This window comes from Megalops cyprinoides, chromosome 24 (assembly GCF_013368585.1).
Source record: "Megalops cyprinoides isolate fMegCyp1 chromosome 24, fMegCyp1.pri, whole genome shotgun sequence".
Taxonomy (NCBI): Eukaryota; Metazoa; Chordata; class Actinopteri; order Elopiformes; family Megalopidae; genus Megalops; species Megalops cyprinoides.
In genome coordinates, this window is record NC_050606.1 from 18,337,469 (window position 1) to 18,390,910 (window position 53,442).

Below are 53,442 nucleotides of genomic sequence, written 5' to 3' on the forward strand. Positions count from 1 at the left end.
TATACACACGAACTTTCTTTTTACTCAAACAGTTGGAGACATGGAGGCTTTGCAGTGCTTAAAAAGGTTATCTTGCAACCAGGGGGTGCATTTTCAGTTGCCAGGCACAGGTTTGCTGTTATAGTCTTGATCAAGGGTACATAACTTCATAAATGCACAAATGTGAGCTAAATAAATCATCCTAGATAGGGACAACTGCTAAATAAGTTAATATAAATTTTATCAGGAAAACGATGACACATTTTTGGAAGAACACGCAGTTTTTAGATCTTTTTTTCACAGTGCAGTCGAATTTAGATCCTGTTTTCTGTCTGTGTTGTTGTGTTACTTTCAGTTGGGAAGTTGCAGAATTAGAGGCTACAGAGCCAGCTCATGGTCTTCAGTTTATTTTAACACAGAGCCCTCAATTCAGTCTAACCCCAAAACACTGTGGGGAGAATCACAAAAGGATCGCGTGGCTGTAGTGTCTGTAAAACTATGGCAAGAGCCAGAAAAAATATGTGCTGTTTACAAACCACATGCAGAGGGCGTAAAGCATGCTTAACTGAGCTGCCAAAGAAGAAGCAAAGTAGTCTGGTAGTCTTGAATAATTGCTTTCTGTCATTTGTGTGCATTTTGGAATTAAAATGATAAATCTGTAAACAAATGAACCTCATTACACAGTGTGTCCAATTATTCACAAAGGTCATTGCTAATCAGTGATCAATGGCTAAAAATCATAAATTGCTTCATTTCAAGAATTTCTCTAAGCTGGTGGTGTGCAAACTTGCCAATGGCCATGGTAGCTGCCACTATAGCAGGTCAAAGACATCACTGGCATCTAAGGCTTATTACAGGGTATTCCACACAAGGGTATCCCTCTTCTGCTTAAGGGAGACACAAATAATTTGTCAGTACAGGCTGAGAGGTCAGACATTAGGACAATTGTACCGCAGTTGAGTTTTCATGTCTCTCAGGGCTCTGGAGGGTCTTTCTGAAGCTTGCTTGCTGTCTGTTTACAGAGATAGATGCTAATGCAAAGCAAATTGACAGAAGTATTGCAGGAAACAGCAGCAGTGTCCCGTCTGGGAGCTGAACCCACAGATTATAGCCAACGTTCCTTACCCACTGCACCATACTGCTGTCCCATTACGGTGCACTGAGACTGCTGGTGCTCCCAAAGGAATGCATGGGCAGCGGCCTTAAGGCCTTTTCACTATGGGAACCGGAGGGTGGTTTGAAACATTCCACACTGGCCAAGTGTGGTGCATGTCGGAAAGGCAGATGGTTTTTGTTCTTGGTCGCTAGCTGTTTTCACACATCTGCAAACTGGACTTTTCCAGCATGGTGGTCTTTAGCAACATTAAATTTAGTTGTGCACTATGCGTCTCAGTCTCTTCGAGGCAGCTTTAAATGTCTACATCTCTGACTAATTCAGTGCAAAAATAAGCCTGAATGAGTTGAGCAACAAAATTGTTTAAACCTACTTCAAAGCACTTCCTTTTGAGATGGATTGATGTGAGGGTGAATATATTTTTGACAAGGTCTTGCTGCCATTTCCCTATAAAAAGACAGGAAGAAACAACAACCCATGTAAAACATGACAAAAGAAATCAACTCCCCTATATCAATAGAGCAAGAAAAAGTTGTTTTTGTTTGTCCCATGATGAAGAGCACTGCTGAAGATGATTTGGACAGATTTATTGGTTGGGTGATTAATTGGTTTATTGGCTGATAAGTTTAGCCTGTGCTTGGCACTGTAAGTTTTCTTTAAAAAAAGTCAACTTATAAAACCACATCAGCATTTCTGTCAATATTTCTGGGCCTGTACCTCCATTAAAGAGGGGTGGAGCGAATGGATGGACTGGAATTAAAGGTTACATTAGAGGCCAACTGTCCATAGAGTGAACACTTTTAATAATGCTGTTTCCTGTATGCATAGTTCAGAGTGTATCCTGTAGCTGTAGCACATATACCAAAAGAAAAGTCCACTGGTTCTGCATGTATAAAGAAACATTATAATTTTGGGGCTTAGAAGTAGTGTGTGAATTTCATTTGAAAATTAGCAAGCCATTCTTAGACCCTTTCCAGTTATAGAGAATTAAATTTTACAGCTTTTAGTAGACCCAAGACAGCTAAACATTCTTTTTTAAATCAGATTTTATTGTGTAGTTGAAGTTTCCCTGAATAAGCAATGGATAAAATTCTGAAAAGGAAATAAATGTATTTATACATGATTTGTTCTGTTGTCCAACTTTTGCCATTTTTGCAGAAAAAAACCTCTTCCCAGAATGTCTCTGGAGGACATTCTACAGTTCTGGGAGGGCCCACAGCTTCACAGTTGGTATTCATACCCCCAGTCTTATAAATGGACAATGTGTGATCTGTTCTCCTCGCTAATGTTGTTAGAGTAGCGAGCGTTGCCCCAAAACACATGCCCTCCAGCATTTTACCCCAGGTGACAGAGTCTGGAAACTCCAGGAGAAAAAGGGTTGACATTGCACCCCCAAAACAGGCCGAGGTTATCCCCTCTGTCATCTGATGAAACTTCTCCGCCTCTTTCAGACATTGTACACTTAACAAAGAAAGAGTCTGTGAATCCACCAGTCAAGCTTGTAAAAAGGAGGTCAGACAGGAGCTAGCATCTGTCTCATTGACCCAAAACACTGAGTTATTCAGGCCTCCAATTATACTCTACGTGCAGCATGGAGTGGAAAATCCACGTCACTTATGGTGCCGCTGGTCTGCTCTTCTGAGGGTCTCCTTCTCTGAGGGGCTGGGGGGCACGTGCTGATCCCAGGACAATATGAGGCAATGGAAATTGTTCCTTTACATGCTGTGTATTACAGAGGCTGATTGATCACGTCACTTGCAGGGAATCAATGTACTGTACTGTTCTAAGCTAGTTCATCCCCTTCCTGTTTCATATTGCTAATAATGAGTGTTTTCATTTGGTGGATTTATTGAATGTCAGCTAAATGCAACCCCCACATACTGTAGGATGGTGTAATGCAGGATCGTAATATGATGGATCATTAAAATGGATCATTCTTCTGTTCTAGTGCCATATATCTAAATAATGAAAACTACATTCCTCATGTACATCATGAACATTTTACAGTTTCATTCATTATTGTAACTAAGAAAACTCAGGAAACAACTAGAGGTGAAACCAGCAGCAAAGACTGACCAGCTGAGGCAGAATATGCAGTTTTGGAATACTCTTCCTGTGTCAGTAGTAGGGTGGATAGATGCTTTTAAAATGCTGTCTCTCCCTTGGTGTCTATATCTGTTTTAAATTATGTCATGGTTTGTCCTTCTAGGCTTTATATCAAAAAATATATGCTTTAGTTAGGCCATTCATTTGGAAATCTGAATCAACCAGGATATCAAAGGATACAAAGGATTATCAAGATATCAAAACACCTCAGTAAGCTTAAAATGGAATTTTAACAATAACAGAGCAGCATATGTAAAAGTTCTTGCTAATTGGAGAGGCAGCTCATCTGATAACATTGGGTGCTCTGAATGGTAATTAATAAGAACAAGAACATCCCTCCTCACATAGCTTTTTAATAAATAACTGAATAAAAATATGGAGGTCAATTAAAAAGCTATTTGAATGCCCTTAATGTATGTGGCCAGTCCAATTTGTCCAGCCACAGCTGATGCTACTCTCCTGAGATGGAGAGAGGTAGCGATATCATCTTTAAGAGACCTGTAGTTTGCTGAAAAAATTTCTGAGTTTCGATAGCAACAAGGAAAGAAGACATCCCAAGGTCCTGCTTTTCAAACTTGTTAACATCATTCAGTCCTTGCTGAGATAAATAAATCACTCTGAGATACCACTGGTTACTATAGTAGGGGTTTGCACTTTTTACAAACTTCTGTTAGAGCAGGTCAATAGCAGCACTGAAGTAATTAATTCAAATCATGTCAATGTAATTTTGTGAACACCTAAATACATTTGGACAAATCTGGAAAGAAAATATTAGGTTGCAATGCTGTCACAGTCTTCACGGTTGGGAAGGACACCTTATTGCATTTAAGTGGCCATGTGATGTACAGTAATGCTATTTTAAGTGAATCTCTCTCTGGATCGTTGGTTCTTTAGTGAACAGTTTGCTAATTGCTCATCTCTACATTTCATCCCAATTGCTTTCAATTTAAAGTAAATTTTGTCAGGCTGTTTAAGTCAGACTGTTTCTACACTGTTGGGCCCAGTCCAGCTGGTAGGTATGCCAGGTCTCTGCAAGTCACTAACACCCTTGCATGTGAGGAGCCAAGACTCCTTCAGTCTAGACCATGATTAGATGCATTGGCTGGTTGCTTGCCTGGCTGGAAGAAGACCTTTGAGATGTTGTGGCCTTCCACAACCGGAGACCGAGTAGCAGGGGTGTGGGTGTGCACACTCTCTTTGCAAGGAGAGTTTTGTGAGATGCATGACCTATTGGCACTACAACAACAGGGAAGAGTAGAACAGTGTGGACGGTTTTATGCAAGGCTGTAATTACAAACTCTAGGTCAAGAATGTAAAGTACTGTACCGTTTCTTCTGTATGGCTGATACAATGTCCTTCTTTTGCATTAATATTGCGCCCGTATTAAGTATTACTCATTGTATTACATTATATTATTGGCATTTAGCAGATGCTCCCATCCAGAGTAACCTACACGTTACAATTTTTACATGTTATCCACTTATACAGCTGGATATTTATTGAGGCAGCTCTGAGTTAAGTACCTTAACTAGGGGTACTACAGCAGTGCCCCAGCATGGAATTGAACCGGCAACCTTTCGGTTACAAGCCCTGCTCCTTACCGCTATGCTACACTGCTGCCCCATTACACATACATGTGTAATGTGTGTTGCTGATGTCACTCAGTTTGCCGTCCAATAAACACAAATATAACCCTGAGTCATTTAAGGACATTTTAGGTCCAGGGACAGAGAGGTCTCAGCAAACACAGAAGGTCAAACCCTTCCTGCTCTGAACGTGCTCCCCCACCCTCTCGTGAAAGCGCCCACGTGAAAATGCGCTAGAAAAAGAGGCCGGAGCAAAGAAAACGCAGGGCAGACAGAGGCTGCATTGAGAATAGAGGAGGAAAAGTAAACTCCCTCAGAATATACTGACAACCAGAATGTGAGCTGGGACAATAGTCTGCCTCACAGCGAGGAACAGTGGAGTAGTGTCTTTCAGCTGCTCCCAGACCCCGTGTGTATGTCCGTGTGTTTACTTATGCGTGCTTTAGGGTGTGTGTGTGTGTGTGTGTGTGTGTGTGTGTGTGTGTGTGTGTGTGTCTGCCTGTCTGTCTGTGTGTGCATGCATGTGCAAGTAGAGGTACAGAGAGTCACTTCTCACTGTCCACATTGTCCACATGGATACTTACTTCTACTTTAAAATCGTCATTAACGGAGTGTCATTGTCCTCCTCATCACCATTGCATGTCACAAATACAAGACATCTCACAAGATCAAGATCATCTCAACAGACAAGGGAAGCCAAGTATACTACCATGCATCAGTCACTAGATCACAGAACCCAAAACACATTGCAATACTAGAATCCCCATGGATACACGCTGAAATGCTACACGCTTAGTAAAACACCCATAGATACTCACTCTAATGCTACACTGTTACCAGAACACCCATCGATACACGCTGTAATGCTACACTCGTACTAAAACACTCATAGTTGGTGCCAAGTCCACAGCTTTTCCCTTCAAGCGATTATCCTATATCGGTATGCTGTCCACAAATGAATAGATGTTTCTGACCAAATATTTTCTGTACTGGTTCATTATTCTGAAAGATTTGTTCATTTGAGCCTCTACTAGTCAGGCAGCCCCAAATGTTCTGAGCAACCATCACCTCAGCCTATAGAAAAATTAGGGATAGAAGAAAATATTACATTGGGGCGCTGTGCTATCCAGGCAGTGAATCAAAACTAGACGCTGAAGCTAACCATCCCCCAAGCAATGAAGGAATTGAATTTCAGCGCACTTCAGGATAAAGTACACTGATCTGTAAAATTCCTACACTCTCCTCAGTTTATCCTGTCAGAACCTGACTTTGTGAGCTTGTTCAGTTCATTATGTATGTGTGGTTCCTTCTCCAACCACAGGGTGACTCTCTGGTGACACAAATCTAACACTGCAGCAACATTTCAGCATTCAGCTAAAACTGATACCGTATATTGTAGCCGATTATTAACTACTAGTGAAGATTTTGTAGCTATATGTAAAAACTATGTGTAAACATTTCACTGAGAAAAAAATAGTTTTTTTTTTATTTTTTAGTTATAAATTCATTGTTGAAATACAAGATACAGTATAACAATTTCATAGTACCCTCTGGTCAGAGGAGGAAATGGTGGAATGGTCCATAACACTATGGGGGCATGTTATTTGTGACCCCCAAAGTGAGGGATTGAAAAAGGGTCAATTTTGAATCACGTGGTGTGTTCTTTTAAAGAAAACTTCATTTGTAACTCTGAGACGGAGCTTTTTCTTACTGTATTCACATGTATGAAGTCATCTTGTTCCTTTCATTCTGAGCTGTTAGGACAACACTGTCTGCCACCAGCTTTTCCTGGTCTATACTGCAGCTGCAGGTCATATTTCTGTAACTTCAGGAGTGACCTCTGAAGTCATAGTGGAATATTGGCTAGCCCCTTCTTTGCAATAATCACCACTGTTTTGTGATCGGTTTCTGCCAATACTGGCCTGCTGTATATGTTGACATGAAATATCCCACACCAGTACACCAGTGGTAATGAATCTTTCTCTGTCTGCATAATTGCATCCTGGAGTTGTCTGTGCTCTAGAATACCATGCTACTGTAGTAATGCTGAATTCTAATAGTCAACTACTAATAGAACTGGCCTGGATTCCCTATAATTCCACCCTCTAGACCCCTGTCAGAGAGGGTGGCTAGCTGCTTCAGTTAAATCTCCCCCACCTGAATCAAAAATCTTGAAGGCATGACCGCACTCTGAACACTGTTTAGCTGTTGAATGAATACACTACTGTGCTGGGGTTTTTTTCCCCTCAAACGCGTGGTGTGACGTTTAGAGTTTTGCGGTCGTGAGGTCGATCTCAGTGAATACACAGAATTGTACCTAGCCTGTGCCTTTGACATTTTGTCATTTTGCCAAAATGTAATGTGATTTCATCCTGTTGGAAGGACCGGTGAAATGTTTATGAGAGCTCGATTATGAGGAGTATGGTTTGCTGGTAGACTTCATATTCACGCCAAACCGTTTAATTCCCCAAGCAGTGTATTCTGCCTCAAGAACCCCTGGACTATTTTGAATGATATGGAATGCACCGCTGGATGCTTTGTGGGGGTAAATGGAGGGAGTGTCCCCAGTCTGTGGACTGAGGGATTCCTGCAGCAGTCTGGATGATAGTGCTTGCAATGTCAGATGGTTTGGGTTTTGGCCAGAATATTGACTTTGCACCCTGAAGCAATGCAAAAGCAGCTGCATAATTAGGATCTTGTACAGGCTAACTTTACTGTTTGAGATGGTTTGCAACTCAGGATGTATTGTACTTTTATAGGTTCATCAGATGGATTAATCAAATAAAGCATGGCGTTAAATTTACTGACAAACCAAAGAAGTTGTTACATATTCGAGTCATTGCTTTACGCTAGAATATTGAGCTGGTCCCCGTGTTCCCAGGTTTGAGTCTGAGCTGTGTCATTCACCAGCAAAGCCAGGTGTCTGGAGTGGTGGAGAATAATTGCTTCCTTCCTTTGGGGTAATGAGGGTTTCGTTGGCCAATGTCTGCCCACCAACACCAGACCTCTGACTCCTCTCCGGCTGTGTCACTCATGCCTGAGCCTATCTGTAGTTCGTATTTAAATGCTGGCTTTTGCCACTTGATGGCGCCTGGAGACCACTTTGTCTAAGCACTGTTCAGCCATGCTGAGCCTGGGTTCTGCTGACAACCTTAGCCTGACAAGCACATTATATAGTGTACATGTGTGATATGGCTGGATCCACCCAGGACATAGTTAATTACTGGGCTAACTGAGGGCCTTCATCTGAACCTGATATGAGATCCACACATGGCCCCTACATTGTTCGCATCTTTCCTAAAATTTTGAAACAAACCGTGTTGAGTGTTACTTTTTCAGTACAAGCTAGGTCTTATAAATATTGAAATTAATTTCATTGAACTTGCAGAACTTTTGTTGAGAAAAAAATCTTGACAGCGACAGGTGACAGAGATAAATGAAAGCTGAGGCTAAGGAGGGAACAGGGACAGAGGCTGGTGTCAGAGGGGATGGAGACAGAGGCTGGTGACATTCCCATTTTGCGATTCTTAATTTATCTATGTGGATCTAATTCCATGAATTATAAGTGGAATTTCTACGTTTTAGCACGTCTTGATATTGTGTTGGAACGGTACAATCTCTCTGTCGGGTACATAGTGCTGCGCGTGCATGTTGGGCCGGGTGTACACTTGTGGTCTCAGCCCTGTGCTTGGCAGTGGTGTTTGTTTGTGTGGGGATGGTGGTGTCCTTGCTTGGGTAACATTTTATAAGATTTAGTTGGATGCACTTTGTGCTTGACTTTGAGTGTTACTCCAGTTAAGAGATGCTAGACGTCAGATGTAAATGTTAATCTGCATTGTATGAGTCCAGCTTGTGAGGAGTCCTTTTCCTACAGCTAGTGACACTTTGACTCATAGGACCTGTTTATGGTTCTGTTTACAGGTTCTGTTTATGCCTGGCACTCTCTTTTCTGTTTACAGTATATGCCTCATGTTGTCCTACCTTTTTATAGTATATGCCTCATAAGTTTCATTTTAAAAATAGTTAAGCTTTTTCTATCAATAGATCCTTTACGTAAAGTGTGACTGAACTAACATTTGTGACACAGTAAAATGCACGCATACATCATCATTGGCAATGTGCCTGTGTTTGTGATGTGACCAAGGGACACCACTTTTGATCTTGAGCTGTTTGTATTTCCAAACGGCCCTTAAAATGGAAGGATAATCCACTTGGTCCATACATTTGACAAGGTCAATGCAACATTGACTGGTCTTCAAAAAACTGGCAGCCGTAAATAAGTAAGTAAGTAATATGTTTGCGAGTGTGAATTGAGCCGTGACTGTAGTGAGAAATTGTGGGAGCGGCTCATTGGTAATGGTTTACTCAGGAACAGACTGTGGTCAGGTGTTGGGCTCCTGCGAAATGTGTCCCAGGCTTGGTCAGGGAGAAGGCCTCTGACCTCCGAGTGAAATACCATTACCGGCCAAACTGAGCTCCGCCCCCCCTAACTGCACTAAATCCCTCACCTGGTCCACTTAACCTTTTCCCCCTGTGAGATCACCTGACCCTTCTGCTCTCTGCCTCCCCTCTGACTCTGTGCTTAAAGCCAGTAAGGAGCGTGGCCATCAGAGCAAAACCGTTTACTCCCATTTCTGTGGTGTGAAGTGGCTTGATGTGCTAGTACACTCCCCGGAGAAGACGGCAGGCTATTGCAAGGCCATTACCCACAATCCATCTCCTTTAATGCCGAGTGACAGGTACAGAGGTCAGGGGTCGTCGTTTTTAAAGCCTTCGTTGCGACTCGGCTGGGGGGAGTCACGGTCTTGGGGGGTAATTTATGGCGCTGAATGAGGCCTAGAGGTTAGGCAGAACCCTTGTGCACAGAAAACGTGCATGCCAATGTGTGTGAAAAGAGAGGTGCCACGGAAGATTAACTTCTCCTTCTACCCCCGCGCATTGACTAAGCCTGCAATGCTGCTGTGGAGATGGCTGCAATGACTAAAGGTGCCCTCAGAATTCAGACTTAGTATACTGCTATATTATTATTATATATTATTGCTATTGCTGCTATTAATAATACTACTAATAGTAATAGCACTAATAATACTAATAGCAAAAGTATTAATAATATTAATATCTTTATTTCTAATTTAGTTCAAAAGTGACACCCCTTTCATACATGGCTGTAACACAAAGTCCTTTACAGAAGTATAAGTAAAAAAAAATTCACAGAAAATGAAAGAATCATAGGAAAGAGGTAAGACGTATACATGCTCCCCCTTACTACTGCTTAATACTCCCCCTGCAATCAAACTAACCAAAATCAAAAAGAAACGGAACGAGTCAAAGCAGAGCTCAACAGAAGGCTGTCCTAAAACAGTGTGTTTTGACACGTGATTTAAAACCTGGAACTGAGGGGGAGAGTATTTTGGGAGTGCATTCCAGAGTTTGGGGACATAAAAAACCAAGAGAAGTTTGTCCCGTGTTCTTAAAACAAAACTTCTGGGACAAGGAGTCCAGTGGTGGATGACCTGAGTGCCCTCTCTGGTTTTTATGGTATGAGCTTTGTGTGTGTGTGTGTGTCTATGTGTATGTGTGTGTGTGTGTGTGTGTGTGTGTGTGTGTGTGTGTGCGTGTGCTGTTATTATTATATGAATATTGTGACTGTAGTAGTACCTATCTGTATGTATCTATCCTCCCCTATCTGTTTAACAAATCATAATTTTTCATGTAATCATCCCCTGTTAGGTGTATGATATTATGGTATTATTTCTGATTCTGTCTGCATTGAAAATACCTTTCATCTGTTTGTGTGCCGCATTTACGCCAATCCATACCTCCATACGAAAGGTCACACCCCAGCAATATTTTGGTTTGCATCTTGTTTTGGATTATTGTATTGTGGTTTTGTGTCCTGTACAAGCCTCTGTAGTTATGCAGCTCAATTGATATCACAACATGTGGGTTACACCAAAAGCTCACTTGAGGAAATGTTCAAAAGGTTTAACATTCACCAGCTCACAATATTTGAGTTGCTTGTTCTAATGAGAAAAACGAGCATGTTTGTGGACATCTCGGGCACACACCGTTTACTTGTCCTGAGAACTTATTAATTTCTCTGACATCACTGCTAGGATATGTCCCTTTGCTCTAACTGTGTCCTCATAAGATCAACGTCTCAATCAAGAATGAGGGAGAGGAGCGGAGGAACGGTCAAGACAACATATGGGCCAGTTAATGTCAGGATGTCTGTCGTGTTGAACTCTCTCATTGGCTAGTGGTCTGGTAAACAAAGCCTGTGGTTGGCTCAAACCAGGACACCTGTCTTTCTTAAGATGTGTAATTTCCATCATAAAAGGCTTTGGGTGCGGGGGGGGGCACATTTACTTACCAAACCCTTTTGGATGGGAGCCCTTTTGAAGTCCGCCAGCGCTTTAGCTGCCTGTTAAACGCCTCAGCCCGCGTGGGGCTGGAGCTATGGGACAGGGCGCGGGGGGCCATTAATCACGGGGTGCGCAGGGTGAGCGGGACGAGGGGGGGAGCGGCGTGAGGGGGCAGTGCGGGGCGTGAGGCGCGCGGGAGAGGGAGCAGCCAGCGCAGTCTGCTTCCTGCGTGAGGAGCGTGAGGAGCATGAGGATGGGGAAGGCAGCCGCGCGCCCGTGTCTGCTGCCGGTGCTACTGCTGGTTCTGCTGTTTGTCGGACCCACGTGGGCGCAGTGGTGGTGGCCGTGGGGAGGCTCCAGGGCCAGGCCGACCGCCGCCGCCAAAACCACCATCGCTGCTCCACGGACGACGACTATGGCAGGGTCCCCGACCTCATCTCCACCGCACATCACCCCTCGCCCTGCTGAGGGGGGAGACAGCAAGTCCAAGGCTAAGAAAAGGCCACTCAAAATGTGGAAGAACGGTGAGTTACTGGGCTTTCTGAGGGGAAGGCTACATGACTACCATACATCTCTACCTTCAAAGTCACTGTAGTGTAGGGAAGCTGGTTTATGCATTCCTGGCTTTTCACGAGGGTTATGTCAAAGGTTATGTCAAATTCTACCACCTGTAGAATACAGAATCAATGACCAGCACATTGTTTGTCATTGAATGGATTTTTGAATAGCAAAAAAGTACATGTAGAGCAATGATGAGATTTGATTACTTTTTGCATCCCATCGGATCATAATTCTCACTTGGTAGCTGACTGATTAAGCACGGAAAAAGAATTGCGTTCCTGAAGAACCTGCATTGGTAATTGATTTGTACAGTGGTGATTGCATACTGCTGAAGAGTGATGGGTCTTTTGGCATGAATGATCCACAGTCCACCTGACTGACTGGCTTGGCCATTGTGGTTTAAATTGGTCGAGGCCAAAAGGTCATGGAATGCGGCAGAGCTTGGTGGCATCTGCCATCTCCTTCCAGGAACCTCTGGCACACGATATTGGAATAACACAGTTAGGGGATGAAATTTCCTGGAACACTAGGGAAGGGGGACACACAGCAGGGATGTGGCTTTTGGGTATCCCAGCTGACTGGGGCTGGGTCCCACGCCCCCCACGTTTTATTGCATCGGTGCATGACTGAAATCTCTGCACAGCGGGGGAAGCTCACAGTGACAAACGGGAGGCTTCAGCCGAGGAATTTGCAAGGAGAGCCGGGAGTGTTTTGCCAGTGAGCCTCAATGAATCACAGTTTCGGTACTGTCCTTTGCTAGATTGATGCCGCCTAGCTGTACTTCTTTCTCTCTTAAAGGAGCATTTTGTTAGTGCGGAATGTGAGGGAAAGTATGCTGTAACTGCTTTGACCATAGCCATTAATCAAACTCTGCTCAAATGTCAACAAGCATCTTTCATTAAAATTGATCACATGGGTCAATGAATTCTGTACTATGGTTACACCTCAACAAGTCAAGAAGTCCCAAACTCCTGCTTTGGGAGCTTTAATGTAGGTTAAAGGGAACAAAGTTTACTGTATTTTTCATGTTTGCTTTGAGAGACGTCATTTGCTTTAACTCTCTGGGTCTTGTGCCTTGTTTGACTTGACTAAACCAGGCTGGGGATGAGTTTCTGAGCCTCTCTGTTTGTTCACTGTTATTGCTGGGGCTCCCTGCCTCTTATATAGTGGGTAGAGTGTGGGAACATTGCTGCTGCATGATAAGGAAAAGCCGCACGGGACCCTGGGAAATGTGAAGACAATGGAGCGTAGAGACAGGGGGTCAGGATGATTGACAGCGAGGAGACAGCAGTGGCAGTATGTGACAGGGTTTTAATAGCATCCCTTAGCGCAGAGTCTGCCTGTTACTGTGTCTCATTCACTGACAAGCTAAACCCAGTCAAAATCTGAGTCTGGTCCCACATTAGATTTACCCTTTAAGAGTAACCTCATGATTCAAGCCCTCAACCTAAAACTTCAAATACATGTTAGAAGCTATATCTTTACCTGATACGGGTCCAAGAACATACAAGTTATGGAAGTAGTAACTTCTTTATATAAATATAACAGCACACATATATTTTCCCGATCAAGTCTTGAATGATCACGTGGCATGGTGTGCAGATCACCTCTATGTGACACAGGTGTGCAGGTGGACTTCTTGTTGCAGTCTGTCGAGCCAAGTAAACAAATATTCTTCGAGGGCGGTCCATACTGTGGAGGGGTTTCCATGCGGTTTTGTTGTCACGGGCCTGGAACATCTGTGTGGTGAGCCAGCTGTTGGATTTACTGTGAACTGTAAATGAGCCTGCCAGTCAGATACCAATTTGGAAGAGCATCTAGACAGCGCTTGTATGTGTTTTCAAATGTTGACAAGATATTTGTGTAATCCCAGTAGTACTTCATGCATTTGTAGCATTACTTGCAGAATCCTCTCAATGACTCAATGAATGTGTTCACAATACAGTATTGCTGACTCCAGCACGGAGTAAGGTTTAATCCTGCTATATAGTTATATGTGGGTTAAACTGTGAGCTGTGTGTTACTTCTACTCTGTCACTTCTTACAGAGTTTTACTACTAAACTCCATCTTACAGAGTAGGGCTACTCAACTGAGTAGGGTTATTCAGTTGTATGAAGTTAGTATGGATCCTCATCTCCATCTTACAGGGAAGGGCTACTCTATCTTACAGAGTAGGGATATTCAACTGTACATAGTATGGCTACTTGATTTCATCTTACAGAGGACAGCTACCCAAATCTGTCTTATGAAGTAGGGTTTCTGCTCTACTGAATAGGACTACTCAAGTCCAAGAATGCCACAATCCAGCTACTTTTTTCAGCTCTCTGTAAACTGCTGCCATTCTTGGAATTGGGAAAGGAGGCTAAACTGGTTTAGTCAAGACTAATCAAAACATACTGAGTGTGTCTAAACAAATGCCTGTAGACATCCGACCCTCCAGGACCCAGGGCTGAGTCAGTTGTAGAGAATGGGGGTCGTTTAATCCGTGCCTTCATTCGGAGAGCAGCTAAAAATACAGCCCTCGTCCAAAATCATAACTGTGGGAGTGCTGCGGGATGTTTGATCTTGGAGCACCCCCCACCCCCCACCCCCTTGTGCTGAATGTCATAGACAGGATTTACACACGTGAGCTCAGCGTTGTCCAGTAGCCGGTACTAACAGGAACCTGATGTCTGTGGTTTCCTGTGGTACCAGGCTGCTGAGACAGACAGGTGCTCTGTGGGTGGGACCGTGATTGATGAGGAGCGTGTGGAGAGGGGCGGAGAAGGATGAGAGCCGATTCGGGGAGAACAGCAGGGCGCCTCATGTGTTCAAAGGCCCTACCGCTAAATCATTTGCGTTTTTCCACCTAGATAATTTGATAAATTAAAGGCCACATTAAATTTTGTCTAGAGCAGAAGCTCACTGAAACGCACAGTAATGACCAGCAGCAAAGGGAGGTCAACTGAGGGGTTTAATTGGGAATATACAGAGGTGAAGTGGGTAAAGATAGTGGTTATGGAGAACATTCTATAAAACTGTGGAGGTGAGTACTGTGTATGAGGCAATTTTGTGTATCAGGTACATGAATTGTGTGTGAAGGAGAGGAATTTTGTGTATAAGGTACATGAATTATGTGTGAAGGGGAGGAATTTTGCGTATAAGATACATGAGGTGTATATCAAGGAGAGGAATTGCGTATGTAAGTTACATGATTTGTGTGTGAAGGAGATTAGTTGCAGGTGTGAAGGTGATGAATTGCATGTGTGAATGAGAGAGGTTGTGTGTATGAGGCAGGCGAGTTGTGTGTGAAAGAGAGGAATTGTGTGTGTAAGTTACATGAGTTGTGTGTGAAGGAGAGGATGAGCTGCATGTATGAAGGAAATGAGTTTCCTGTATGAAGGATATACAGTAAATACTAATTGTAATTATTTTTCTGCCTTTCAGAGCGAGGATCCAAAGACCACCTGGACCTAACAGAGTTAATCGGAGTTCCTCTCCCTCCGTCAGTCTCCTTCATCACGGGTTATGAAGGCTTCCCTGCCTACAGCTTTGGGCCCAATGCCAACATCGGCCGGCTGACTAAGACATTCGTGCCAGACCCCTTTTTCCGCGACTTTGCCATCATCGCCACCGTCAAGCCCACTGCGAAAGGCGGGGTGCTGTTCGCCATCACTGACGCCTTCCAGAAGGTGGTGTACCTGGGCCTGACGCTGAGCGCGGTGGAGGACCAGACCCAAAAGATCACGCTGCTCTACGGCGAGCCGGGGTCCTCGACGGAGGAGGCATCCTTCAAGGTGCCCGACATGGCGGACAGGTGGAGCCGCTTCACGCTGACGCTGCAGGAGGAGGAGGTGCGGCTCTACATGGACTGCGAGGAGTACCACACCGCCGCCATCCGCCGCAGCGCGCCACGACTGCGCTTTGAGTCCGGCTCTGGCATCTTCGTGGGGAACGCCGGGGCCACCGGCATGGAGAAGTTTGTGGTGAGTGGGAGGTTTCACCCAAGGCTGTGTGTGTGTGTGTGTCTATATCTATGTGCTTACAGATACATGGTGATGTGTTGGCCTGGTTTGGTTTAGCAGGAGAGCTGAAGCATTTACTTTATATAGAAGGATTCCTCCTTTGTATTATTAGCTGTTGTGTACTGAAATATTGACACCCAAAGGCAGCTCGGACAGATTTCTCCAGGATCAGGACCAGGAAACACTTTTTCCTCATTCGTACTACATTTTTCACATGTGGTTGATACAGTCTGACTACTATCAGGCACGCTGCTCTGGGTTTGGAGCCACATTCGTTTTAATGGCGCTTTGAAGAAGTGTAGATAATTTGGTCATCACATTTTGTTGAGAATGCTTATCAACAGTGTGACATCCTGCTTTGAAATGAAGTCATAACACAGGCTCAGCACTGCTCTTCAGTCATTAAGCAACAGAGTGAGGCTGAGACTATGAATAGCAGGCTATGACTGTGTATAGTGAATATATGTAGATTTGCAAAGGGAATGTTTCATCTCTCTGAAACTTGTACTACAAATATTCTTTCCTTAATCACTCTCTCATCAGTTAAAACAAGCTTGTTGATTCATCGATATTGGCCTAACCAAAAACATCTGGATGGCAATTATGCATAAGAGATCAGAGGGACTGGCAGCTTGGGTTACTAGTCAGGGGTCAAAGGTCACAGTGAGCTATGTTGCTCCAGCTCCCTCACATTCCCTTACATAATAAATAACTCCTCAGGTCTATTCCTCAATTCCTCTGTGAAATGATGTAAGGAGATGAGGGAAAGATGCAAGGAGAAAAGAGGGAGATACAGAATGCGGAGAGGGAAACAGAGGGTTCCTTTTTCAAGTAAGCGTTGTCAATTCCGAATGATGTTGCTCATTTGGCATTCCCTTTGTGCAGGCCAAGTACTACGGTCTAGGTTCCAGACTAGCCATGTTATTTGCAGACAATGACCAGGAATCCACTGCAGCTGAGCATATTGGCTTTGTTCCCCTACAGATAGGGGATGGGTAGGTTGGTTAGGGCTTCCTCATCTTAGCACTCTCAGGAACCCTGCCAGCTGCCAGGTGCCTGCAAGCTGGCCACTGATGTCTTTAGAATAGCACTTACCCTCCATTGTAGTGCATAGTGTGAATTGTGTTGCGAAAAGTATCTTTCGACAGGTTGAGTCAGTGTTCCTGCATGAGTGCAGGGATTGTTGCAGTGAGACAAGCCTAGCGTGCTGTTGATGTTTCATAAAACAGGGTAGCATAAATGAGTAAAAAGAATAATCATGTATTCCTTACATTGTGGCATTCATATGTGGGTGAATATGAATGATTATTTTTCATAAGGGAGGAGCTCTGTGTCCCCCCGTCTGAATTCTGTACATCCTCAGATGTCCCTCCTCATACGAATGTTTCCCAGTGTCACCTAATTGGAGAAAGAGAGGGTGAACCTAGATCACATTGTGCGTTGCTAATTCCCAGCACACTGCTTCAGTGTTGCCTCAGTCTTTGGTGTTTGCTAGTTTTTCAGTGGTCTTAGTGTTGTGTGGTTAGGCACATCTGGAACACATTAGTGTGGCATGTAGAGTAGGAAGCTGCTCAACAGCACAGAGGGAAACTCGCGCGCTCAGAATGAGTCACTTGTGTTTCAATTTGTCACGTTCAAGGCAAGGATTGAAAACCACGGTTGTAACATGCTGACACATGACTCTTTAGTACAACCTGCAAAGTCTGTTCATTGTAGCTAATCGCAAGTCACTTTTTGCAGAAAAGAGATGACTGTCATCTTGGTGGTGCAGGGAAGCTAGATAGCTAGGTACGTTTGTGTTTAATGGTAATAATACCGCTGTGTAAGTCACTCTGGACAAGAGCATCTGCCAAATGACAATGATGTAATATAAGGCTTCAAAAACATTTCTATAGAATATTCATTATTATTTCTTGTGAAACAACAACACTGCCATGTATGTGATCTCATGCCAGGTACTGTAGTAAGGCTAAAAATTAGGTACTCACTCTAGTTAGATATACTAGGTGCATAGCATCCAACTCTCAGGTCACTTGGAGGGTTACTTGGTTTTGTAAATGGCTTTTAAAATAGCTTATTACAGATCACCAGTGCCATTCAGCATCTCTGACATTCTGTGTTCTTATTGGTCACCTCTTTTACTCAGGCTGCACTGGCTCATTGGCCAGCCAATGGCATGTGAGGTCAGACTGATGTGTGGAAGTAGTAAGCCTTGTTGTGGAATCAGAGCTATATGGTGAACAGGAACAGGTTTTCTTCTCAGGGCAAAGGGAACACAAGGGGATGAAGGTCATCTTATCTACCTCCTTGCTGTAGCTCGGTTGTATCTTTGTCATTTAGACTGCACTGCCTCAGTGTCAGGGCAGCTATACCAGGGGCATTTAGACTGCACTGCCTCAGTGTGAAGCCGGCTATACCTGAGGCATTTAGACTGCACTGCCTAAGTGTGAAGCCACCTATACCTGAGGCATTTAGACTGCACTGCTTCAGTGTTAAGCCACCTGAGGCATATAGACTGCACTGTCTCAGTGTGAAGCCACCTATACCTGAGGCATTTAGACTGCACTGCCTCAGTGTGCAGCCGGCTATACCTGAGGCATTTAGACTGCACTGCTTCAGTGTTAAGCCACCTGAGGCATATAGACTGCACTGTCTCAGTGTGAAGCCACCTATACCTGAGGCATATAGACTGCACTGTCTCAGTGTGAAGCCACCTATACCTGAGGCATTTAGACTGCACTGCCTCAGTGTGCAGCTGGCTATACCTGAAGCATTTAGACTGCACTGCCTCAGTGTGAAGCCGGCTATACCTGAGGCATTTAGACTGCACTGCCTCAGTGTGCAGCCGGCTATACCTGAAGCATTTAGACTGCACTGCCTCAGTGTGAAGCCGGCTATACCTGAGGCATTTAGACTGCACTGTCTCAGTGTTAGGCCAGTTATACCTGAGGCATTTAGACTGTACTGCCTCAGTGTTAGGCCAGCTATACCTGAGGCAAGCCAAAGACATTTCTACTGGAAGATTTACCTGGACTAAAGGTATACTGGCTCATTCCATATATGACTGCAGGTTCATCCTAAACCCAGGCATTATTACCCTGTGTGGGGTACCATAGCCAGTCTTTTTCAGTGTTTGTTGCTAGCAGGTCACATGGACATGTTGACATGCAGTTTGATAGTAATGTTGTACGCTGCATGTAATCATCATCATTCGCTATGATCTTTGTGTTGTGGGCCTTCCAAGAGAAGACACAACCAGGGCATATTCATCAGGGATTCTTCTTTCATAGGAAAGTGATAAAATGTGCCAATGGACTTTTATTTGTGGGTATATGCAGTACCAAAAAGTGTCTTCATTTAAAGAATGAGGGATTATGATATGCATGTGTTCACAGTCTGTTCTGTCTCATGGGCAACAGTGTGCACTGCACTGTAGTAAAACCTCTTTTCCCTCCTCACCTCTCTCTCTGTCATTCTCTCTTTCTGTCTCTCTCTTTCTTTCTGTCCCTCTCTCTCTCTTTCTCTCCCCACAGGGTGCCATACAGCAGCTGGTGATAAAGCCTGACCCCAGAGCAGCAGAGGAGCAGTGTGAAGAGGATGACCCCTACGTGAGTGCTCCCGAACGGACACCGAGAGAAACACTCCGCTGACCTTCAGTGTGCACAGTGCTCCCTCTAGTGGTTTCATGGAAGCAGTGCGTTGAGTTCTGGCCTGCGGTGATAGATTGCATTCAGAAGGACTGCCAGTAATTTATGCACAGCTTCACTTTTTGATTTATTACCAATAATCATTTACTCATCAACATTTTACAAGATGTAAAGCTTCTATTGTAGAAGTATTCATGCCCACTTGGCTTGGCAGGTTTTTGGGTTGGATTGTGTATATGGATCCAGCAGCCTTTGTTAAAACGGAGGAAGTCATGCTTTTGTTTACCGGGACAAACACCTAGCCAAAAGCCTGGTTTCTTCTGCCAAATAAATCCCTATGCCAAATAAATGTACTCTTTATGTTTTCTGAAATCAGATTTATTCATTGTTAATATGACTTTGTCCTGTGCAATGCTATTAAGATTAAAGTATAGCTATTTTTATTTTTATACAGTGTGGTAATCATCCAATGACAATGAAATTTAACTGGATGAACAGAAAGAAATGTGTGTGTGTGTGTGTGTGTGTACATGCATGTGTATATACTTGCACGTGTGTGTGCACGTGTGTGTGGGTAAGGGGCAAGCGCTCTGGGACTGAGGGATGTGTGTTGTGTCTGTGTTGTGCCTCAGGCTTCAGGAGACAGCAGCGGGGAGGACACCCTGGATGACAGGGAAACTGTGGAGGAGACGAAGAAGGCCATGCTGGAGAGAGAGCGGGTGAGCCTGCTGGGGTGGTCCTATGGGTACGAGGGAACACCCCACTCCTTTTTTTTAATGCTTTAGCTGTTCAACATAAATGTCAGAAAACAAAGCATATGTTGAATTACAACTGGTTAAATATTCTGTGGAATCTGGGCTCTCTGATTCAGAAATCGAGTAACTCGGCAGGTATCATCATATAGTCTGGTATATAAGAAGCATGCGTGCATTGGCTACTCCTCCTCTGTGTGGTCTCTTCTAGAAGCTCAGGCCCCTATGTGTGTCTCACGCTGGCAGGCTGTGGGCTCAATATCCAATCATAGCAGTGGTGCCTACTGTGCTCAGTGCTGAAAGAGTGTGATTGTGGGTAATGGCTCTGTAATTTGTTGGTGTCCTGTCCAGGAAATGTACCTGTCCAACAGGCTGCTTCACTGCACAGAATTACTCAGGAATGCCACCCAAGTTCTGACCCAGCTGGAGCTGACAAAATAGATGGATGGTCCCAATTCATACTTTTATACCAGGTTTTTCATGTAAAAATGACTAGTGTGAAACAACATTTTGAACCTCACATATTTGGGAGTGGAAAAGGCCAATACTACTAACAGCTGGCTTTTTAAAAAGTTCAGCTTATATTGATTACTTTAGTTGTCAATTAATTACATTAGTTGCCATTACAGAGGTAGCATTCTATCTTTTGCCATCTTTTAGAAAACTCTTCAAACATGGTGTCCTTTTGGGTTCTTACTAACACTTGTTTATGAGGCACTGTTTGTCATCATATTGATGTTGAGAAATCTCTCCTATAATATCTCCTATATCAAAGCATTTTTCATAAGTATAGTTTCATAGATACAGTGTTTATCTCTCAGAGACATTTCTAGACTGTCATTTATGGAAAAGCTAGGTGGGGAAAACTCAGCCACCTTTCTGTGTCACAGGAGAAGGCCCTGATTAGGATCTTAGGTTCTGGTCCTTGTTTTAGGCTGACCATTTCTGGTCTCTGATTTTAAGTGCCCTTTAATTACTGAGGAAACATTGCCAATCCTCCTCAAACAAGAAAAAATCAAAGATGCTGATTTATGGTCTTTATTGCGGTAACTCCCATGCCTCATAAAAACCTGAGTAGTGTACAGTACATGTTTGACTCAAAGTGACATCATTTCATTAAGAAATGCTAACCCTGTCACTAGCTGACAGTGACCGGGAGCTCACAGGCGGAACACATTGGCTTCACGTGGTCCACGTGCCAAAGCTGCATACAAAATGTCTTCCTCCGACTCATCTCTGTGCTAGCTTAGCTTGTGGACCGCAGTGTGAAAAGAAGCAGCGGCTGACATCACATGTCTCGGAGGAGGGCACGTGCTTGTCCACGCTCTCCCGGATTGACAGTGGGTATTGTACAACGGGACCGAACATCGATGATGACAAATTGGACATTCCAGAATTCAGGGAATTGGCCATTCCAAATTGGGGAGAAAATGGAAAATGAAAAAAATAAATGGTAACCCTTCCTAGTGGTGTAATCAGTTGCTGAAAATCAAGCTGTTGCTCTATGTACACGTGAACTGTTGTAACACACAGCACTAGTTCCCATCACTTACATGCCATGTAGTAGTATGAGTTGCCTTCTCTACATCCATCACCTACTGTTCCCAAGGTGTTTGTCTGTGAGTTAGTTATTATTCCTGCGGCAGGGCTGTGATTGGGCAATCCCTTTAAAGCAAGTGTCCTCCACTTCCCAGCTATTTTCATATGACTATCCAGCTGTATAATGCACTGGATATGGTGGTACTCTTTTTTAACTTAACACCACCTTACATTTGGGTGGAGATGTGTGATTAGGGCCCCCTCCACCACCCTCCCTGGTGGTCTCCACCTCTCCCCTGTGCCTCGCCCTCTCCACCTGCCCCTGTAAGCAGGGCCTGTTGAAGACAGCAGTGGCTGTGCATTCAGATCAGACTTATAGCATCTCCTCTGCCAGTGCTTCTTGCTTAAAGCCCAGACCACACACCCACTTGGAGCCAAAACCAGCCTGATTCCTGCAGGAGGCTCTAGCCAACACAAACCACCCTCCAAACAGGGTCACAGCAGGGCACAACACAAGGGCTCACTCTCCCGGAGTGCCACACTGCCCCCTGCTGGAGACCACAGGAAAGTGACATTGGACCACCACACTGGCATGTACCTGTATCAGAACTGAATTTCAGTCTTAGCATTGTGAACCTTTGATTACATTGGTTTGTGGGTGTTTTTGAGAAGAGTTTCACTTCTGCAAGAAATGTTGATCTCACTCAGATGATCACGTGACCTGTGGTCACCCACCCCCAGGTGGAGGACCCGCTCAGCGTGCCGGTGAGAGCCCCACCCACAGAGGTATCCCACGGAGAGGAAGCGGACGAGTACTCAGGGCTCCTGACATCCACCCAGGAAGCCCAGGTTCTGCTGACTGCAGAGAGAGGTGAGGGCAGCTAAGGCCTGGGATAACCACACCTGCCGAAACTCAGATTTAACCAACTATATTTACACTGTTACACTTAGATGTGAATCCCATACATGGAGTGGCTTTAATCGTAAACCACATCATATGTGTGCTTTGCCCATTAAAATAAACATTTTATATTTTCTAGATGAATTTTACAGCTGAATGCCCTGTTTGTTGGGGTCTGTTTTGCCATATTGGGGTTCATTCCTTTTGGAATCTTTGATCCCTTTTCTTTCAGTTTGTAACCCTTGATAATCAATAAAACCTTTTGCAGTTTTTGTCTCTTCCTTTCATGCGCTCCCATTGCACTTTTTTTTTTTTTTGAGATGACCAATCAGGATGTAGTATGCCCTGAACATCATATGTTAACATAAAATTAATTTCTCTTGCCAGGGCTATTGCTATCTTTTCCCTTGTTTTAAACAGGATGTTTAGTATGTAAAATAGTAAAGTTGATGAAGTAAGATGATTAAGTAAGATGAATAATAATATAATAATGTTATGTCTCTCATTACTGATTGGTCCCCTCTGCAGCAACAAGCCAAAAGGAGGCCCTGGGAGAGGAACCTGAGAGCGTAAGTAAACCCAGCCTCTGAGACAGGGACAGGCCGCACTCTGGGCTCAGTATGTGTCTAGTCTCTGAACTTATATCGTGTTTGTGTGTGTGTGTGTATGTGTGTGTGTGTCCTTTTGTATCTGTAGCTTTTGGGTTTGGAATGGGACTAGGAACAAATGTTGCAAGTAACACTGTATAGAATAGTCCAAATGTATATTTGAATTTCCTCTGAAAGTGACTCCTGTTGGGAATCGGATAGATCTGTTAGATGCAGCAATCAAGATACCAAGCATACCAAGTCCTACTGTATCAGTTTTATTTCCATACACATTGGAGGGCAGTGCACCACAGTACATGCAGATACAATCTCCACATTATGCAGGAATTTCTGCGCAGAATCTTTAGATAAACATGTCCTTCAAGGCAAGATTGCGTAACACAGAGGCATCTATACATGGGCTCCCCAGTTATGGTCACTTTGAGGCCGGGATCCCCCTATCCTTGGGAACCCGAGGCCAGACACCAGGACAATCACGCTTGTGACCCCAAGCCTACAGGTCACATGGTGTGGAGCTGGCATTCTTCAACTGCCCACTTCTGTTCTCAGCCTTGGATGCCATGGGGCTGGACACTTTGAGCTGCTGTTACTGTAGAAACAGGGACAGGCAAAAGGGTACCAGGGCGTGCCAACAAGAAAAATGTAGACAGCAAGGATACAGACATACCAGGATGCTCATGCATTGCTCTCTACATCTAGTACCATACCGCAAATGTATTACTCCTTTCAATATGTTAACTGGCTTTATTGCATTATCAGTGAAAAGTTATTACATTATGATGAGCTATTACATTATCTAGTGCTTATTACATTATTGCCAAGGCTCATTTGCAGATATCCAGCAAGTCATTAGCTTTACTGTTCGCTACATAATTCTGCACAAATAATGAAATCAGTTTGCTCACATTGTTCATGTTTGTAAATCACATAAAGGACTGTAGCCTGCTAGACATGGCTGTAATGCTGGTGAAGGTGTTGCCTGTACTCCGATGGCATCAACTGAAATTCCCTAGTATTTATAACACGTGACAGTGACAGATTTATGCAAACGTAATTGCAAATATACATTGTAATTGCAAAAAAAGGCCTCCATGAAGTATATGCAATAGGTCCAGGCTGCTCATTTGTATTTAGATCAGAGGTACTTAAGTTAAATTATCAGACCCTAGTGGATGCAGTAGGCTGCCTTGGCTATAGAGGCCCTTTGCAGATTTTTATTTTCGGGAGTCTGGGCCATGTGGATATTGCAAGTCAGACAAAAGTAAAAGGCTAGACAGCTTCAAAGTTCTGTTCTTTCTCAGCATGTTGGTTTGGATAAGATAATTATTCATGCACCCCTGAATACAGGGAAGTTTGCATTGTTTGTGTAAAATAAGTACAGGTATCTATATATAGGGTCTGATTATGTTTGAAAGCAAAAGCTATCTGAAGATCCAAACATCCCTTCTGATGTAAAAAAGAGTTCTTTTCTGTGCAGCGTTTCATTGTATTATAACGCGTGTGTCTCTGTGCGTGTGTGCACATTTAGGCATCTTCTCACTTTGGACAGAAAGGGGAGAGAGGGGATCCAGGGCTCCCTGGTCCTCCAGGCCCTCGTGGTCCCCCTGGCTCCTCTGGAGATGAGCATGTAGGCATGGGTGAGCCTGGCCCCAGAGGCCCCCAGGGGCCGACAGGGCCCCCTGGATCTCCAGGAAACCCGGGGAGAGATGGCCAGCCGGTGAGTGATCTTCTCACAGTAAATTCCTCTCCAAAACTTTCTGCTGCGAATGGCACACTCCCTTCTTTTCAGCATGTCTGGCATTTTGAGGTTGATATTTACAGGAACCTCTACTTTTGGATGCATTTATGCAGCCCTGGAGAAATGAGCATTTTTCTCATTCATTTAGTTAGCGGCGTGCTAAAAGTAAGGACTCCACTAAGTGCTGAAAATACAGCAATCAAGACACCCCCTGAAGCAGTAGTCCAAACATGCTCTTAATCTTCTTATGCATAAATCTGTCTCAGCACAAGGAAGAACTATTTTAATACCTTGTGATTAAAAAAGAGGTGCTTCTTTTGAATCTGTAATAAGTTAATCTTATTCATTTGCTCTCTCCTATCAGCCCATCTCTACTGCTGGTTTTTTGGTAATAAATCATTGCTTGTGAAATATTGAGCGTTATTTGTCATGCGAAATAGTGAACAGTAAACAGTGAAGCTTTTTCAATGAGGCACCTCACAATTATCAGTCAGTTCTTCTGGTAATTGATACTCCGTTTTCTCTGAGCCAGAAAAAAAAACCTTTAATACCGTTATAAAGTGGTTATAAACTTTAAGTGCTGTTTATTCATGCCTTCATGTTAACATGGAACTAAGGGGTATAAACACATAGTTTACTGTGAAACAATCATGTAACATTCACATCTAATTAGAGCTTGCTTTCATGTTAATTCCCTAAACTATCAACTGAGGGGTGCTTTTGGATTGAGTCAAGAACGAGTAAAAATATCTTCTTTATCCTGCAGGGAATCCGGGGTGAAGATGGTGATCCAGTAAGTGTTGCTTTTTTGAAATGCAATGATACGAAATAACATCCGAAGTATTCATACACATTTATATGCAAGGGGTGGGGTTTTTTGTTAAAGAAGCTGTTGCTATAGTGTACCGTGTCACTGATATCACTGTTCATGCTGGCTGTGTGCTGGATGCCTGAGTCTGATCTGTGCCTTTATTTCTTCATAGGGACCGCCTGGGTTTCCAGGACTGGCGGGAGAATCAGGAGCAAAGGGAGAAAAGGTTCACATACAGCATCACTTCAAAGGCCGGGGTCATGTGACCAGGCTGAGCTCAGGGAGCAGACTCCATGACCATGTGTTTTCAGTCACTTACTCGTATGAACCAATTAAAGGACTTCTCTCTCTCATTCTGGAGTTCATGAAGCCTCACTTTCTGATATGTAGTATTCAAGGCTGAGTCAGAATGAAAACTATAAACCACGACAACTATAAGCCTTGACGATAACAATCTATCGTGTGTTAAGAGTAATATCAGGGAATGCGTTATCCTTTGGATTGCTCTGATTGGTTAGATTTGTTTCGCTTTTGGAGCACTGAATTGTAAAATCACTCTAATAGGAGCCCAATTATTGTGATGTTGTGACCACCGCCTTTTTATTTTGTCAAGTTTGTCAGATTATTTAAAATATCATTATAGTTTTGTCATCCTTAGTGGTTACAGTGTGACCAGGCTATAGCAGTATAGTGTTTGTGTTTGTATGTGTTCATGTATGCATGTGCGTGTGCATGTGTACCTGTGCGTGAGCGTCTGTACGTGCCTGTGTGTGTATGCGTATGCCCATGTCAAAATATGACAGGAAAAAATCCTGGTTCATTTAATACAAGGCAAAACTCTTCTGTTCAGCATCTAGTCATTTTTATTCAAATGACCAGAAGAAACAAATGCTGTAGCTACAGAATTACCTTCAGGAGAGGCAAACAAGCCTCTGTCCTTCAGAAAAAGAGAGAAGAGCTGTTATGATTGTGAGCAATGCAGGCATGTGATGTAGTGGTTAAGTAACTGGACTTTTAACCTGAGGCAGTATGTTTGAATTCTTGACGCAGTGCGAAGTCTGAATAGGTGAATATCCAGCAGTGAAAGATACTATTTTGACCATAACCCACATAGTAGTTTATTGCCCAAAATAAAATGTCTGCTGAGAAATGATAAATATGATGAGGTATCTATAGTAACTGGCCGCTCTTCCCACAGGGTGACCCTGGGGTTGGTCTCCCCGGCCCTCCGGGACCCCCTGGACCACCTGGCCCGGGTGGCTCGGCCAGGTTTCGGGTATGTATTTCTCTGCTGTGTGCCATACACTCTCTTTCCAAGAGCACAGAGGGACCCTGCTCTGAACACTCAAGCTGTTCGCTGAGTCATACCACTCAGACTGGAAACCGGCCATGTCATTAGCCAGCAGTGACTGGGTCCCGCTGCAGTGGAGCGCATTGGCTTCATTCCCCTGGTGATAGGGGTGGCTAGGTCAGCCAGGTTTACCGTGTCACACCGCTGTCAGCACCCTGCAGCTTGTGGAGTGTGGGAGAGCTGCCTGCATGATGTTAGCAGAGTAGCACTCATTCTCTGTGCAATCAGACCTCTGCAGCTAATCCAGAGTGCAGCTGCACAGCTTGTCTACAATCTCCCGTTTGTACTTGTACTCCTCTCCTCACCTCGCTTCACTGGCTTCCTGTCATCGCTCGCATCAAGTTCAAAGCCTTGGTGCTGGCATACAGGACAGTGAATGGGACAGCCCCCTCATACTTACAACCGCTCTTCAAACCCTATCTTCCATCAACATCGCTATTCTCTGCAACTACAGGGCAGCTGACAGTCCCGACCCGACTGGGTTTCTCTTTCCAGACACGATCCCTGTCTGTATTGGTCCCTCATTGGTAGAATGAACTCCCCATGGAGGTTAGGACAGCGGAATCACTGGCCATCTTCCAACGTAGACTGAAAACCCACCTGTTCAGACTGCATCTCGGTCCCACTTCAATCCCCGCCCCCTAACACCTGCTACCTCTAGTATTTTATTTTATGTATAGTATTGTGATGTGTTTTGATTCTGTGTTCTAGGGACTGTTGTATTGTAGTATACTTGGCTTCTGTCAGATTGCACAAGTATTGCACAACCTGCTTGAATAGTGTTGTGCTCATACTCACTGGTCTGGGAGTGTTGTTAGCTTGGTCTGACACTGTTGCTTGTTTAATTTTGAATGGATACACTTATGTTCTACTGTGCTGGAAGTCACTCTGGATAAGAGCGTCTGCTAAATGCATATAATGTAATGTAATGTAATGCAATGAGTTTCCACTTCACTGTAGTGGTCTGCTAAAAAGTGTAACAAAAGCCGTGTTGTTTGTTTTAGGGGGGTGTGGGCGCTTACGGCTCAGGGTTTGACGACTTTGACAGCGACGCTGAGCTCATCCGTGTGAGTCACGCCCTGTTACTGTAACGGCTGAATATCACGCCTTCATCTGCTAGTGGCCACTACGTGGAGCTTTTTCATATCTGTTATAGTACTCACTGTTGACACTGGGCATGTAATATACTGTGTGTTCATTTAAAATCAGATCAGATATAATCAGTTATTCTTAGCTTCATTACTGACTGATTTATTTGTGCCATTGATTAAGTTATTTAGTCATGTGTTTTGCTCTTGTTAATTTTGTGTGTTACGGAAGTATTAGGTTACCAAAAATTATATACAAAAGCTCACCACAGAGCTATTGTTTTTTGTCATGCTGGTTTTGTAACAAACAAACTCTGCTTCTGTAGGGTCCCCCTGGTCCTCCAGGCCCCCCAGGAGAGCCCGGTCCTCCTGGTCCAAGTGGGCCATTTGGGCCCCCAGACAGTCTGCTCCCGGGCCCCCCGGGCCCACCTGGCATCCCAGGGAGGGATGGGAAGGATGGCTTCATAGGTAGACCTGGGCTGCCGGTGTGTATTCCTGACCCCTGATCATTGTTCATTACGTCATTGGCAGTGTTTTACAGGGAGATAGTCATTCAGTCGACAGTGCAGAGGACAGGCTGCATTACTCTAGAGAATTGTGAGCATGAAAACTTATCTTTAAACAACTAATTCGTTCTAAGAGTAACAGCTGAAATTCCCTATTAAAAATATTGTTGATAAACAAAGCAATTAAAAGTATATCATAGTCTGGTGATGATTGTAACATGAAATCAAGTCACTGTAGTAGATAGTAAATAGCAGTAAAGAGTGGAGTAAATAGAGGAAGTGAGGTCACTGTAGAAACACATCTCTATGACATGGAGAAAGTGGCGGGAAGCGATATCACCAGAGAATTACTTGTGTATGACATTTGAGAAGGTGAGAGGAAGTGATGTCACTATATATTTGTATGCCAGGGAGAGTTGACAGGAAGTGAGGTCATTATAGGAGCACATGTGTGTGACATGGAGAAAGTGACAGAAAGTGATGTCACTGTAGAAGCGTATACGAAATATGTATGACATGAACAAAGTATGAAGAAGTGAAGTAGATGGGAATACTGTCCTATAGGAGCTCCACCATAAGCCCTGTTAAACTGTGCAAGCCTGGGCTGTTCAGCTCTGGCTCTGGCTGACCACAGTGTCTGCAGGCTGATTCTGCAGATGGATAAGCATTATTGTCCAGTTAGATTTAGTCAGGTGAGTGAATGAAGCAATGCCTGCTGCACTGTGGGCCTATGGGCCTGAAGCTAAGAGCTGTAGACAGAATGTCTGACTGCTCTGACTGTGTTTGACCCACTTCACCGGCCTTTGTTACAGGTGTTTGAGGAGTGGTTTAGTGGTTCTGGTTCTGAATCTGGGTTTGCGTCTGGAGAGGTATTGCCGTGGTTCATTCGGGTGTTTGAACCAGCGGGCTTAAAAGGCAGTATTTTCTCTCCAACCCTCTCGTCACCACCACCAAGCTCCCATGTTTCGTTCTTAATCTGTGGCAGACACTCAAATCTTCCAGCGCTACTAATGCAACATGGCTTGTGTGTGTGTGTGTGTGTGTGTGTGTGTGTGTGTGTGGGAGCATGTGTGTTTTTGTGTCTGAGAATATATTGTGCATGTGTGTGTGGGAGCATGTTTGTTTAAATGTGTGTGTGTGTGTGTGTGTTTTCATGTGTATGTATGTGCCCTGCAAAGGAAACAGAGCAAAAACATGTTTCACTCTGAGCTCTGCTCTGCATGTACTCCCCAGCTGCACACACAGTTTTGACATCTTCTCAAAGTCAGGTCAGGTCCCAGCTGCAGAGAGAGAGCTTTCGGATCTCTTTCCCTTGTATTGCATCATGGCACTTTCTGTCTAGATAAAATAGCTAATATGATTAGCTAGCGAGATGTCAGCAGACAGTGCTCTTCAGCATATACCTTAAAACCTAAAAACTACTGGTTATGGTTAGATGGTTACACACCTGTGTTATTACGGTCTCTGACCTCATATCTCACATATTTCATATTTATCAGGCAGTCATCTGTTTACCCAGCTCTCTCACAATACATGATTTCATACAGCCTGACTTGAGCTGCATGCTTTCTTTTTGTGAAACATGGTTAATGAGTTGGAGAAAATCTGCCTTTTACTGAAAGACAATTGGAAGCTGATACTAACTGCCTTTATCTACCTCATCGTTAGTCTAAAGCTTCCCCTCAGTGCTTTTTCTTTTAAAATGTGAAAGCGACACACATATGCTTGCTTGCAAACCTTACTCTTTTGTTTATTCTCTGTGTTAAAATGTGTGATAATGGAAGAAATAAGGAAGATGTGTTAATGGTTCCACAGTGGTATCTTTAAAGGTGTTTAATATTAATGTAAATAGTAATAAGCTCCCAATCAGACAGTTGTAAATGGTTAGTATTTGCTGAATAACAGCATTATTATATCTACTGATCAAGTAAACACATCTTTCTTGTGTACTCACTGAGCAGACAGACATTACAGTTCAGCCTATTCTGTATTAATACCAACCAAACTATGTTGAAGTGTAAATTAAGGTGCAAAAGCTGAAAGTGACAGGTAAAACAAATGAACAGCATAGGCCTTAACACTTTGTTTCCCATTATGGTACCATGTAGCTACTGTTCATTGTACTTCAAGCAACATGTACTCACCACCGGGCAGGTGGCTGAGAATTCAGACGTTCTCTCAAAGCAGCCCAGTATACCCACTCTTAGCCAAAATTTCCACCAAGTGCTTAAAATAACCCCATTTATAGTTTTAAATGCAGAAATCCTATTGCTTTCTGATTTAATTTTAATTCTGTTTCCAAGGTAGACCCATTTAATTTTATAACCTTGTGCTCAAGGGTGACTAAACAAGATGGCAGCATACAGTTGATCACATTCTAGACACATATTGGACTCATTCAAGGAAATAACTGCATTATATAATTTATATACTATTATCTTATTGATAAATGTAATAAAGAGTACTAACTACTACAGAAATGTGATAGCGTTGAACTTTAAATTCCTGTAGAATAAGATGGAAGGAATGTATTTATCATCAGATTTCAAAGTATATTTAATACATGTCTAAATTTATCAGTTATATGTACATTTTAGAATATAAATGGGAACATGAATGTAATTTTGGAATATATTCCACAACATTTGCATAACATTGCATATTTGAGGATGTAGCTATTCGAGATCTGCTATATTGACATCTGCTACATTTTCACATATCGCTAAAACTGTATTTGATGTAATTTGGATAATGAGAATAATAATTATTATGTTAGCATATAGTTGTTTTATTAAGGGATGACAGTGATTTGTAAGCATGTTCTTGTTTGTGGCTGGCGCAGGGTTCTGCTGGTCGGGATGGTGGTATTGGACCTCGGGGACCAAAAGGAGATATGGTAAGATGGGTGTGGGTTCTGTGGGGTGGGAAATATGTCATGGGAGCAAAACAAAAGGTTTTTCTCATTCTGTGCTCTATAATACACTACAGAACACACTGATGTGCATTGCCTGGTTCAAATGTTGTTCTGAGAATTTATTCATTTTAATCTTTAATTTCTCTTAAAATAGGGTGACCCAGGCCCAATGGGACCACCTGGACCAAAGGTATTTTTTTCTCTGAACATGTGGCTAGAACACATTGCAAATGAGGGCTCACAATTTCCCCTGTCCTTACTACCCTGAGTCAGCTACCTGTGTCCGTCAGAGTGCATTCTAAGGTTCTTGCTTTCTCGTCTGTAAAGCATGGTTAACCATAAGGAGTGCAGAAGCAATATTTTTGCTTTTACACCCCAAAGCTGTGCAGCACTCTACCACAATATGTTAGAGAGTCATCAGCGGACAAATTTAAAATACAGCTGAGAATGTATTTGTTTGGGATGGTTTGTAACTGGTACATTTATTTTTTTATGGATTTATAATAATTTTCCTGTATTTCTCTCTTTTTTAAGCATAGCTTTTATCTTTCTCGTAATTGATTTATCCCCTTTTATGACTGTTATGTTTTTACTCATTTCATTTTTCTTTTGTAAATGTGAAGCACTTGGCAAACCACTGTATGAAAGATTCTATATAAATAACATCATCATTATTACTAATACAGTGTTGACTCCAAAACAGGATGCAAGTCTGCAGCCGCAGGTCCTGCACCAAACAGAGTCAACTTGATTTGTCTTGCATCATTTCAAGTCTGGTTAAATCTCTGTTGTTAGTATAGATTTCCTTATGCGGTTAGTATCTGTTGTTCTTATAGATTTCTTTAAGCATTGACTCCTTTCTCTGTTGTCCTCTCACAGGGTGCCCCAGGCAGTCCGGGACCCATAGGACCAATGGGGCGTATCGGGCAAAGAGGGATCCCTGGCCCCCAGGGGCCTCCAGGTCCTCCTGGGCCCCCAGGAAGGGGTTTCAGCATTGACATGGAGGTACGATTTTGTTTCCTATTGTTCCAGTGTTAGTGTGTTCTGACACACTATGTGCTCCGTTCATTGACTCTTTTTTAAGGTACTGTGCTGTGTTTACCCTGTGGTAAGGTGCTGTGCTGTGTTGATTCTTGCAGGACATGGAGGGGTCTGGGAGACAGGTCATATTTGGAGCAGGGGGATCAATAGGACCCCCGGTGAGAGAAAAGTGTCCACTGTGTCTGAGAAGACATGTCCAACAGCTACCTCAAATCTAACACCTGCCCAACACTTGTCTAACACTTTTATAACACTTGCCTAACACTTGTCAAACACCTGTCTAACACTTGTCTAAGATCAGTCTAACACCTGCCTAACACTTGTCGAACACTCATCTAACACTTGTATAACACCTGCCTACCATCTGCCAAACACCAGTCAAATATCAGTATAACACCTACCTAACATTTTTCTAACACCTGTGTAACACTTGTCTTACACCTGTCTAAAACCTGTCTGCATGTCACAGGCCTTAACAGGCCAGCAATGGTAACCTCCAGTGGGGAGTCATGGCACAGTCTGCTGAGAAATACTAGTCTGTCAGATAAATTTAAACAAAACAAAGCCTTCCAAAAGGCTAAACGTAAAGCAGCAACCAAGATTAACACTTAAGGAGCGATGGGTCTTCTTCCGAGAAACTCTGAAAACTCTGGAAACTTCCCAGCTATCCAATGCTTCTGTTAATGTTTTTTTATCCTTAATATAATTTGAGAGGCAGAAGGCGAATGGTGTCAATTCCATGAACAGGATTGCATAAAGGAAGAAATGCATAAATTAAAGTAAAACAGTTTTCCTTGTAGCTGATTTCCTTGAGGACAGCTGTTTGTGACCCAACAGAGAAGCCCAATAAGGACTTGTTTAAGAGTCATTCACAGCCCTTAGGAATACCTTGCCTGGGAATACCTAATAACCTTGGACCCCCACAAGAGAGACTCCCAAGTTTCTGACAGACTGGTGGAGATTAGCAGTGCTACTGGGAGCAGAGCATCCCTGAGTCTCTGATCTCAGCACTGACCCCTCTCAAATGCCTTTTGTTTTCTTTTGCAGGGTCCTCCAGGCCCTCCTGGCCCCCCAGGACCGAAGGTAGGTAAGCTGACCTCCAGGCAGTGGAGGGGTATTGTTGGTATGGTAAATCCATTTGCAAGAATGGCTGAGTCACTGTACTGAAGTCAGCATGTCTCTGCAGGGCCGAGATGGGGTAGACGGGACGCCTGGCGGTGCTCTGAAGGTTTGTCTCCTGCTCCCTGTCTCCCTCTTTCTCCCTTTTGCTCTGTCAGTCTTTCTCTCTCTCTCTCTCTCTCTCTCTCACACACACACACTCCCTCTCTCATGTTTGCTCCAGTTCCAATCTTGTTAAGATGAATGACAATGTGATTCTCATTACCCGAATAATTCCTCTCAATTCCCCCTAGATAATTCCTCCTCAGCAATACTGAATAAATACCCAGGGTAGTGCATAATGATTTTATAACTGTAACTCTTTCCTCATTGTTGCTGAGGCTTTGGTTATCATTAATGATAATTAGAGTAAGTCATTACACCATGTTATGCAAATTTGATGGCGAGGGGACTGTAGGCATTTTTTTTGCTAACAACTGCTTGTCTGCTCTCATGCTGTATTTGAAGACATATTTTGGTTGATTTCATATAAACTGATAAAATGTCAGATGAATATAGAGATTCATAGCTAGTGAGAATATAATACATAGCATGTCAACAGCATGCTCGTTGAATAGTATCCGTTTCATTTATTATGATGAACTGTACCTATATGGTGTATGTATTCCCAGCTGTGCCCCCCTCCGACCTCTCTCCTTAAAGGCTTATCTCTCTGTGTCTTATTTCCGCTGTCTCACTGCCTTTTTCTCCAGGGAGAGCCCGGTGCTCCAGGGAGAGATGGAAATCCTGGACTGCCAGGATTACCAGGAGCTCAGGTCAGTGCGTCTCATAACACTCAATATGTAAGGTGTCACATCAGCTTAAGCTAATGCCATCAATTATGTCTAGTGAACCGTGCTCAAGTTCAGTCTGACTCAGATGTGACATGTCCTAATGTCACTCCTTAAACAGTCATTCTGTAATAGGTCACTAAACTGCTGGTTGAAAATGACTGTTATGTTTGTATTAAACATAGCAGTAATAGAAATGATAGCGCTGTAAATAATAAATGCTAGTGCTGTAAATGGGACGCTGTACATGTTTTTTGCTGTAAAAGGTAGATAATGTAGTACTGCCAAATTGAAAAGTTGCACAGATGCAAAATTGCATTTCGACGTACTGGCAGTCTCAGTATAGTGACGTGTGGTGTTGAACTGTCTGAGCTTCTCGCTGTAGTCACGCTTGCTCTTTTTTTCCCTGTAGGGGTTAAGGGGAGAGAAAGGCAGTGCTGGACCGAAGGTAACCTCCTTCAGCTCTGTCTGTTCTGGTCACTGGTCTTGTGTTGTTCCCGCTGTGTTCTCAGTGATGCTTGTGATGTGTGACGTAGGGGGAGCGCGGACTGGATGGACTCAGCATCACTGGGCCCCCAGGGCCGCCTGGACCCCCAGGCCCGATAATTAACCTGCAGGACGTAAGTAGAAGAAATGGGACACAAATAAACATTAGAGGGCAGCAGGGCCTGTTCCCTGAGAAATAACAAAAGAGTTGAGTGGAAGACGGGAGGCATGAGTGATGAACAGGAGAGATGAGTGAGGAACAGGAAGGATGAATGATGTCACTCTGCCCTTAGGGCACCTGGGAGGTTCTGTGGTAGTTGACTTCACAATAATTTTTGCCATGTATTTTGCCGGTTGCAATTAATTTGAACTGTCCTGGAAGAATATGCATTACATTATATTGTATTACATTACTGGCATTTAGCAGACGCTTTTATCCAGAGTGACTGGCATTGGTTACTGTTTTTTTTAATGTTATACATTCATACAGCTGGATATTTACTGAAATTGTGGGTTAAGTACCTTGCCCAAGAGTATAGCCTCAGTGCCCCAGCAGAGAATTGAACTGACAACCTCTCAGCTACAAGTTCTGCTCCTTAACAACTATGGTGCTCTGCAGCCCGGTTCATATATTCCTAAATTAAACCCATAGACAGTGCTCAGTCAGACATACCAAGTACACATATCTAGACAAGCCAATGAAAGGTACGTCAGTGCTTGCAATTTCCCCAAGCTTTTTTGTGTCATAAAAAGACCTTGGGACTGTTTATTGTCCATTTGTTACTGCTGTTATATCACAGTCTGCAGTAAAGCTGAAAGGTGAGGGCCTGGTGTGTGCTGAGGTTTGTGCATTTAAGCGTTCATCTAAATGATAGCTTGTTTTGAAATAAAAATGCAAATGAGTAGTATTCCACACACGCATCCATGACCATTCCTGTTGCAGTAAGATAGAGTAAGCAGACATTTTGGTACAATTGCTTTTTTAAAAGATAGCGGCTTGTGCGACATGTTTTGCCCAAACACAGGCAGCTTAGCCTGACGGTCATGGTGCAATAATGGACCTGTCGTCCCACAGCTGTACCTCAATGGCACGCAAGACCTCTTCAACTTCAGCGAGATTCAAGGCCCGTCTGGTCCTAAGGTGAGCCAGCGGTTCTCGTCTTGGGGGGTCTTGTTGGGGTATGATACATGTGCGGCTTGTGCTACCAGCATGGACGTGACAGTGTGAACTAACGCGTTGGTTTGAGTTGGAGCATGCCATTTTCAGACAGAACCATGGCCAACTTTGAAAGCAATTTATTCCCACTTGCATGTTGCTCAGCTGAAGTGCCTCATTATGCTGAACTACAGTGAGGACAGGTCCTTCTGCAGAACTGTGTTAGAACAACATTTTTAGCAGAATTGTGTATTTGGGATTGGCAATAGCAATGTTGGTCATTGAGCTGCTTACACTGACATCGATAATTACTGATTACCGATATTGATTATGATCCTGAACATTTTGATTGTTTTGTCGAAGCAGCAGGTGCATAAACAAGGATCATCCATTAATATTTACCATAAACTGATAAAATGGGTTAAAGTTATATGTCACTCTCTGATCTGTTATTATCAGAACTGATAACCTTTTGTCATTAAAAAAATATATGAGGTACAAAAAAAGCTGCAAAAAAAACATTGCAAGTCTAACGGGAAGTTGTCTGCCTTCTTTGTCAAGAGCTCACAGGCTCACAATGGGTCTGAAACAGATGCCAAGCTCACCAGTTATACCAGGTTTCATTGCACCTGGTATTACACTTTTCACTTTCTTGAGAACTTGTGTCCTTTCTCAAAGTCTCAATAACATTTACGGTAATGCAGAATACAGGATGCAAGGTAGAAGGTAGCCTGCTGTTCGTGCTGTTGAAGACATTTTGTGAGAGCTCTCCTTTCACATTCATTTCAGTTGGTCAGCCATTTTTATCATCATGCCATCAGCACACTAGGGCGTCTCCAGCAACTGCTTTAAAGACAAAGAAAAATAGAATTGTCACAGCAGTGTCAAAAGCTGCACAATGACAATTGTATTGGCTCAGCATCAGTCTATTCTGAGCTGTTATTTTGCATTTGGCTAAGGCTGTCTAGTTATAGAAAAAAAGTTTGTGTGCCATTTTACTTTCCTCTGTCTGATAATAAAACAGGATGTCAGCTGATGTCAAGAAGTCAAAACAAGACACTCAAAACAAATAGACCTCAATAATGCATTTTCTTCCATATGTCTAAAATGTAGAAATTACAACAACATTTACTTTGTGGTCTCTCTTCTGCGCTAAGAGCAGGTCTGATAATTGCTGAACTGTGCCTATGTTGGTGGATCAAGAGAGAGATATACTTGTAGTCTTCTAGTATCCTGTGTGAAAAGTTTTGAAGAGGCAATGTTGACTTGCCCTTAGCCAAACCAGCAGACCACACTGTATCTGCAGATGAAAGCTCGTCCTTGATCTTGGTACACAGTATCAGAAAATAAATCCTTATTCAGATCTATGGCCATATTTACGGCTTCTCTTTTCCCTGATGGACTCTGATGCCCTGTCATTTATGCTGATGTTCATATCAGTGCATTTGTATCCGCACGTCTGAAGTTATACATAATTGCTGCCCATTGATGCTAGGACATTCTCTCATAAGAGCGGAGGATTCCTGGAAATTTTTGCTAGTTTTTAGGTACACAACCACCAGGCCGGAACTGCACTACTTGTATGCTGATTTTCCTGTTTGCTTAGGGCCAAAAGGGATCAAGGGGTAACCTCGGACTGCCTGGTATCCAGGGGCTTCCAGGGCTGAAGGTAAGAAACAGAGAACGGGAGAGAGGAAGAGGTGTACAAAGGAAGAGCCACTAGAGTCAGTGGTGTGTAGTGCACTCAGTAAATGCTCCGGGCCCTCTCTGGGCCTACTCTGAGCTCTGAAAGTTGTTTTCTTTCTTTTGTGCGAGGTTACTTGTGAGAGGTCCAGCTATAACCCCTTTAAAACAGGCAGGCAAAAGCACTTGATATAATAAGTAACAAAAGGGTGTTTGTCCTGTTGGATTCATTACAGGTATTCAGCAGACACTCTTATCCAGAGCAACTTACATCGGTTACAGTTTTTGTGTGCTATCCATTTATACAGCTGGATATTTACTGAGGCAATTGTGGATTACGTACCTTGCCCAAGGGTACAGCAGCAGTGCCCCAGCAAGTAATTGAACCAGCAACCTTTTGATTACCTGTCCTGCTCCTTAACCACTATTCTACATTGCCACCCATTGGATTTATGTCTACTCAGACGTGTGTGCAATAATCTGAGTCATCATGTGATGGAACATGTCAGTGCCATTTTTCATACACCATTAAATGGTAGTTGAGTGGTAAAATAGAGGAGAAATATTTTGGAATAGTCCCAGAGTCCTTTAAGCCTAAAACTAATGGACAGATTGAATCAGGCTGTTTTAGCATAAGGTTGTGAGATACAGTATATCTAATGAAAGTGTGGATCTGGTCTTGACTTGTGGAACGGCCTGAATGAGACTGAGATCTAGATTTGAAGTATCCTCTAAAAAAAAATGTATATATTAAGAATATTTATTAGCATTTTTACATATTTTATATATTTAACTTATGTTTTATAGTATTTTATAGCATTTTTACATAAATTTGTAGAAAAATTGTATACATCACAATGTATTGCCACAAAATATTTGATATTGCTAATCTTGGGCTGAACAACATGTTTTTCAATATATGGTAATATATTCCATTTTTGTATAGGATAAAAATGCGACTTAACCCTCTGTAAGGGTGGGCATTGGTTGTTTTATACATGTGCTGTGCATTTTAACATGTGTGTGTGTGTCTATCTACAGGGTGAGAAAGGAGAGCCGGGAATCGCCATCGCTGCCGACAGCTCCTCACTCCTGGGAGGGCCACAGGGGCCCAAAGGAATCAAGGTCACTGTCCTCCCCTCGCTTTGGTTCAAAGGTCATGCGAATGATTTCCGGGGTGTTCACTTCCTGTTTGTGTGTTGTGCAGGGTGACCGTGGCATCCCTGGAGAAGCTGGAGCTATGGTGAGATCACGTTCTGCTTCCCCTCCAATCAGGTCCCTTAACAAACACCCTCTGTTCCTCTGGAAATGGCTTCATTTTCATTAGTTTTCATGTTGCTCATAATGTTGTTAACAGAGGTGGACACCCCAGCTTCAGAAAGTAAAAGTCCTGCCACGTATTTGTTCTAGCCATTCACTAGACAAGGTGATTTCACTAATTAGCTCCTCTCCCTGGCTGAAGAGTTGTGCTAATTAAATTCAGCTGGTGTAATGAATGGCTAGAAATATGTGGCAGGACTTTTACTTTCTGAAGCTGGGGTTTCCACCTCTGGTTGTTAAACACCTGCTGCTGAAAACATCCTCTGAGGGAGGGGAGCATGGTATATGGCTTGCTCAGGAGAGATTTTCCCTTTTACAGGGACCAATCGGGCCACCTGGACCTAAAGGAGAATTTGGCTTCCCCGGTCGCCCAGTAAGTTCTCATTTCTCATCTCGTTCCTGATCCCTAGACCAGCTGAAATGGGAGTAACTTTGACTGTCTTTGTTGATCGATGATTTGATTTTAATTAATCATCTTGGTCCGGAGTGACTTTCATCATCATCATTATTTAAGGCATGGAGCATTTAGCTGGATGCTGTAGGTAATGGAAGGAAGGGATAGTGGATAAGCATGTTGTGCTGCAGGTCAGGCTGGGGTCTCTAGAACTAAAGGACTGGAGATTTGAATCTTGAATGGAACGCTGTTGTATCATCTTGCTTTGAGATAATTTACTTCATAATAATTTCAAGGGAATGATACACCAGAACAAATTTTTTGTCATGTTTGAAGACATAACAAAAGTAGTAGTGGACTGGAGTATTCATTTTAGCAGTTGTTATTTTAATTGTACTTGGGGTGTCAGTTTCTTCAATACGTCGCTTCATCCATTAAATGAGCGGCCATTTTGTAATTTTATGTGGGTTGACGTTGTTGGATTGCTTTGTTCAAACTGGATCATTTGAATGAAAGCAGTAAACTTCCCTGGTGGCTAATGATGAAAACATGCCAAAAAAAAACTCACCATAATCTGTTGTTGTGGAAGGGAGTATTCCAAGCAACGATATTCTGTCAAATCAATCCTATATGTCATAGTGTTTCTCTTCCTCCCTACTGTATAGTGTTCATGCAGTCATTGCATGCTGATTGCAGAGCACAGATTTCCTCTTGCGAGTATTAAGGTGAACACCGGAGTGGAGGAATAGTCAGTTATAGGGGAACAGCATTTATTTTGCCTGTATTCAACTTCATGTCATTGCTCTGCTTCCAGGATGCTACACATGCGCAGCCTTTAATTTTAACCTTTTAATTATGTGATTTGCCCCACTTTAGGGTCGTCCAGGAATGCTGGGAAAGAAGGGGGAGAAAGGAGATTCTGCTAGTTCGCCAGTGAGTTTAATCTGCATATGACATATTTATTTGTAAATTCATATTTTTTTGTATATGTATTTCATACACATTTGTACAGTTCCTCTATTATCTGTGATTAGTTCCTCTGTGAACTATTAATCGTCATATTTTTAGACAGATGCATTTTATGGACAGCGTGTGAAAAGCCAGCTGTGCTTACTTGTGCACTCACAGATGAATACCCATATTATGGCGACACTGGATTCAACACTGGCCTGTGAAAACTGTGCTCTGATAAAGCAGCTTTTCTCATAATGAACTTAAACCTGTTGCCTTTGACCACAGCACACTGTTAGGAGCGTTCTCCACAAAACCAAATCTAGCTTAAAGCTGGTAAAATGTTTATGTTTATTTGTGTCTTGCTTTAGTTTTACCACCACAGTGATAATAATTTTTAACTAGCAACCACTCTTTCTGTTTACTGGCTAAAGTATACTCTTCATGGTCTTAAAAACAGGTTAAATACAATAACGTGAATCAATTTTTGCAAGCCTTAAGAAGGGTTACGGGGGTGGGCCTGTGTATGAAATTAACTTTGCTCGGCATACAGTACGTTAGCCTTGCAATGATAATGCTGATCTGTTTGTCTGTGATTTAGCTATATTGTGTTGTTTAGGGTGGAAGCTATTTCAGTGTGCGTTGTTCCTTTCCTTGATGCGACGGACAGGAGAATGTTCTCCAGCACTAATACAGTTACTGGGGTATTGGCTATAGCAGCTGTGCATGTCTCAGGTTAAACTCACTAACATTAGAGTCGGAGGGTTTAATGTACCTCACTTACTAATTAAGTGCCAGGCCATTCAACTGAAGTGTTAAAATATGCAGTTTTACCAATCACCAGGAAGGGTTTGAACAATGCTAATGCCTCTAGATTTTTTCTTTTTCAGTTTTCCATTTTAAGATACATACTGATATTAAAATAACACATTGATCACATCTATGTGCCATTCCTCTTACTAAGCATGTTCATTATTGCATACATGTAGGACCGAAATAGCCAGAGCAACCAGGATTAGACTGTCAGTTACCAGGCTAATGTAGAAGACACCTACTAATCTATGTACTAATCTACGTGTTTTAACAGGGTCTCCCTGGCCCTCCTGGCCCCCCTGGCCCTCCGGGACCTCCAGGACCTCCCATAAACATCAACGGAGTAAGTCTCCACCCCCAGGAACCTCTCCCATTTTTTCTGTCCTCACTTTTTTTTTTGTCAGTTTGTCTCTTTTTTTTCTAAAGTGGCCTCTGTTCACTGAACTGTTCTCCTCTAACTTTTAAAGACAGTCTTTCCGGTCCCTCCCAGACCACACTGCAAAACACCAGTAAGTGGCCTCTGACATTTGACAGGCGGGTGTCTGGGCATGACCTGTGGGCATGTACCCCTGACACACCTCCCTTCCCTTCCCTTCCTGTCTTGCTGCCCACTCCTTTTTGTCTGTCCTCTCATCTGTCTCCACCTCTGTGGTACACAGTTCTGCATAAAGCTGGCATAGCATTTTGTACAGCTACATGGCTATTTAGAAAACATAGAGGGCCTTATTCCTTCTACAGTTACATATTATATATTATTAATGATGAATGGAGAACTCTCAGGTGTTTTTTATGTAAAACTACACACCCTCCAGGCCTTTTTTTTAACAAAACACGTTTCTAAGCCACCAAAGTGTATGAGACCCAGACTGGAGTGATTTTTAGAATTTCAACTCGCACCAGAAACCGTGTGGAATAATCTGAGCACAGAGCCTGCTTCATGCTGATGTGGTAAAAGTGTCGGATTCGAATGTGCCTGCTGCTCGATGTGCCTTGGCAGTAAGTGTGACTCCCCCCTTTCAGCATGTTGCATGGGGGGGAGGTGGATGGGGGCTAGAGTGGGGGGAACATCGGGAGCTGGTGTTCCGTTGGACTGTGCTGCGTGGAGGAGACTAACAGCAGCAAAGCAAGGTGATCCCCAAAAACCAGTTTGGCAAAGATGTGGCTTTTTACTTATTTTTTAAGAAGGTAATATAGCAGTCATTTATTTAAAGAATTACCTGCCTCATAATCATAACAATGATAATACTGTGCCATACAGTATCTTCCTTCCCACTGGCCTCTGGTACAATTACAGACATAGTTGAGGAGGCCTATAATTATTATAAGAGAATATATATTATAATATAATATTGTAATATTAAAATAATAATAATATTATAATATTATAATGCAGAGAAAAGGCCCCTCAACCCAGCAATGCTCGTCATTTGGTCTGTATCACGTGACACACACGCTGTACTCATTTTGAATTTGAAGTTAGATCTTTTTCAAATATGGTAGATATTCTAAATGTTTTTGGAGGGCCACCTTGATGTAACATGAATTTTAATTCCATATGCCTGCTTACTGTGTGATGTGTATGTGATTTAATGTGGTTGTATATTCGTATTTGTTATAGTCTGCTTTGTGGACTGCTCTGGGTACATTGTCTCACTAACAAAGGCAGCCCCCTGTCTTGTCCATGTTGCTGCCAAATTAAATGCAATCCTGATTGCATTATACACACCATTAATAAATGGACGTGGCTGGAAGTGCTAATTTATGCATTTTAGCCTGAGGAGTTGAATGTTGTCCTCTTAATACTCCGTAGACTATAAATAATTTGTTTGCAATTTCTCTGCAGAACTTTAAATCCGTTTTTCAAAGAACTGACTTCTTTTTTTCAGACAGTAACATCTTTTGGGATCATTTTTGGATATTCTTTACACACATTTAGCCCTGCTGTTTTGACAGAATTTGTCATCACTGTGCAACAGATCTGTCTTTCTCTTAATTTGTCTTATCTAGGTGAACGCTAACAGGGAATCAAAGCAAGGTGAGTTCAAAAGCATCAGATACTCCTGTCACTGAGATTCTGTGGTATTGTCTGTTAATTCTACAGCACTAAAGTCACTTACCACAGTTCACCACAGGAAGTCTTGATTGCACTTTAAAGACATTGTTTGATGGAAAATACTGCATCATGGGAAGTGTTATCATTTGTATTGAGCAAGGATCGATCTGCATTCTGTAGATTCATTTCACTGAGTGCTTTTGTCCTCAGTAAAGGAGTATTTTAATGTTTAGTCAATGTAGAACACAGTCACTCCATTCAGCTTCCATAGAGCACAATATAATACTTGCTTTAATGTGCTAACATCTCGGAACTATGGGGAGAAGCTAAAGTGGTTGATGGGCTGAATGGAATGGGTACAGGTCTGGCTGGAAAAAGGCCAAAGACCAGTGATGGATTCTTAGAGTCTTTTCATTGAACTGAATTGTTTCATTCAGTTCAACATGATGATTTGGTTCACTGACTCGCTGATTCTTTCTGTTTCAGACCCACAAAGTCACAAACTATAGGCACTGACCAAATTATTGTACTCTGTAATGATTTTGTAGTTTTGTACAGGCTGGTGTAGTTGTTGCTCAAAACATTAGGAGATGGTCAAAAGGGGTGTCTTCTCCACCATGACCCTCTAGGACCAGAGCTGATCTGCAAGAAGAGTCTAAGAGAATGAGGCTCAGGTGTCTGTGATAAACTCAGAGCTTGATAATCTGTCCATGATTCACTTCCTCTTTCAGGAGGAAGCTGGAGAGGATGTGTGGGACCCAAAGGAGAGAAGGGAGACCCGGGAACACCAGGTACCTTAACCTGTACTGCACTTTGCATCACACTTCATTACTCCTACAGTCAGCAATGCACCAACATGTGGCAATACTTGTGTTTGCAGTGTGTTGATATGAAGAGATGTGGTTGTAGTGATTCACTCTGAATAAGTGTATTTGCTGTGGTTGTGGATTTTTTTGCTTTAGTGTGAATAGTTGCACTTGTAGTGGTTGTAGCGTTGTGTGAATAGGTGCGTTTGTACTGCTTTAGTGTGAATGTGTGTTCGAAGTGGTTGTAGTGTTGTAATGTGAATATGTGTATTTGAAGCGGTTGTAGTGTGCCGTGTGAATGGGTGTGTTTGAAGTGTTTCAAAGCGAATATGTGTGTGGTGATTTTAGATTAATACGTGAGTTTGTGGGTGCTTTTAGGGTTTAGGATTGCTGTGATGGGCTTCTAATTCAGAAAGTGACAGATAAAACATGTTTTCTTTCCACAGGCCCTGAGGGTACCGAAGAATTTGTGGTAAGTGCATGCGCAGCTTTATCCTGGAGAAATAATGTCCTGTACTGCACTGGGGAAGAATACTCAACTCAAGAATACTACTCCGTATTCATGAGGTTGTGTTTGAGTTTGCCTACCATCACTCAGTCTATGGCACTGGCACGTTCATAACAGCAGGTGGCGCTGTATGACCCTCCCCCATTAAGACTACTGCTTTCTGGATTGTTCCATGTACAAGGGGAGGAATAAGTGAAACTTATCAAAAATAATTATCTCATAGTTCTTTGCAATTGAGGAGAAAGTGCATATCTGTTTCCATTTAATTTGTCTTGCAGTACCAGAGAGCTTTTCTTTTATTGGCAGCCATGACATGTTATATCAGCCTTTCTAAAAGGCCAGTCTGTGATCAGTGAGCCAGCACTTGCAGTGAAAAGATAGTTGGCCAGGCTGTAATCTAATTTCCTTTGTTCCCAATATTCCAAATAAGAGTTTTTTTTAGTTTGCTTTATAATTTGGTTTATTCTGATTTGTGTGGGATTTTTAGCAGAGCTGGTTAATTGGCTAGGTGCATATTAGTTATCTGGTTAGAAAGCTTCCGGACTACTTGACTGATGGAATTTATGGGGTATAGTTTTTGTAGAATGTCTTAGAGACTAGATTTTAGGTGCATGCAGAATTTGGGAATGGTGCCCTGCTGTACACACATGATCTTTCTCTGACATTCTCTCTCTTTCTTCCACTGTGTCCTCTTTCTCTTTGTCTCTCTTTCTTCGTGTCTCTCTCTCTCTCCTTTTTCCCTCTCTCTCTATCTCTCCCTCCCTCCCTCTCTCAGGGGGGTAGAGGGACTAAAGGAGAAAGGGGAGAGAAGGGAGAGAAGGGCGATGCCGGTTTGCCAGGGCCACCTGGCCCCCCTGGGAAGGCAGGCCTGGTGGTGAGTCACATTCACAGAAAGGTTTTGAAATGAAATGTTTGGCAAAGCTTCATTCAGGGATTATTGAGGTTGAGCTCTCAGAGGGAACAACAGTTAGAAGATAACCAGCCATTTATGTTTATAAATAGACTCTTCTATTCTGAAAAGATAACTCTCATCCACAGCTGGACATGGCTCTTAATAGCATGATTTTAAAATAATCATGCAGCCATTGTACAAGACCAGCTAATTAGACAAATGTCTTGGGCACTGCTTAAATACCACACATCCAATCAATCAAGCATTCAGATTTTATTTTTATAGCACATTTTCACAACTTAAATGATCCATAAGGAAAAATACCACATCAATACATAGCAGTATTTGGCCTTCTATCAGATTGGTAGAGGATTTGAATGGAGAGACTTGGCTGTTTCAGGGGCCCAAAGGTGAATCCATCGTCGGACCCCAGGGTGAGCCTGGGACACCGGGCCGACCTGGACCCCCGGGTTTGGGCAGACCAGGACAGCGAGGCCCACCCGGACCTCAAGGACCCCCCGGGCCACCCTCACTCTACGGCTCAGGTTAGAAACCATATGGCTCCATTGATTCCATCCTAAACTGCAGTTCCCTGCAGCTGTTTAACTTGGCATCAGAATCTCAGCTGTGCTGTTAGGGAACACATTATTAGTCACTTCACTGTGATCTGACAACATAGAGTTTAATAATGACCTCTGGCAACAGTCTGAATGGAGATGCTGTAGTTTAAGCACTGTAGTGTAGACATTATAGTGCTGATGCTTCAGTTGTCCAGATACTGTAGTTTAAATTGTGTAGTTTAAGAACTGTAGTTTAGATCCTGTAGTCTAGATGCTTTAGTGTAGGCACTGTAGTTGCTTAGATGCTGTGTTGTGTAGTCCTGTAGTATAAACACTGTATTTTAGATGCTGTGGTTGTGTAGTGCTGTAGTTTAAGTACCGTATTTTGCATCCTGTAGTCCAGATGCTTTGGTGTGGACTCTGTAGTTGTTTAGATGCTGTTGTTCAGTGTGATCTTTCTCTCAGACTGCTGTTGTTGTTGTTTCACACAGCCGTCGCCCTCCCCGGACCCCCTGGCCCCCCTGGAATGCCTGGTGTTCCTGGCCACGGAAACCCAGTGAGTGGAACACTAGAGAACACCTGAGCAGCAAGAACCACTAGATACATCCCTCAGACATAAGCCCTCACATATGGGTGATCATTGTATGACTAGCATTTACCGTCACACGTAACGTAGACATTATCAGTGTTAAACCTTCTGGGAAATGCTTCTCTATTCTTAACCCCCAAAAGGTTCTTACCTCATGGCTTTATCTCTGTATCTAAGGCCTGTGGAGATGGTTTTACTTCATGCAGGTCATTGTGCGCCCTTCCTCTATGTCCCCCATCCCCCCCCCCCCCCCCACAGGTCACTACATATAAAAGCGTGGAGACTCTGCTGAGGGAGACGCAGCACGCGGCGGAGGGCACCATGGCCTACGTCTCCGACCGGAGCGAGCTCTACATCCGAGTGCGAGAGGGCTGGAGGAGGGTGCAGGTGGGGTGACGATCCCTCACCAGTATTACCGTTTAGACTTAACAGAGATCAGTCCTCAATCGGAAACAGACCCCTGAGTCCGGTTGGGTGAGAGTTTGACGGCAGATTGTGCCGGCCCACGGATATTTGAACGTGTTCTCCAAAATCTGGCTCTGATAACTTGATAACCACAATAATTTATTCCGTCTGAGATGTCATCCAAATGACAAATCTCAGGTGGATATCACCCTATATATTTGGGAGCAATTCCGTTGCAATTCATTTCATTCAAGAATACAATTCATGAGGAACTGAAGAATTTAGTTGAATTTTAGTTCATTCCCTGACTTGACTGGATTGAAATGGAATTCACTCCAAGTCTCCCCTATACTATAGCCTTGGTTGCCATGGGGCTGGGCACTCTCAGCTGCTGTAGAAACAGGGACAGGCAGAAGAGTACAAAAGCATACCAGCAGCAAAGATTTCGACAGCAAGGATACAGACATACCAGGATTGAAACACACTGCTACCCCATCTAATACCACGGCACAGATGTATTGGTCCTTTCAGTATTTTGGCCACTGCATAGGTGTGTAAAGACACACATCTAATTAATTGCTTCAGCCAATGAAGCCAGGGGAGTGAAACTAGCACCCACATGGGCATTCAGACACTGTTAGATCGCAACCTGATTCACGATGGGATTGGTTTAGTGTCAGGCATCGGCTCATGCTGTGATGTCCCTCTCTGTCCAATCAGCTTGGAGAGCTGGTCCCCATCCCAGCGGACAGCCCGTCTGCCTCTGCCTCCCAGGTATTGGGCAGCCCAGAGGAGCACTCCAGCCTCTCCACACACAGTCAGGTACAGACTCCCAAAAAAGCCACAAACACACAGTCAGGCTCAGACTCCCAGAAAACCACAAACACACAGTCAGGTACAGACTTCCAAAAAGTCCAATAAGTACATACATAAGTGGCAGTGTCCCCAAACTGACAGCCATTAGAGTAATAATCCACATACAACTTTTAAAGGATTTCCCCATGCTCTCTTGCACCTGTTAATGCCACTGCTAGTTTAAAACTTGCATATATAGTGAAGCTCGGTTGGATTAGCAACTTCGCGAGTGACCACTACATAAAGTCATGTCTGTTACATTCTGTCTTTGCAGAGTAAGAACAAGAGTGAGCATATTTCCCTTAGTTTGGGAGTTGGGCCTGTAAACCCAGCAAGATTAGCATGTTGGTACTGTCCTGAGGGCATGGGTTTAGGGAATCAGAACTCACAGTAGACTTGCATTTGTTTTCTTTACAGTACAGTGCATTTGTCAAAGTAAAGCATTGATTTTTCTGCTTGAATCAAATCCTCCATCTCATACTAGTGAAAAAATACTTGTGATTTATACTTGCACGTGTAATCTAATTGAACGCGTGCGTGCCCATTAAATGTCACGGGGAAATTGTTCAAATACTGAAATGGCTTCCACTGCGGCAGTTGGATTGTAGTCCATATTGCACTGTTGAATCAGCGTGTCTGGGCATTCTGCTCTGTTTGTGTAATGCTTAAATCCGTCCCGCTGTAGGCTCTTCAGAGCCTCCCGCCAGGTCAGAGTGCCCTCCCACCTACAGCCCATTCATATGCAGGGGTGAGTACCACTCAGGATGCTGCTCCGCTCACTGGAAGTGTCCTCTCTGGTGCAGCACTCGCCCGCTTTCCACTACATCGTAATGAATTATGGAAAGCGCGTCATTTCACCTCAGCGAGTTTTATCCGTCTGGCTCCGTCCCCAGCCCAGAGCTGAGTAGGAGCAGAAATTCAATTTCGCTGCGGTGGAGTGCTCCTCTTTTAGGCTAAATTACTACCTTGGCATTTTCTATGTAGAGGCTCTGGAAAAGTGAAGGTTTGGGAGCCAAATGGCTTGGATGTAGAGCTATGTGAGAGTGGCTTCATGCTTCTTCATGTTAAATTGTTTTGTTTCCCTTTAATTAAAATTTGAGAGGCATTGCAAAAAGGCTTGTTTACATCAGAAGTGAAAGTGTGGTATGTACAGTAGTAGTCAAACGTTTGGGCACACCTACTCATAGAAAGGTTTTTCTTTATTTTTACTCTCTTCCACATTTTAGAATAATAGTAAACTATGAAATAACACACGTGGCATTATGCAGTGACCAAAAACGTGGTAGTAAACAAAAAATGTTTTTTAAAATCAAAAAAATTTGAAAGAAATTCATACATAGGCATCAACTCCACTATTTATATTTGTCTAAGAAACAAATTTAAGGCATTTAAGCATGAGTCTTTAGATAAAAATGTCTTTTGAATGCATTTGAATGCATGTTTCTGATTATCATATATGTTTCTAAACTTTTGACTGGTACTGTGTGTTGGCTTGGTCATGTGATTGATTGGTGGGTGAAAGGTCAGGAACAGTGGGGGGTGGCTGGGGATAGAGTTGAGGAACAGTGGATGGTGTCTGAATCAGTGACCCCTGCTCTCTAGCTCCACCTGGTGGCCCTGAATTCACCGTTTTCAGGCAACATGAGGGGAATCCGGGGGGCAGACTTCCTTTGCTACCAGCAGGCCCGCGCCGTGGGGCTGGTGACCACGTACAGGGCCTTCCTGTCCTCACACCTACAGGACCTGGCCACCGTAGTGAAGAAGAGCAACCACTTCAGCATGCCCATCGTCAACCTCAAGGTAAGACTGTAATAAAACCACTCCAACATGACCATGGTCAACGTTAAGGTAAGACCGTAATAAAATCACTCCAACATGCCCATGGGCAGCATCAAGGTCAGACTGTAATAAAATCACTCCAACATGTTCATGGTCAACCTCAAGGTAAGACCATAATAAAACCACTCCAACATGACCATGGTCAACCCTAGGATAAGACCACATGAAAACCACTTCAACGTACCTATGGTCAACATTAGGAAAAGACTGTATGATAACCGCTTCAACAGGCCTATGATCAACAGTAGGATAAGACCGTATGAAAACAACTTCAACATGTTCATGGTTAACCCCTGGATAGGGCCGTATGTAAACCACTTCAACAGTGCATATCATCAGTGAAAACAGGCCTAAAAAAATATGAATATGTCCATCAGCAGCCTCAGGTTGAGACCATATAAAAGCTCCTCTCCTTCTGAAAAGTCAGTAGAACAAACAATATGCATAAAATATGAGAAGAGAAAAAGTGAAACTATGTAGAAATAAAATATGTGGCCACTTGTGCAAAACTGATGGAAAAATATGACAATTGAGATAAATGCTAACTGGTGTTGCATGATGTAGCAGGTTCACAGATTTTGTTTCTAATGCATTTTTCATGAGAGAATCCGTTTTTTACAGATCAATTTAACTTTAAAGGTTTAGAAACAAAGAACTGCCCAAAAGAGTAAAATTCCTGTGCTGCATACAAACATGAACAGAATACATATAAAGCAAAGAAATGTCAGAGAGGTGGATTTAAATCCAATCTTATATTTGAATACATGATTAAATTCAAATTTTAAGCTGTCAATATATTAGCTACTTATCTTGTTCCTCAACTCGGTTTCACAGACAAATAAATGTTGGGGTGGGAGAGGCTTGGGCCATTATGCATACGGTGGTTTTGTTCATGCGCCTCATGTTTCTCACTCATCCCTTCTGTTTCTCACTCATCCCTTACATTCTGCGCTCACCCCTCCTCCTGTCCTGTACTCATCCCCACACCCTCAGGGAGAAGTGCTCTTCAACAACTGGATGTCCATCTTCGCTGGAAACGGGGGCATATTCGATCCCCTGATCCCCATCTACTCCTTTGATGGGCGGAATGTGATGGTGGATCCATCCTGGTGAGTGGGCGGTGGGGAGGAGGAGGCAGGGCCGGCACTATGGGGGTGCTTAGGGGTGCATTGCACCCCCAGATGGACCTTAGTGCACCACCAGTTGTCTCTTTATATCCCAATGTCTACATAGTATTTATTACGTTTTTTTAAGATGACGTTTTGTGCCCCCTGTGGATTGCAATTGCACCCCTCTGTATTTTTTCCTGGCCTGGGGAGGGGGGTTGGATGGGGCAGGGCATGCTGGTGAAGGTGAAAGAGGGTGTCAGCTTAGAGTGTGTGCGGTGTGTTTAAATTCAGTCTGCGCTCCCCCAATATCCTATCACTTGCCTATCGCTACCCAGAGAGTCCCCTTGGTTTGATGTATTAGTATATTAGTCCAAAACAAGGGAAATGTCAAAATAAACGACGTCATTTATCACCAGTGTATGAATGCTTCGTATGTAGCTCCCTCAGGCTGAGACAGCAAAGCCTCGCTGTGGACGTGTCGGTGCAGTAACGGTAAACCGTGTCGCCACAGGCCTCAGAAGATGGTGTGGCACGGCTCCAGCGCCGCGGGCGTCCGCATGACGTCCAGCTACTGCGAGGCGTGGCGGGCGGGCGACATGGCGGTGACGGGCCAGGCCTCCCACCTGCAGAGCGGTCGGCTGCTGGGTCAGCACCCCCGCAGCTGCTCCAACCACTTCATCGTGCTGTGCATCGAGAACAGCTACGCGTCTGACCCGCGGAGGAACTGACCCCCCCCCGCCCCGCCCCCCGGCTCCCCGCCCCACGAGCATACCGCCATAGCAACACGCCCCATCCCTCACACGGTGTCCCCTTTCCTCCCTGTTTGATTTTTGTGACGTTTATTCCAGTTTTAGCTTTGAAAGGTTGTAAATATGTAAATTGCTTTATGACATCATCGACCCTGACTGTCCGGTTGACTGAAAGAATGCCAAAGAAACGATACCTCAGCCAAGAGTACCGCGATTCTCAGCCCAAAGGCAACCACACCACTCTGTTCTTCAAGTTAATCGTCCAATCAGGCTTCTGCTCCAATCATGCTCCAATCTAGTTGGATTGGAATCAGAGGCTGATTGGAGCAGGAGCCTAATTACACTGCCCAATCTGGATTCTGCTCAAATCACGCACCTATCCAACCATCCTTGTTCTGTGACATGGAGACAGAAGTGTAGAAGGAAGTCCATTCTTTGTACTTTATTGCTAGAGATCGATTGGTCATTTACAGGCGGTATATTCATATAAATTTTCAACTTGACATGCAACAGAAGTATGCAGCAAAAAGAAAACTTTCACTGCTGAAAGTAAACCATTAGACACATGCTCCATAGTGCAGTAAGGGAATTTAAGTGTTGAAGTCATTTAGATGCACTGCATTGTAAATTAGTGCTGATTAGTGTTCCATGCCCATTAAGGTTTCACGACTGTAAAGATTCGCAAGAGTTTCTTTTACTATTTTAATCTTAGTATTTAAATTCTGTGTTTTTATTTATACTGAAACAGCACATAATCTTGATTAATATTGAGACATATAGATTCACTATGTAATGAGTTTAATATAGATACAGTTGTTCAAAGTGGCTCTCTCTCTTCTGAAATTATATTTTTGTATGACATTTTTTGGTTGTGTTAGATGAACAATTCACCAGTATTTGAAATTTTGGATAACAGGTGCCAGGTTTGTTTTGGACTGTACAAATGATGACTGTAAATGTGTTTTTAAAGAAATTCATTTTGAAAGTATTTTGAATACAGTATTTTAATTCTAACAATGCAAATAATGACATATTTTGAGGTCATGAAAAGAAGTGTTGCTACTTAAATTTTTTTACTTTTTAAGATTTAACCATTATCAAGAGAAAATATAATGTCTGTACACATTAACTGGTGTTTATTGAATAAATGTTGTTTTGTAAATAGCTGGCTCCATTGTTTTTATAGTAAATGATTAATACTGCAGTTGTGATTATGAGTACCCCTAGCATCTAGAACTACCACTATGTATACTACTAAGGAGAACTGAACATTTTGTAAACCAAAAACACACACAGGAAAGATGTCTGGTGTTCTTGGACCTGCTCCAGAGCTAGGCAAAATACCTCATTCTTTGTTAAGATTATTACTGTCAGTACTCAAGCACAAACACACAGTCACCACATGAATAACAGTTTATACAGGAAATGTTTCGGTCCAGAAACTGATGCACATAGGTCTACAGTTCCTGACTTTGCAGGAGTGATTTCTTGGTGTACCACATTGATAAGATGAAAGATGTGCTCCCAGGGTGTTACGTGCAGTGTCTGGTGATTAAACCATGTGTAACATCACTCTGCCAAGGTGGCGCTGGCTGGCCTGTTCTCTCCAGTTCTCTGGTGCCTGCCACTCTTTTCCAGAATGCCTCTGGACGCTGATATTTTAGCATTTCCTGTTCTGTCTCTGTTTCGTCCTCCCTCTCAGAGATGGCCTTT

General features: G+C 43.2%; 1 protein-coding gene across 1 annotated transcript; it reads left to right on the top strand.

Moving 5' to 3' along the window:
• Positions 1-11,397: 11,397 nt before the first annotated feature.
• Positions 11,398-51,708, top strand: LOC118771582 (collagen alpha-1(XV) chain-like). Its single transcript, XM_036519588.1, has 36 exons — positions 11,398-11,674; positions 15,139-15,677; positions 19,250-19,324; positions 19,996-20,082; positions 22,396-22,525; positions 23,084-23,124; positions 24,692-24,880; positions 25,668-25,694; positions 25,885-25,938; positions 26,911-26,988; positions 28,068-28,130; positions 28,478-28,636; positions 29,470-29,526; positions 32,451-32,576; positions 32,711-32,770; positions 33,660-33,695; positions 33,799-33,840; positions 34,484-34,546; positions 34,974-35,009; positions 35,098-35,181; positions 36,123-36,188; positions 37,810-37,872; positions 38,928-39,011; positions 39,094-39,129; positions 39,526-39,579; positions 40,477-40,533; positions 41,639-41,707; positions 45,507-45,605; positions 46,024-46,168; positions 46,675-46,739; positions 47,031-47,159; positions 47,898-47,994; positions 48,727-48,734; positions 49,635-49,832; positions 50,865-50,980; positions 51,492-51,708. The coding sequence occupies exons 1-36, from the start codon at positions 11,398-11,400 to the stop codon at positions 51,706-51,708; spliced, it is 3,726 nt and encodes a 1,241-aa protein (XP_036375481.1).
• The last annotated feature ends 1,734 nt before the right edge of the window (positions 51,709-53,442 follow it).

Coding starts and splice junctions, on each gene's coding strand:
- LOC118771582 (XM_036519588.1), top strand. CDS start 11,398: ATGAGGATGGGGAAGGCAGCCGCGCGCCCGTGTCTGCTGCCGGTGCTA. Junction 26,989..28,067: donor GTGGCTCGGCCAGGTTTCGG/GTATGTATTTCT, acceptor TGTTTGTTTTAG/GGGGGTGTGGGCGCTTACGG. Junction 35,182..36,122: donor CGATAATTAACCTGCAGGAC/GTAAGTAGAAGA, acceptor GTCGTCCCACAG/CTGTACCTCAATGGCACGCA.